At 35.1% G+C, this 72,089-nt stretch overlaps 1 protein-coding gene and 1 pseudogene across 1 annotated transcript; both read left to right on the top strand.

Moving 5' to 3' along the window:
- The first annotated feature begins 27,898 nt into the window (after positions 1 to 27,898).
- LOC131068709 (linamarin synthase 1-like) lies at positions 27,899 to 29,073 on the top strand. Its single transcript, XM_058003960.2, has 2 exons — positions 27,899 to 28,042; positions 28,096 to 29,073. Exons 1-2 carry the CDS (start codon positions 27,899 to 27,901, stop codon positions 29,071 to 29,073), a joined length of 1,122 nt encoding a protein of 373 aa, XP_057859943.2.
- A 34,266-nt stretch (positions 29,074 to 63,339) lies between these two features.
- On the top strand, positions 63,340 to 66,986 carry LOC131068710 (linamarin synthase 1-like; annotated as a pseudogene).
- Positions 66,987 to 72,089: the final 5,103 nt, after the last annotated feature.

The raw sequence follows: 72,089 nt of genomic DNA, 5'->3' as shown, positions 1-72,089 counted from the left end.
ATAGGGATCTAATAAACCATTTAACACACAAGGAAAGAGCTTTTTTCTGTGTTGAAAGTAGACCTAGTCATCTAGAGTCCCTGGGAGACAATGATAATCTCAAGCAACTCTATGAAAGTTGTGATGGCCAGCCCCAGAGGCCCACAATAACTCACGCAAAATATTTTCAAGCTTGTTGTAAGAAGATTTAGAGAGGGACCAACAAGAATAATAATATACATGAGTAGCAACAATAACCTTAGAGAAAATCTAGAATTTTCTTGACAAAGAAAGAGGCTTGGTGATCTAGTAAGCATGCATTTTCTCAATTTTAGCCAACACAACATTCTAGAGATCGACAATAGAACCTTGGAATGCAAAGGGAATTCCCATAAATATAAATATTTTCCCATGCTAAATCAACTTCCACCTGTACTAGAGAATCCAGGGCATAGGAGGAAGAAAACATTGGCGATTACACTAGGTCTTGTGCCATTGAATTGCCGACCCAGAAGCCAAACAAAATGTGCTAAGACACTACAAAGTAGGGCCTAAATTTTATCTTCTTCTTCGAGAAAAGTGAGAAAGGAACCATTTGAAAAGTGGCCATTAACAAGTTAAGAAGGTGACACAGGCAGGGAAATTCCCCTCATAGACCGACTGAGACAACAGAAGCCAACAAATAGCCAAAACCTTTGGTAGCAAGAACATAAAGAGAAGGAGTGCCCAGAGGACAACCCTGGCATATGGATCTAAATAAACCAAAAACATTAGATTGGCTCCCATTAATAGTGATCCAGGCATAAGCATCCCCAAAAAGCATATGCATAGATTGAATGAAACGAGGCCCAAACCCGAAAGCATGGAGCATCGCTAAGATAAAGGGCCACTCAATGTGATCATAAACCTTAGTAAAATCTGTAGACGTATAAAAATGACCACATTCCTAAATGAATATTTTATGTTCATTTCTCTATTTGATTAAATCTAATTTAATTAAATTATCCACCTTCTTCTATTTAATTAAGTAAATTACTCAATTTATTTAAATTAAATTCACTATACCCATTATTGAATAAATCATTTTATTCAATTAAATCCCCCCTATCCACTTTTAATTAAATTCAAATTTAATTAAATAGTTATCCTAAATTGAATAAATCTAATTTATTTAATTTCTCCAAATTATAACCAAATTGAATGAAAATCATTTATTCAATTAAATTCTATTAATCCCCCCCCCCATCCACTTGCAAAATCCCAAACCCCTTCCTAATCCCTTCTACAATCTTCTGATCGCTTCTAATTAACCTAACCCTCCTCTAAACTTTGTCACATCCCTAAGCAAAGGGAGGTCACTTCTCAAATGGCCCAAAGTCTTTGATAACCATTAAAGGTTTTCAACCTTCAACCACCAAAACCCTTAAAGTCTTTGATAACCTTTGAAAGCTTCCAACCTTCAACCACTTAATCCCCAAAGTCTCGAATAACCATTAATGGTTAATTCAAACCCTCCCACATGGTTAAAACATTTGTTTTGACTCAACCTCTACCCAACCCAAAGGTCTCATCAGGCCATTAATGCTTTGACCATGATTATCTCTTAATCATTTGAACAAAGGTTTATCCTTGGATTAAATCTGAATCCATTGGGTAAACCTAATTTAGACTTGACCCTTAGCCTTTAGATAACCATGAGGTCTTCTCAGGCCTTTAATGCCTCCAACCTCTTCTTTCAACCCAACCCTATGTTGACACTTGTCACCATTTCATTGGTGCAAATTGTGCACATGGATCCCCAACTTTCAAACTTGGCCCTTGATTAAACCTTTCAATCTTGACCATCCATTGCCCTGTTTGTGCTATAAATAGAGCTCTCATTCCTCCATTCTTAACAATCATCCTTCAAATTTGTAGCATCACACTTATGCTCAAATATATTCAAGCTTTCATTTCATATATGCTCATCATTTAGCCTCTCTTTTAAATCAGGAAATAGACTAAATATGCATGTTTAGAGTACTTTCTTTATCATTTTAGCTCAATCATAGACTAAATATAGTATGCTAGGATAGTATTCATACTAATCTTGTCATCTTATCATTTAGTTTATTGCATTTTTAGCATCATACATAGCTTACAGCACATCTCATACTAGAATCAATCAAAAGCATCTCTCGTTCTCATATTTGCCATCCCTAAACCATTTTGCTCAGTGATCTGAGAGCAAAAATATTGGTTTGAGGGACATTGTGAGATAGAGAACCATGGGACCCTCCTTGGGAAGCTGAGTAATACGTTATTACTCCATAGCTTGCACCAAGAAGTCCTATGTGTGTGTGTGGACAAGTTTTTAACAATATTAACTTTTATTTGCCCACTTTTCCTGCATACATTTCTGGTGCCCACCGTGGGGCATGACCCCAAATAAAAAATCGGTTTTAGAAATTAATAATTTTTGCAGGTCCGCGGGAAATAGGAATCAGCGCGTCGAAAACATACATTAGCGCATCTGCCTAACAGTTTAGCGCTTCTAGCCTACTGTTTAACGTGTGGGCTCTCTATTTTAGCACGTAAAGACCTTGTTTAAGCGCATAATTTGTATTAACATTTTTTCCTGTAGGTATTAACGCGGGCAAAACACAGAGTAGCACATCGACTTAACAGATTAGCGCATAAGATCTTCGGTTTAGCGCCTCTACTACATCATCTAGCGCTTAAGAGCCAAACAGTAGCACATCAGATTTAAAATTTTCACTGCAGAATTGACCGTGGAAAAGAAAAACATAGAGTAGCGCTTCCAACGCCCAGAGCAGCGCATCCCAGTAACAAAATAGCGCAGGGAAAATTAAGTATAGCGCATCTGGATCATATTGTAGCACGTACAGTTTGTTTTGTAGCGCATCACAGACAAAAAAAAAAAAAAAAACAATTGTTGTAACAGAACTAAAATTTTAGACTTGTAGAAGTCCCCCAAAACACCTAACAATTTTATCGTTTTGTTTGTTTGCAGGATTATAATGGTTTATTGTAGGGAAAGCGAGGAAATTTAATTTTACAGAAAAACGATTTCTTTTTGTTGACCTCCAAAAATGAAAAAATTTGCTTTGTTGACCATTTCCATTTTGATAGATTAGAAAATCTTTCGTTTAAAATTAAAAAGAACATCATGTTTTTGTGGAGAAACATCTCTACATAGGTTAGCACATCACTGAATTGGAGGCTTAAAAAGAATTTTTGTTTAGTTTGTCTTGAAAGTGGAAGGTATATGCTCTCCCCTTAATTGGGTGACCAAAAAGCCAAACCACTCTTAAGCTTTCTGTACTTCAAGCATTTAAATCCTTTAGCAGGCCCGCCTTCCCGAGGAGTTGCAATCAACTCTTAAAGCGGTTTATGGTCGATGTGAAGGGAACGACCTAAGTGGGGAACGACTTTGATGCCAAGAATTCCAACCCACTATAATCAAAAGTGGAAAGTGACGAAAGTCCTTTTCAATGGTTGCGCGCAGCGATTAGCCTTCCCCCAGTATCTTTACGGTATGTAAAGCCTTTGTTCTAAAGGTTGGGAAGCCTCCTGAGGGAGTTTATCACTGATGGCTGAACGGGAAGCTTGATTACGAACTTTAGCATTAGAAACTTTGAGCTGAATCAGTCGCCAAACATTGGCAACATCATAGTGCAAGGGTGGGGAAGAATCCGCCCCCAAGATTACTCACCATATATCTCCCAAGATAACTACTCAATTGTGAAGCAATTCACTTTGAGTTAATTTCTGGCAAAAGGCAAAAAAATGGGCGCCCCCTAGGGGGTGACAAGGCTATTTGAGCTGACGGAGCATCGAGACTAGTGGCCTATGATATTGTCAATGACCTTTGAATAAAGAGTCTATCTGATGTGTCTTTTGTTGTAAATCAAACCAGTGATAACATCGAGGATTTGAACACATCCTCAAAAGAATATACACTCAATGTATAACATTAGGATGATCATTGTCTTCATGTGTGCTATGTATTCTTGTCACAAATGTTAAAATATCTTGCAAAGTATCCAACAATCAAACTCAAAAGTCAGTTCAAACAAGGAAAAATCATAAAGTGGAGAAGATTTCCATATCCAACAAAACATCTTTTGAGATGGTTATCAACATTTCAACTATCTTTAGGAAAGACTTTCATCCAACAAGATTAGGGGAATACCAAACCAAGTAATCCTTTCTAGAAAAAGTTCTCAAACTTCTTGAGTATCCTTTCAGGTCCAATATCAAATGCGATCACAAGAAATCAAATCAAAACACTAGAGAAATCATTTCCAAATCAAACACGTCAGTCTTAGAACAAAAGTTGTCAAATCCAAAACTAGCTAAAGATAAGACTTTATCCTATCAAAATCAAGTATTATCATCACTTTGATCAAAAGGTCCATCATCTAAAGGATTCTATCAAACAACATACCAAGTTTAAACCTTAAGTTGTCAAATCAAGTTTCCATATCGGGAGACTTTATCCATATCATTTGACACACTTTGTCGTGAGGGGGCATCTAAACCTTCATTTGATAAAAGTAGACTTAAGTTTCCAAACGAAGTATCTCAATCCAAACATCAAAGGAAACCATTGATCATTTGTGTATGACCACTCCTCATATTTTGAGACGAACAAGTCTTCATCACAAAACTAAGTTAAAGAAGAGACAACCTAGTCCTAAGACCCTTACCAAAAGGAGTAAATTTCTCTACATCAACCTATCAAAAACATCAACTTTTATCATTTGTATGACCATTCATCATCAAACCAAGAAAAAGGAAACTCAGTCAAAGGAAATAAGTCCTAACATAAATCAAGATCACGATATCATGACTCTCCAATCTAATCCCATCTTTGATCAAGATCCCACCTGTCAAGAATCTTATGATGATCCCCTAAAATTTTGGTATTCCATCCACGATGATCCCCTTTCATCTCAAGAGCAGAGTCTCATTCAACATCCACCTCCTAAGCAAGAGCATGATATCCCTTCCATCTCCTCCACTATTCTAATTCAAAATCAAGAGAAAAGCACAAACTCAAATGATCCTACTCCAAGTCAAGATCAAGATCAAGTAATCTCTTCATCCTCCAAATCTATCTTAGGTCCTTTCATTCCAAAGTCAATCTCTTCTTCTAAATCTATCTTAGGTCCTTTCAATCCAAAGTCAAACTCTTCTTCTTCCAAATCTATCTTAGGCCCTTTCATTCCACAATCAAACTCTCCATCCCTTCCATCTATCTTGGGTCCTTACCTTCCTCCATCCACCAATCCATCACCTCAAATAATCCATAAGAAAGATCAACGAGGAGCACATCTTTGAAATTCTTTCAACCCTCTATCTAAAAAATTCTTTCAACCCTCTATCTAAACATCTTTCCAAAACTATTCTTCTATCATTTCCTCTATCTATTTTGGGTCCTTATGTCCCAAAATTCAATTTTCCTCCATCTCTTCATCACTTCTCAAGTACCAACACTCATCCTGAAAACATTTCTATCTATCCTTGCACAAATCTTCAAACATTCTATCTATTATCCAACACCTTCCATCCCTTTCATTCAATCCTTTGCATAAATCCTTCATCTGTGAGATAGGTGTTTGTGTCATTTTGTCACATACTTGCCCATGCTCGAATCTCATGTTCAGTCCTTTTCCTAGATATCTATTCATGAAATGCTTCAGAATCCGAGGTTGTTCCTCTTTAACATTTTCTTTTGGTTGGGATACACACTCAATCCAGAAAAGAACCACTCATCGTATCTTGGTACTGACATCTTTTGATTACTATATCTCATACACTTAATTGATTGCTCTAAATCATCGTGATCTCTTAAATTGAAGACATGGCTAGTGAAAAATCTAAAATCTTGCTTCAGCGCCACTGTAATTATCAGACCCATGTAAGTTTCATAACTTACAAGCCAATGCAAGAAAAATAAAGAGCAAAAAGAAAAATCAAAAGAATGAGCAAGAAAATGAATATCAAGAAAAGCAAAATACAATGAAATGCAATATCAAAATGATTGGCTATGGGAACATGCAAGTAACTCCATCGGGGCTATGGACGCCTGGCTGGCAATGGAGCAATATTTGTGAGATTACAGTGATAACCTCGTCGGGGCTATGGATGCTCGTTGGTAGCGAGGCTCTATCCAGGATGCTTTTGAAGTTAAGGTAACTCATGTAGCTAGCCATGTTGGATTCTGAAGATTACAATGATCATATGAACCAGAATGAACCCACTTGCACACACATGGGTAATCAAAGAACTAAGTACCTTGATCCAGTTTGGGATTCTTCTTCCCTTTTGAGTCTGCTTCCTAGTTGCTAGAAATGTTCAGTTAAATTTTCCAAAGGTTCTAAGTGTGGGTTGGGTCTCTATCTTTGAAAAGTTCGAGAACACTTATTCAGATGGTGCTAAATACTATGACAATCTTACATATCACCTTTTTGCAAATGGAAACCTCTATGCTTGGGGGCAAAGTTCATCTACTCTATTCTTCCTACCATATCTCCCAAATCCTCTAATCCATATCCCTTATCCTATATATTCATTTCTTCTATCCTCCAATTCTTTCTACAATCTTGCTTCACTCTAATCCATATCTATCTATCCTATCTATTCATTGCTTCCATCATCCAGTGCTATCTATATCCTATCTCTATCCATATCCCCTTTTTCATCCTTGATCTTGATCAAAACTATGGACAACAAATCTATTTCCACCTCAATGGTTCAGTCATTCATTCATCCATTCCTCGTCTTGATATACATTGGGGCAACCAAATACATCTTTCTTCTAATCCAAAAACTCAAAAAAAAAAAAATCAAAATATCCAAAAACTCAAAAAAATCAAAATATCCAAAAAATAAAAAAAATCAAAATATCCAAAAAACCCAAAAAACTCAAAAAATAAAAAAAATCAAAATATCCAAAAAAAAAAATCAAAAAAATCAAATCATGAACACATGGACCATCCATCAAATCAGATCAACAACAGGAAAACTCTCAAAGTCTGCAATGAAAATTATCACATGTCTTGTTAATCAATTCATTACTCGAAATCAACATCAACATCAAACATGTCTTATACAGGGATAGGTACACTCGAAACCAGATAGATCGGTCTTATATGGGGTACTCACTCTTTGAAACTAGACATTTCTATCAATCATCAAGTCTTGATAATCAATCCATCCATCAAACATCATTTTTCATCAAAGCAAAGTGACAAACAAACCATTAAGACTATTTCTCGAGCTAAATTTGTGCTAAAACAAAAGTTGTCAGAATCCTAAACAAATTACATGATAAAAGATGTCTCTCTTATCATAATCCGGAGACCTCATCATCAGTATCAACAGAATCCTTTACCATCTTACGGATTTTTATCTCAAAAACACTTGTTTAAAATTTTCAAATTGTCAAATCCAGTTTCCAGATCGGGAGGCTTTTATCCATATCATTTGATACACTTTGTCGTGAAGGGGCATCTAAACCTTCACTTTGATAGAGTAAGATTTGAAATTTTCAAAAACAAGAATCAACTGAATCCAAACCAATCAAACAAATCCATTGATCACTCATGCATGACTAATCCCCTTATTCTGAGAAGAAAGAACTTTTATCGTAACATCACGTTGAAGAAACAACAACCTATTTTTTCCAAATTCATCAAGAGAAATAAGTTTTTATACATCAATCATCAACCAAATCATAACAATGACATCAATCAGTATGACTGTTGGATTTTATTATAGTTAGCCTTATCTTTATCAATTGATGGTAGTACAAGGTTCACAAATCATATTGCACATATCATATCCACCCATCTGAGGCATCACCAGAAATTCACAAATGCTTATCAATCTTGGACATACTTAGTGTAGTCATTGTCCTTGGTTTATCTGAAACAATTATCCAAATAATATCCCACCATGGCTTGGTGATTAGTGTACATATCCATATCAAAGTAGTATCAACAACAAGGGGCAAAATCCTGACCTCGCTTGGGGCTTTTCGCCTTCAAGATTTTCAACATCAGACCAAAAACGTAGCAAGACAACAAGGATCAAAACAACCAACAAATGACAAATGACAATGCAAGAAGGCTAAACATCATGAACTTGAACTGATTTCAACTGAACAAAGATCTATTTTGCAAGATGTTTTAATTGACAAGAATACATTTCCAATAGCATGCATGATTACTTATGGTTGTTAATTTTTGCTTATCATGTCTCCTGAGCACCTCCAGGATGTCTTACGACTAGAGAAGCAAGGAAGGAATGTGATGTTTTATTTGTCTTCTATCTGTGAGTGAAGTCTTTTACCATGCAAATTTGTCCTATGAAGAAATCTGGTGGCATATCGCTGAGGACATTTCGGATTTGTATGGGACAAAGGTTAACTCTTGTATGTTTACGCAATACGCACTCAGGTCGTCCTGGTTCAATTATACCTTGACGCTTGTGCTATCTTGCAAAATCAAATATCATGTAAATTTTTCTCAGGTCATTATGGTTCAATTATACCATTATGCTTGTATAAATTTTCAACATATCCTAAACAAATCAATGCTCAATGATGATATCTACAAAGAAAGGAAACAAATGGCTATATCGGATGGCAAATTCAGAATGAGGATGCTACCAAAAAAAATAAAAATAAAAAAAATAAATAGTTGCATATCATTTTACAAATAGTTACATATCATTTTACAATTAGTTGCATATCATTTTACAATTAGTTGCATATCATATCATACATCTCATTTTCAAAATATCATTCATCATTCATCATTGCATCTCTCGCATGCATATCTATCACATCATCATGGAATCTTTCTTCACTTTCATATCTTCTATCATTCTTCTAAACTATCTTCTATCATTCTTCTAAACTATCTTCATCATTCTTCTAAACTATCTTCTATCATTCTTCTAAAATATCTTCATCATTCTTCCAAACTATCTTCTATCATTCTTCCAAACTATCTTCATCATTCTTCTAAACTATCTTCATCATTCTTCCAAACTATCTTCTATCATTCTTCTAAACTATCTTCATCATTCTTCCAAACTATCTTCTATCATGTCTTATATAGGTGGTATCCTTCTTGAAACCAGATGCTTGATCATCCACATCTTATACAGGTGGTATCATTCTTGAAACCAGACGCTCGATCATCCATGTCTTATACAGGAGGTATCATACCTGAAACAAGACTTTCTCTCATTCCAATCAATCTAATCAATCTTATCAAACCCATGCATGCCATCACTATCTACTCTTCCATCTTTCAAACAACATTCTTCTTCTTTCGAGAGATCATTCATGCTTTGTGTGCACGAACGATCTCCCAAGTGGGCATTATCATATCAAATTTCAAAACAAATCCAATATCAGTTTTCACATCAAAACAAAGATATCAAAATCAAACTTACATCAACAACATGAAACAAATTTTCTCATCTACATCAAGTTCAAAAACCTATCATTTCATATCAACTTGTAACACAACTCAAGTTCTCAAAAACCATATCAAAACTTGTAAAACAACTCAAGTACCAAAATCACATAAACTTGTAAAACAACTTAAGTTTCCCACCCATATCAGCTTGTAACACAACTCAAGTTTCCAACCCATATCGGCTTGTAATACACATCAGGCTTCCCACATCGAACTTGAAATAGAACACGCAAATAAATCATATTTTGATCAAAACAACACATGGATATCTACATAACTTGAAATATCTCACATCAAAACAAGTTATATCAACACTCATATTGGACAACTACATAAAATCATGACAACACGATACAAATATCGAATCTAGGGCATCACACATCAAATATCAAATCTGGGGCATCACACATCAAATATCGAATCTGGGGCACGACTGGCAAATCAAAAGAGCGACACAAAAATTGTATTTAATCATAAATCATGATAAGGCATCATTTTCTTTGAAATAACATGTGCAAACACGTCACTTCAAAGAGGGGCAAAATGTAGACGTATAAAAATGACCACATTCCTAAATGAATATTTTATGTTCATTTCTCTATTTGATTAAATCTAATTTAATTAAATTATCCACCTTCTTCTATTTAATTAAGTAAATTACTCAATTTATTTAAATTAAATTCACTATACCCATTATTGAATAAATCATTTTATTCAATTAAATCCCCCCCATCCACTTTTAATTAAATTCAAATTTAATTAAATAGTTATCCTAAATTGAATAAATCTAATTTATTTAATTTCTCCAAATTATAACCAAATTGAATGAAAATCATTTATTCAATTAAATTCTATTATTCCCCCCCCCATCCACTTGCAAAATCCCAAACCCCTTCCTAATCCCTTCTAGAATCTTCTGATCGCTTCTAATTAACCTAACCCTCCTCTAAACTTTGTCACATCCCTAAGCAAAGGGAGGTCACTTCTCAAATGGCCCAAAGTCTTTGATAACCATTAAAGGTTTTCAACCTTCAACCACCAAAACCCTTAAAGTCTTTGATAACCTTTGAAAGCTTCCAACCTTCAACCACTTAATCCCCAAAGTCTCGAATAACCATTAATGGTTAATTCAAACCCTCCCACATGGTTAAAACATTTGTTTTGACTCAACCTCTACCCAACCCAAAGGTCTCATCAGGCCATTAATGCTTTGACCATGATTATCTCTTAATCATTTGAACAAAGGTTTATCCTTGGATTAAATCTGAATCCATTGGGTAAACCTAATTTAGACTTGACCCTTAGCCTTTAGATAACCATGAGGTCTTCTCAGGCCTTTAATGCCTCCAACCTCTTCTTTCAACCCAACCCTATGTTGACACTTGTCACCATTTCATTGGTGCAAATTGTGCACATGGATCCCCAACTTTCAAACTTGGCCCTTGATTAAACCTTTCAATCTTGACCATCCATTGCCCTGTTTGTGCTATAAATAGAGCTCTCATTCCTCCATTCTTAACAATCATCCTTCAAATTTGTAGCATCACACTTATGCTCAAATATATTCAAGCTTTCATTTCATATATGCTCATCATTTAGCCTCTCTTTTAAATCAGGAAATAGACTAAATATGCATGTTTAGAGTACTTTCTTTATCATTTTAGCTCAATCATAGACTAAATATAGTATGCTAGGATAGTATTCATACTAATCTTGTCATCTTATCATTTAGTTTATTGCATTTTTAGCATCATACATAGCTTACAACACATCTCATACTAGAATCAATCAAAAGCATCTCTCATTCTCATATTTTCCATCCCTAAACCATTTTGCTCAGTGATCTAAGAGCAAAAACATTGGTTTGAGGGACATTGTGAGATAGAGAACCATGGGACCCTCCTTGGGAAGCTGAGTAATACGTTATTACTCCATAGCTTGCACCAAGAAGTCCTGTGTGTGTGTGTGGACAAGTTTTTAACAATATTAAGTTTTATTCGCCCACTTTTCCCGCATACAAAATTAATTTTAACAAAAACAACATTCTTCTTGGAATGTATGACCCATTCCATGCCTTCCTAGATGGCAATAATATTGCACTAATATTGTCCAAGATGAAGCTGGACTTGATAAACCCAGCCTATCCTAGATGCACAATATGTGGAAGAAGAAGTTGAATCTTGTAAGAAACATCGAGTAAAGTAATGGGCCACCAATTGCAGATATCTTTAGGATCCCTAGACTTAGGTAGGAATTTAATATTCCCTTTGTTAATAAGTTTACCCAATGATTGAGATTGAAAGGATTCGAGATAAACCTTATGTACGTGAGAGCCAACATAAGGCCAAAAAGCCTTATAAAACTCACAAGGGAAGCCATCACAGCCAAGTGCTTTGTAGTTTGCCATATAAAAGATAGCTTCCTTGAGATCCTCAAGGGTAAGTTGTTGGTCACAAAAGGCTTTCTGAGAATTAGAAAGCTGAGAAGGAACAACAACAAGGCATTCCTTCAGCCCTTGCTCACGTGTAGGGGAATTTTCCTGTGTTGTGAAAACCTTCTCATAATATCTGACAAAATCTTGAAGAATATATAGAAGCTTAGAGAGCATCGAATGTCCCTTTTTAATTGGTTGATACCAAGGGAGGAGTGTCACACTCTAAGAACCAAAAAGACATCTTTGGACGTACGATCTCCAACTTTGGGCCAATGGAGACAAGATTTAATTTGAGATCCTCTGACAACATTTGGTTATCTGCAACCTATTTTTTATGGCAGAGCTGGGTAACCTGGACCTACAAGGCAGGAATGAATGGGTTAGTAGGAAAAGCTTCAGTGGTAGAGCGCAAATCCCTAGTGGTTTCTTCATAGAACAATTGGTGGTACATAGCCAGCTACCTACCATAAATGTGGAGAAATTGTGTTGTGTATTGGATGGCATCATTCCACCATGTAATCTAGCTAGTGGACTGAGTAGGCTGGCTTTCAAGATTCCAAACCCTTTGGATGTGATCCAACATGGGTGGATGACTCAACAAAGAGGTGCTGAGAAAAAAATTGCATTTTAGAGGTTCATACATGACCCTACTACCAGCTAATGTTGAACTTGATGGGAAAATGATCTGACATAGTAACCTCAACAAGAAGAAAACTCGCAAATCTTGATTTTGTCCAAAATAAAAAAAAAAAGATTATGCCAAGATCATGGTATTATCAAGGTGTTTAAAGAATCTATCAAGACAAAATTTGTAATTACACCATGTGCCAGACACAATGAGGATGGTGATGGTTGGTATTGGGATAAAGAAGACCCAATTTATTATGCATGTAAAACTAGGCTTCCGATTCACTAGTTGTCCATCGAAAAGGAAAAATGTCTTCTTTCTCAGAGGCCACTTGTACCATATTAAAATATCCACACATAACCCAAGTAGCAGGTGGCAAGAAATCAGCTATCCACTACCACAAATGTGATCTTTCAACAACAAAATTTGGAGCATAAACATTAATGATCCCAAAAGAATGATTCTCAACTGACAAGAGAACCCACACCACTCTCTGAGTGGGATCTAACCCATGAGCCACAATAGAAGAATGCCCACATGGTGAAATGAGAGTGACAACACCTCCTTGACCATCTTTGTGTTTTGTAACAAAAACCAAGCCATCTGACCATATCACACAACAAAAAGTAGCAAGCATGAAGGTTGCAATTTTAATCTCTTGCAAACAAAAAACATCAATACTAGGATATTTTTGTTGAGTATATCCTACATGGAATGCTTCTTGGCAAGGTCAGTAAGACCTCAGACATTGCATGACATGAAAGTCATAATTCAAAATATTGCATGCCATCCTCCTCCTCAAGATAAGAGAATCTATTCTACAAGAAGTTGGAAGGTGGCCAAAAGCGAGGGTAAGAATCACGTAGAATTACCCAGCGTTTTTTGGAATTTCATCACCACCCACCTCCCGTCCAGAAGGGCTATGAGAGTAGTGTAAAGTGGATGATTGAGAAGCAATAGTTGAATCAGGTTGAGGAATGTGAACCAACACAAAGTGGGAAACACCCTTAGCCAAAATTCCCCCCTGATCTTCAGGGTTTGAAACCTTAGACGGTGATTTTGATTGCAGCTGAGCTGGTTCCAACATAGGTGATGGTGAAATAGAACCATCATCCTATTTTGGAGCAAAATCCATGGTGTGCTTTCCTTTACAAACCACAATGGTCGAGCCTTCCTATTTTCAAATCTCTCCAAAGAACGGGGAGGGGTTGCCTCCTTACAAGGTGGCTTTGGCTTAGAAACAACAAGTGGACAATCCTTAATCTTATGATTAATGGATTGACACTGATAACATGTGGTCGGTAAATTCAATTAAAGCACTTGCTAAGAGAATAATTAACCACCAACCTAAATGTCAATGGTCTTCTTGAGATCTTGTGACAATTCCACTTCAACACAAACCCTTTTTTGGGGACGATCATGAAAAACATGGACTGGTTCTATGCATACCACCTTGATAAGAGTTTGGGAAATAGTTTGTAGAAATGACCAACAAGGCAAGGGAAGACTAGGAAACTCAACCCCAGACAGGGACCTTAATTTTCTTTCCATCAAAGATTGTGAAGTCTCATGACCAAGGCTAAAAACCAAACAAGGATGACTAGACATGCCAAGGCCCATTCTTGAGGATACGCTCAACATGGGTAGGGTTGGTAAAGCGAAATAGAAAAACCCTTTGGTGTGACTTTGGACACCATCAAGCCAGACCCCATGAGGGGCCCAAACTTTGGAAACCCAAACACAAAGCATACTTTCAAGAGGAACCCTTCCCACAAAATATCCTATCAATCTATACTTTTTAATCCAATCACATGCACTATTAGAATATTGCAATGGAAAAATAAAATTAGGGGTACTAGAAGTCGTACCTCCTGAAATTTTTTAGGACAACTTGTGAGGCCACTTGTTCGGACGATCCATGATCTCCCGATGCCAAATCAACACCAGCATCAATTGTTGAGTTGAGTGTGAACAAAACCATAATAATTCCTAAATTCTCGCAATAAATGCAGTATGACAAGGAAAAATGCAAGAATTTAGAAAAATAGTACAGTGAACCAAGTAAATAAGCAAACCCTAGCAAAGCTCATCTACCTGTGCCAACATCTTGGCCAAAAAAATGAATTGCCTTTTCCCTAGAATGTTCTATATTTAGTTTTTAGAAGATTTAGGTATAGAGAAAAAGGTTAATTAGATAAATATTGAATTTATATAATTAAGGTTAGACTATTGATTGATAAACTATGACCATGGGGGTTTCTCCCATAAATATTAAACAAAAAATATATCAAAATAAGCAAACCCATAAAATAGAGGTAGAAAACATTAAAAAAAAAGATCATAGAAAATAGGGGATCACATTAAGACTTATTTATGACCAAGTTTTTTTTCCCATGGATCTCTTGTACCCATCATATCATATCTTGAGACTAAAAGGATATCTAGCAATTACCAACCTCTTTGTTGGTGGCATTCTTTTCTCAATTGACCCAAATATCAGTATTTGCATTTGTTTCAAAGGATTCTTAATATCAAATATATTTCTACATGAAGAGACTACCCTTATTATATATTGATGTATGTTAAGGCTCCTTTTATGATTTTTACCAAATATTGGTTTCCCTGTTGAAAAAGTCTTTATAGCTAACTGGCATATTATCATACTCTTCTTTTACAAACAAAATTTGATTGTTGTGCCCACTACTTTTCTTCTTTCTTTCCCACACTTCTCACTTTTAATCCACACTTCCCACTAATTTTACTCCAATTCAACTAACTTCATAACTCCATGTAGATTAAATTATTCATTTTAAGTAGGTAGATAAAATAGTATATTTTATGTATGCATTAAATTATTTTTTGATTTTTGATGTAGGTTTGTTCATAAATTTGATTTTGTTATTTAATACAAGAGTAGATAATCTCTTTGACTAAGATTTCAGGATTAAGGGGTATCTATTCCACCAAATCCACCAAAATCACTCAAGGCATGATCCTTGAGCTCATCAAGACTTTATCTTTGGTGGGCTCATTAAGAACTTTTCAACTTCATCATCAAACCAAAGGCCCATTAAATTTCTTTTGGCTTTTGAAATACAATAAATTTGTTTTCTTCTCCATAGAACATCTATTGTTTAATAGCTTATTTGGAAGTAAAGAAAAAATAGGAATGACTTAACTCCAACACAATTAAGGTTTTTATTGCAAGTTACCAAATATTTTTACATGATTTTAAAATCTAGACTCTTTTTCATTCATATTTTACAATATTAATATTTAATTATCATTTACACATCTTAATCCATATGTAATAGGATGTGTCAAATTTCCTTATTAAATATATTTTCACACTTTTCAAAAAAAACTGATATATAGTGGTCCTTTTGACCTATTGTAGGATCATTACATTCATTTGATAGTCTCATTAAAGCATTCTTAAATACTTATGAACCTTAGAGTAATATATGATAATAGATTTTAGTTTGATCAAATATCAAACAAACACATTAATGACTATATACTCAAATATCAAACTCTATTTTCTAAGTTGATCGCTTCCTTACATGATATCAAATTATTAAACTTATTTCCTAAGTTCTTCCATAGATAGTAGCAAATTATTAAACATATTCCTTAACTTGTTCCATAGATAGCTTGACATATATGTGCATCTTGGGAAGAGTTATGCAATACCCTCGATAGCCTCCTCCCAAGGAAATTAATACATTTATTTTTTTCTATTAGCACATTCACATACTTTTCACTTGGCATACTCTAGAGAAAGGGTCATAGTGGCTCAGTTGATTCATCTATACTATGTAGTTGTTCCTAAAATTGAGAATATCTGAGGGTATCATGTATTTAAATACAAAAGATATTTAAAATTATCTAATACTTTGATACTACAAAATGGAATCTTAAAATGCATAGAATCAACTAAATAATGTCTAAAAATTAACAATGCTGATGTGTTTATTGTATTGTAATTGAAACATAAATTATTTATAGGTCTACCTTGAGTGTCTTGAGATCAATATTGACTAGGAAAAAAATTGTCCTCTAATGCATAGATCTTACATGTGCTAGATAAAAAACATCTACATCCTAGTTCAATTTGTGATCTCTAGTTTTATAAAATGTGTATGTCTTTCTTTAAAACACGTTTGAAAAATCTATGGGCCTACCATGAGTAGATCATTTTATGCAAAGTTACACATAGGAGTATCTTTATACCCCTAGGTGAATTTTGGAGTATCTTTTCAAATTTTACCAAGTTTAGGAAGTGATTTACAATGAGGATCCAATTATATTTATAGTCAAATATCTATTGCAAAATAAAATAATTTTTTCATAAAAAATATATGCAAGATGAAAACAACTATCATGTGCATTATGAAACTTATTAAATGTAAAAAATATCCTTGCATAAAAGGCAAGGATAAGGAAGTGGGAAGGTATGAATGAAAGTCTAACTACCCCTCCAAAAGTGAAACATATGTAGGAATCTATGGACAAGTGTTGGGACACTTTGTCAATTCACATGAGGTGAAATATGGCCCTTAAGTAACTATTAATTATGATATATTACTAGTGAATTAATGTAGATTTATACAATAACTTGTAAAATTTAGGTGAGTTTGATCTAATCATGTATCAAAAACTACATGGTGAAATTTTGAGTTAAATAGTTTAATTAAATAAATTCTTTAGAAATATAAATAAGGCTGACTTTTTATTTCTTTTAATGTGGCAATTCAAGTTGCCTTACAACTTGAACTATTAACCAAATTTGGATCCCTAAATTTTAACTATTGTCAACTACTGAATATTACCTATATATGGTGAAAATGGATAAACAATAATATTCAAAGACTAAATGAATTCGACCACAAAACCCTAGCCTAACAACAACAAAGATCCACCATAACATATGAAGATTACCTAAGACAATGCAAATCAAATGAAATCACAAAGATTATACCATCACATGTCTAATAGGGTTTGGATCTCCATTCTTCCTATCTCCATTGATCTTGCTTGATATATTTGCTCTCAGATTTTATACGTGCACAAGAGCTCAACAAAGAATGGAAATGTGGTTGCAAGTAGGCTTGATTGCATATGAAAGTTCAAAAGCGTAGTGTAGTCGAGTCGTAAGCAGGGGTTGATAATGAAGGAATTATCCTCTTATATAGAAGACACTATAATAAATGGAGGGATAAGATTGAGAGGTGTAAAAGATAAATGGTCAGCTATTATTAGAGGGTAGGTAGAGAAAATAAGAAAATAATAAGAGGGTAGGTAGTGTAGGAATTAAGAGATGAATGACATGTGTCATGGGTAGAAAAGGTTAATGAATTAATTAAATAAATAAAGATTCATTTAATTAATAGACGAAGTGGGATTAATTAAATAAATAAGATATTTATTTAATTTAGGAAAAGGATAATTCAAATAAATAAAGGTATTTATTTAAATGAGAAATAAGGCTAGAAGAGGATAAATGAATTAATTAAATAAATAAGGATTTATTTAATTAATAGAGGAATTAGGCTAAAGTAATTAAATAAATAAAATATTTATTTAATTAGACATGACAATTTTAGGTGTCTACATTACCTACTAAAAAAAATATTGATCCTCATTACATAATACAAAGGATGACAAGGGGACAACATCATTGTTAGTTGGAGTGGTATTATGTTCACTTAGTTAGAAATAATAGACGTGTCAATAGAATTTAGGACTAATGAATTATAGAAAGTGTAGAATAACAAATAGCATGAGATAGAAATATGAACTTTATTATAATTGCATATTAAAAACTCTTTAGAGTCAATAGGTACATTAGCAATACATGTCAATAATTATATCATAATAATAAGCAAGAATAATCAAGTAGATACATCACTAGTGGTAGGAGTAGAAAAATAATAAAGCATGGATCAACAAAATAATAAAATCACAGATAAGTGTTCGCATATCAATAAGAAAAATATTGGGATCTTGAAAGAAACATGCATCAATGGAGATAAAATAGAAGAAAATCCATATATATAAGAAAATAAAAATCATTAAGGGTAGAAGTAATATGCTCTCTAGCTATAATAACATCACTTGAAGAAAAATCATTAGACTTATCATAAAATTTATTTTAAGATTTAGATGAATCTAAAGATATAAAAATAAAGATACCATGTTGCGTAGGAAGAAGAGACATTACCTCATCAATGTGCACTAAAGAACTACATTCAAAGTTAAACCATCAAAGTGTATGTGAGATGTATGTATCATTAGTAAAAAAAAAGGTATAATCAAACTGAATCTCACAGGCATGAGTCAATCTATAAAAAAGGGATATCACTTACATTATAAAATAACACTATTATAAAAAATGCATAGCCATTTATTAGATAGAAAGACATAGAGAGCATAAAGGATGAAAGTCTTGGATGCAACAAACATAAAAAGACACCAAACTTAGTAATACACAAGTGTAGACCTTACCTAAAGGTTAAGGTCGATGAGAATTTATAAAAAATGATCTAATAATGAAGCACAATTATGGTGGAGGGTACATATATATTAAATATCAAGTAGACAATGAAAGTTGAAACTCTCATGAAAAATATGAGCATTGGAACACTAGATGAGCTTAAGAGTATTTTGAATAAGATTATCTTAGATAGGCTAAAAGATAACTATTTTGGTAATAGCTCTTCTTAAAATAACATGCACCTCTATTATAGCCATATCTAACATATTTAAATCATTACTACATGGATCCCCACCATGAGATATAATAAAAATTCAAACATGAATTTATATCATTAACCTTCATTTGTTGAGAAGAGAGTGTCATTCACAAAATCATGCAATAAACAATCATGTCAATGATCATCATTAAAAATTGAATATCATGGAGATCCTCAACTGATAACTTTAAGAAAGTTCCCCCTTAAAAATAAATTTCCATTGAAAATCCTTCCCAATTTTTATTTTATTTTATGGAAAAGTAGGTTCTTGAGGGTGAAAATGATTGATGGTTTTAAGGGGCAGACTTTATAATATTTAGTTTCCACCATTGATTGGAAATATAACATAATGGTCGTCATTGTATTCCATGAGGTAAAATATACTCATAGTTTGTAATGCTCATGGGGCCCAAAATTGACTTTAGGCCATTGATCTCATTGTTTGTAATTCTCATGGGGCCCAAAATTGACATGAGATCAATGATCCAAAAATAATTTTAGGCCCATAAACAATACAAATTGTGTGTACATTTACCTTGTAGAATACATTAAAGGTCATTAGATTATATTTTAAATCAATGGAGAAAACTAAAGATTGGTGATATGACCCTAAAGTAACTAATAATTATGATATATTAATAATGAATTGATTTAGATGTATAAAATAGCTTATAAAATCTAGGTGATTTTGATCTAATCATGTATCAAAAGCTATGTGGTGAATTTTTGAGTTGAATAATTTAATAAAATGAATGAATATATAGATAACATGAATTTTTTTATTTATTATTATTTTAATATTGCAATTCAAGTTTCCCTTACAACTTGCACTATTATCCAAATTTGGATTACTAAATTTCAACTATTAGCCAAATAGTGAAAATTATCCACTAAAAGAAAAATTGATCGTCATTACATAATGCAAAATAGGACAAGGAGACAACATCATTATTAGTTGGAGTAGTATTATGTTCAATGAATTGGAAACAATAGACATGTCAATATAATCTAGGACTAAAGAATTATAGAAAGTGTAGAATAACAAATAGCATGAGATGGAAATATTAACTTTATTATCATCACATATTGAAAAATCTCTAGTTTCAGCAGGTACATTAAGAATACATGAGTCATTCGTCATATTATAAGAATAAGAAAGAACGATCAAGTAGATACATCATTAGTGGTAGGAGTAGAAAAATCATAAAGAATAGATCAGCAGAATAATCAAATCATAGATAGGTGTTCCCATATCAACTTGAGAAAAACACTAGGATCTTGAAAGAAACATGTAGCGATGGAGATAAAATAGAAGAAAAACTATATATATAAGAAAATAAAAATAATTAAGGGTAGAAATAATATGCTCTCTACTTATAATAACATCACTCAAAGAAAAATCATTAAACTTATCATAAAATTTATTTAACCTCGGTAGATGAATCTAAAGGTATAAAATAGAGATATCATGCTATGTAGGAAGAAGAGACATGACCTCATCAATGTGCACTAAAGAATTGCATTGAAAGTTAAACCATCAAAGTTTATGTGAGAGTTACTATCACTAGTCAAAACTGTTGGTGTAAATAATTATTCATCATGGATATTATTACACTTTACTTAAGTTTACTTAGGAAATGCATTTCATAGTAGTTTGGGTATGAGACACTTGGGTGTTTGTGCCACATTGGGATAGTGTGTGTAGGAGAAATTCCACCTTTTATGGTGTTGATCTTGTTGTTACACTCCACATTCAGTGGGTGATCCACCTCATGTGGACTATTATATTATTTCTCCTACCTACCCACACCTATTTCCTACCTACCCTTGTTTCTTATTGAGCCACATGTCATGTTTGTGTGCTCACATATCCCTAGCCTTGCCTATATAAGAAAGCTCATCTACATTGTATGTAATTTTGATTATTGATCATTTTCTATTGATGAGAATACAGTTTATTCTTGTCCTATATTGTGTCTCTATTTTGTACATTTCATTGAGCTCTTGATCTTGGCAAAATCTCACATGGTATCAGAGCCATTGGGGTTTCATTGATTTGTCTTGAAGAGGCATTATTGCGACGTCAAGAGGAAGATCTGAGGAGAAGCATCTTTTAGAGGCATCCTAGACCAGATCCGACCCCGCCATTGTGTCCAGAAGGCCGTTTCCATGAATTTTGGTTATAAAGTCGGCCTATTTTGGTGAGAAATTTATTTTTGCCAATTTTACTATTATTGTGTGAATTTCGAAAAAAAATTTATATTTTCTGAAATTGAAAAATCAAAAAAAATTTCCGTCGAAAAAAAAATTGAAAAATTTTGAAAAAATTCAAAAAAAAAAAAAACCAAAAAAAAAATATCAAAAAGCAATTTTTGGGGGTCCGCAGACCCCCCCGTACCTACGTGTCGCAGGTCAAGACCGACCACTGTCAGCGCTGGCCATCCCATCTTGTCCTCGCGCTGTGTACGCCGTCGACGCCACCGCCATCCCCAGCTCCCCGGCAGCAGCTCCGCCCAGCGGCCACTCGCCTTCACCCACTCTCCGACGCTCGCAGCAGCACTGGTCCCGCCACTGCCGCCTCGCTCCACACACCGTCCCGAGCTGCCTACCACGTAGCTTAGCTCCTCCCGCCATCAATCCTCTTGGCATAGACTCCACCAGCCTTTCGGCTTTGGCAGACTCCTCCCGCCGGCGGTCAACTTGACAGGAGGACCCGCGCCCGCCACGTGGCAGGCGGCCACTGGCCCGCGGGTACAACACATGACACGTCACCTCCGTACACAATGCCACATCACCTACACCACATCATCCATACATCCGCCACATCATCTGCCATGCAGAGCCACCAGTCAGCAAATCCGTACGGTACGGCCTGCATAGTCATCTGCCACATCATCAGTCCGTACAGTACGGACGCCTAGTCAGCAGGGAGGCGAAGTTTTTGCGACGGTCATATGACCATTAAATTTAACATAGTGACTTTCTGACATCAACGCCACATCATCATTTTTCAAAAATTTTGCAGGCCCCTCTCATTGAGCTTTTTGATTTTGCAGTTCAACTTCAAATGGCCATAACTTGCTCATTTTTGCTCCTTTTTGGGTGTAATTTTTTTTGAAATGGGCTATAATTTCATGCTCTCTGCAGTGGTGAAGAAATTTTTTCATTTTGATACATTGATTTTTCAAAAAATGCAGTTTTTGGTGACTGTACCTGAGTAATCCCAGTTTTTGCAACTTCAGAGGCTTCGTTTGGGGTCATACGACCTCCTTTTCAAGTGCTGTTTTTTTTTAAAGTGCATATTTTTTCATCTACTTTCACATGATTCTATCAGATTGATGCCATTGTAAGTATAAATTATACTTTTAGATTTTGGCCTTTTTTGGCTCTCTTGGTACTTGTATATTTCCTTGAATCTCAGTTAGATTCATTGCACTATTGATTGAAGTCTCTTGTATCTCATTTGAGAAGTTGTAAAATTTGCATCATAAGTCCACTTTGCCTTGATTTGCAAGTGGCTCATTGTAATCGCACTAAGTATAAAGTGCCAAAATCATCACTTTTGGGGCGGTACTTTGATTGAGTAAATTTGGGGGGGTGTCTCTTGTGCTTTTGTGCTCTTGTGCTCCTTCCTTTTTGCTGCTATGGGTTCTTCTAAGTTTCCTCTCTTAACTCCTCATAATTATGCTACTTGGAAAATTGATGCATGGAGTAAACTTATGGAAAAAGGACTCACTCATTACATTGATGGGACTATTGCTGCTCCCGCTGATCCTAAGGTTGATCTAGTTGGTCACTTGGATTGGCTCACTAAAAATATCATGGCAATTGGTACCTTAAGAAAGTATGTATCAAAGGATCTCATTTTTCATATTGAGAAGTGTACTCTAATCAAGGATGCTTGGCAAAAGTTTCAAGACATGTATGGTCAAGTTGATGAGATTCAGGGATATCAAATTGATAGTGATCTCACCATGTTAGATCCCAAGAACTTTGATACTATACAAGATTATGTCACTAAGGCAAATGAGTTGAGGGCACAACTCAAAGATTGTGGCATTGATAAGAAGGATACTCAATTGATATTCAACTTGATAGGCAAGCTTCCACAAGAATATGCAGCATTTGTTTCTAGTTTTCAAACCCATAGGATGACAATGGGTTCAAGCTACAAAATGCCTACATTTGATGCTTTCAATGAAATGTTGATGATGGAACAAACAAAGTTGATAAGCATGGGCATTCTTAAGGCTTCTAAGTCTCAAGCATTAGTGGTAAATCAAGGGAACAAAGGAAATCAAGGAAAGGACAACTCAAACAAGAAGAAATGGCAATCAAAGCCTAAAGAAAAATCACCATCTTCTCCACAACAAGGAGATTCATCCTCTTCCAAGAGAGATAATTCACCAAAGAGGGAGAGACCTACTTGTGCTTATTGTCAAAAGATTGGTCATGAGGAGCATCATTGCCATTCTAAGAAGATTGATGAGCTCACACATATCATCAAAAATCATAACATTGATTTGCCTAAAGTCTACAAGAAGGATGATTCATCAACTTCCACTTCCTCACATTCAAAAGGAAAAGGGCAAGCATTCATGGCTTCTACAAGTGGAAAGACTCACTCTTTTGGAACAAGAAAAGGAAAAGCTCTATGTGCTACTATTAGTCATAATTCAGAGAGATGGCTTCTCGATTCAAGGGCTTCTCATCATATGGTATCTTCGCAGTCTATGTTCTCTACATTTGAGCCTTGCACCATGCCACAAATTTTGATGGGAAATTATACATACATGGATGTGATTGGGAAAGGATCTATTGACATTGGGGATAACTCCTTCAATGATGTGTTGTGTGTACCCCACTTGACAAACAATCTCCTTTCTATCTATCAAATCACACATGGTGCAACTAAGAGAGTTGTGGAGTTCACACCTGACTCAGTTTTCATTCGAGACTTGGAGACTAGAGCTATCATTGCGACTAGAGTGGTTGATCATGCATCTCGGTTATACTCCTTTTCAGATTTTGTTGATGATGATGATTTCACATTTGATGATTCTACACATTATGATCACACTTCTTGTGATAGTTCAGATTTTGAGGAGAACTTTGGACACTTGAACATGGGGATTCTCACATGTGACCCCGTTCTTGAGCCTTGTATTTCATCTCCTCATATTGATATCACATCACCTATTGCACCTGATGATGCGGATAGTGTGACAGTTTTGCCTTCATGTGATTCAATGCAGCAGGATATTCATTGTCTTCCAGCTTCAAATTCATGGGATGATTACTTGACAGATATTGCAGGTTTGTTTGTGGAATCCTACATTGTAGATTTGGGAGACATCATTGATGACATTCATCTTCTCTTTGATGAAGGTGATCCTTCTTCGATTGTTGTGAGGGAACACTCTGACCCTCTTGTTCATTCTCTACATGATCATTCTTTCGAGGTTGACATGATTGTGGATACTTATGTACAGCAGTTGGAGGAGGTCTCTTTATGTTTTGAGGAGAAATGTGAGTCTTTGGGACATGTTCTACATCCATCTCCACTAGATCTTGGAGTGCCTTTTTCAGCAGTGTGGCACAGTTTACCACCTTTGGAGGGGGTATCTTTCAGCATTGACATGGGGACACTTGAGAAATTTTTAGAGATTCCCTTCATCATGAGTTTTCTTCATACATCTTCCCTTCATGATTGGGGAGACTTCATGGATACACCTTTGGTTTTGTTTCTTCCTAAAGGGAGGAATGTTGTTCGACGTTCATGGAGCAGTTTCTTCATACATCGAGCTTCTATCATTGGTGCAGATTCCACATTGAGGGGAGGCTTCCTAGCTTCTCTTCTTCTCTCATATGGGGGGGACTTTTTCCTCACATGGGGTTTTGTCCTTCACATTCTTCTATGAGAGTTCTCTTGTATGTTTTTCATCTCTCTTTTGGGGGAGGGTTTTTTCCCATTGGGTTTTTCTCTCTTTCCCCACTTTGTGAGAGATTTCATTGCATTGGTTTTCATGCATTTGCATTTGTACATGGGTACCTAACATGGCCTCGTAATCGGGACCCATCTTGCATTGCTTAGTTGCATTGTAGACTTAAGTGCATTCCCCTAAGCTGCACTTAAGGGGGGGTGTTGGTGTAAATAATTATTCATCATGGATATTATTACACTTTACTTAAATTTACTTATAAAATGCATTTCATAGTAGTTTGGGTATGAGACACTTGGGTGTTTGTGACACATTGGGATAGTGTGTGTAGGAGAAATTCCACCTTTTATGGTGTTGATCTTGTTGTTACACTCCACATTCAGTGGGCGATCCACCTCATGTGGACTATTATATTATTTCTCCTACCTACGCACACCTATTTTCTACCTACCCTTGTTTCTTATTGAGCCACATGTCATGTTTGTGTGCTCACATATCCCTAGCCTTGCCTATATAAGCAAGCTCATCTACATTGTATGTAATTTTGATTATTGATCATTTTCTATTGATGAGAATACAGTTTATTCTTGCCCTATATTGTGTCTCTATTTTGTACATTTCATTGAGCTCTTGATCTTGGCAAAATCTCACAAAACAAAGGTATAATTAAAGTGAATCTCATAGCCATGAGAGAATCTATAAAAAAAACGGAAATCACATACATGATAAAATAACACTATTATAAAAAATGTATACCCATTTATTAGATAGAAAGGCATGAGATCATAAATGATGGAAGTATTGGATCAACAAACATAAGAAGACACCAAAATTAGTAATATGACCTTACCTAAAGGTAAAGGTCCACAAGAATTATGAAAAACAATCTAATGATGAAGCATAATTATGATGGAGGGTACATATATATTAAATAACAAGTAAAAAATGGAAGTACAAACTCTCATGAAAAATATGAGCATTAGAACACAAGAAAGATCGATCAAAATCAACATTGTCTCAAATAAGAGTTATAGAATGTGTAATAAATAATGATAAATCCTAAGAACAAAACCTATGAGCATGTGGAAGATATGTCCCAAAGAGAAAGTTCATCATCATGTAAAGAAATTAACACAAATTTAGTTATTAAAATTAGGTTTAATGTATATAAATAGTAATATAATCTACTTAATTTAGGATATTCATATATACTACAATACTAAATGTGAGTAGAAGAATCTTATTCGTGCTCTTTTTTTAATAAAATTGATTGATACTTTTAATTTCTTGTATAATTTGAAATGATAAAAGAGAAATAGAAACAATTTTCATAGATTAGGTTTGAATTTGTGTTCATATTTTGCTGAAATTAAATTTGGATTAAAACTGACAAGGAGAATTTAAAAAAAGAAAATGAATAACTTTGCCTTACAAGGAGCATCATATCTGACATAGAATGACCTCTCCTCCATATTATCTCCCCGTCTCATAGAAAAAGAGGGAAAATTAGAGAAAGAAAGAGGGAGGGCATTCATTCGATTTCAATTTGTTTGCTTCCCTACATGAATGCAAAACAATCATACAACATCCTCCAAGAATGGGAAAAAATCAAATCACGATAATCAATCAAATTGCTTGATGCCTGCGCTCACGAATGCAACTAAGCGCTCACGAACGCAACTAAGCTGGCTTCAAAAAGTGGTTATAAAACTCAAGTTATTGATTTTTCCGAAAATTTTCGAAAAATCAAAACCGCAGCTTTCATATTATTGACTTTTTGTGACTTTTTGAAACCAGTTTACCTACGACCTGCACTCGCAATCAATCAGAAAATGATAACAATGTACCGTCTTTAGAGGGCAATTTTTTTTATAGATTTAGGTAAATATAAAGAGCTTCCTACATGATTAATGAGTTTGAAGTGACTGACATTGATGGCAAATGTTCCATTAACCTGTTATCGAGATCACCAGTATGGATGCCCATACGCTGCTCCAAAGTTAATCATTTGGTAGACTGGGATGATGCTGGAAGACTGGCTCCACACCTGCCAATTGCACTTGCTTTCTAAAGCCTTTTCAACAAATCCATTATGTGCATATCCTAAAATGGAAATATGGAGAACATAAAGGATGAAGCAGGCCCACACACCTAAGCGGTCAAAGCTTAGTGTGTGCTGGTTAAGCCCAGCCCCAACGGTCAAAGAAAGTAAGTGTAAAAAGAAAGAAGAAAAGTGGAGGGCGCAGTGATAAAAAGTTGTTTACAAAAGAAGAGCAGCAGGCAGGCAAAAACGGAAATGAATGTCTGCTCTTTTAAGCCAGGCCAATTTGTTTGAGCGTGCAATCCACATAGATCGTTGTTCAGAAGCCGAGAAGTTCACTTGTGGCATTTCTTTTCCATTGAATTCATTGCCCACTTTAGAATGACGATGAATGGTGGAAATGATGTCACTGTACACGCAGTTTTGGTGCCGTTTCCTGCTCAGGGCCACATCAACGCTCTCATACATCTCGCCAATCTCTTTCGTCAATACAGAATGGACTGAGAAACGCATGTTTGCAAGTACAGAGCTCAAGTCGCAACTGCACCACTCTAAACCCAATTTCCGATTTTTATCATTCGCGGACGGCTTACCGCCGGAGGACTGCCGCACCTCCCACATGGGTGAGTTATTTACAACGCTGGCTAAACGTGGAGCATGTCGTGCACCGCATCAGTGGCCGCCAATATGCAACTGCCCAGAGTCGTCTTTTGGCCTGGTTGTGCCGCTGCCTCTATTGTTCAGAAATATGTTCCTGTCAAAGGTATTCTTCTACTCTACTTTTAATATTAACTTAAATTTCTTCTTTTGCTATAGTTTGAGTATCAACTTGAAGGTGTGGTGGTTTCAGTGAGCGAAGGAAAACGTCCGGAGAAAATGATTACTAGTCTACCGGGGAATATACCAGCTCTATGGCCCGGCGATCTGATATCGTTCTACCGTGAGCAGTTTACATCGGATCTCATCTACGAAGCGTTGCTATATGAATCACGAATGTGTGACACGGGGGACTATGTGCTTGTCAACACCTTTGAAGAATTGGAAGGAAGAGAGGCGGCAGCGGCGCTTTCCATCAAAGGATGTCCATCTGTGTCAATAGGCCCTGTATTTCTCCCTAATTTGTTAGGAGGGGAGAACTCGACGCTGAGCAACATGTCTATGTGGGAGGAAGACGATAGCTGCTTGCACTGGCTCGACAAACAACGCCCGCGCTCTGTGTTGTATGTATCCTTTGGCAGCTTGGCCCTCAAATCGCAAGAGCAGTTGGTTCTTCGCTCCGATATTGCTCAGAGGCAAGCTGCTGTTTTGCCCAAGGGATTGGAAGCGAGAACCAAAGATCGCGCCTTGTTTGTGAAATGGACACCGCAATTGAAGGTGCTTGCACATCCTTCGGTGGGAGGATTTCTGACGCACAGCGGGTGGAATTCAACATTGGAAAGCATAAGCATGGGAGTGCCCATGATTGGTTGGCCTTACTTCGCTGATCAGTTCCTCAATTGCAGATTCGCCAAAGATGTATGGAAGGTCGGCTTAGATTTTAAGGACGTGGACATTGACGATGGGAGGTTGGTGAGAAGAGAAGAGATAAAGAGTGCAGTTGTGAGTGTGATGGAGAGCGAGGAGTTGCAGAAGAAAGCCGCGGACCTCAAAGAGGCGGCAACGAAAGCAGTGATGGCAGGAGGTTCTTCTTTTAACAACATAATCAGCTTCATCAACGATATGTTCAAACATGCTAAATCGCAGTCTTCCGTGCACTGTGAGGAAACACGTGAAAAAGATGGCAATATGCACTAGAATTGTTTAGTCTGATTCGTTGTTATGTGGCGCATGGGATTTGTTTATCCAGGTGTATAGTTTCTGGTGATTCTATGCATTTCGAACCTGGTGGCATTTATGATATTGTTTTGTAGCCTGGGATGAAGTTTTTATTGTTTGATAAGCAGACCACCGACTATTCAAACAGGCTCTTCCCCACCGCTTGTTGCAGACCGATTTCTCCACTGCCTGCAATCTAATCTCATTACTGTATATTCACCGCCAAAGCCCACCGACTGCAGCAACAACTCGTATTCTATCATGTTGTGTTACGCTTTAGTCTTCTATTTGCTAAGTTAATGCGGTTTTCAATTTTAAAAACCACATGTATTTGCTATTTTAAGCACAAGTATGTTCAATCTTGAAATTAAAGAAGATGAGTTAGAATTGTCTTTGTTTTATTTTTCCAGTTACAATTAGATTCTCTAATATTATGTTCCATTCTTCCAAATATTATTATTTAATTTTTATTTTTGAAAAGTTAATTCAAAGTTATTATACAAAAGAGAATCTTATAAAACAGAAATGTTTTAAGGAATGTTTTTAGTGATTCTTTTAATTTATTTATATTATAAAAAATATATATATTATTTTTGTTTGTTATGTTTCTAAAATGAATTAATATAACAATTAAAAGAATTTTTTATTAATTTATATTTATGTTTTTTTTTAATTTACAAGAAAAGTTGAAAATTTGAAAAAATAAAACATACGTAATTGTTTTTTGGAAAATTTAAAATGTTAATGACTTTTAGATATGTGACAGAATTGATGTTTGGTACAAACCAAACCAAGAATTATGTAATCGTCTTTATGATTATTAAAATACAACTTTTTGGAAATGCCAATCACCTCTCTTAGAATAGATGGTCTCACACAACAACAAAACATATTCTATTTTTAATTAAATACCTACTTTATTTCACAAAATTATTCTATAATCCATGCTTTAATTTTTTGTATATCCATAATACTTTTAACTCGTTTTTCTAGTTCATTTTATGATCACACCTCTCCAATACGAAATCATTTAATTTCAAAAAATTGTTTATGAAAGAAAAAAGAAAATAGAATGAAAAGGAGAATAAACCATTAGGAATCAAACTCCAAATGGAAGCACATCTCTAACCTTGCAATATCCTATCCAGGATTACCCAAAAAATACAAGAGTTTTGCTTTGCAATTACACAACTTCCTAGACCTATGTGAAATGGTCAATTGTATATGAGTCACCTAGAATAATGCAACTTGCTAGTCCTTGCACAACCCTTTTTGTAACATGACCCCTAGTAAGTATCCAAATATTCTCACTAGTCCTACAGGTCATTCCTTACATTTTGGTATGGATCGGTAGTAAGCTTTGAAGGATCTTTCTAGCCCTAGATGTCATACCTTATTTTGTTTTCACATGCTCCATGTATCTTACCTATGCTGATCATATTTCTCACTTTTATCTTGATATTATAGATCAATAAGATCCTAAACATTGGGGGATTTTGGCTTGCCAAACTTGGTGTGTCTTATCTCTTTGTTGTCTTGATGAAAGTAATATTTTATTCTCTATACTTTATCGAGAATGTGAGTTCATACTCCCACTAAAGTGGGGAATAAATATAGTGTAGTAAATTGTATGCCATTATAATTTTACACTCACTTTGGTGGTTCTGCCTATTGTACCTAATTCATGTCCAATTGTGATCTGTTTTAGGATAATTATAGTGTAGTAAATTGTATGCCATTATAATTTCACACTCACTTTGGTGGTTCTGCCTATTGTACCTAATTCATGTCCAATTGTGATCTGTTTTAAAGACCAGGTAGTGAACTAAGAAAAGGTTAAGAAGTAGGAAAAATATTGGAATCTTTCTTGTTGTTTGGAGAGTTATATGTGTGAGCTACTGCATGATAATTAGGTTGCTTGACACCATTTAGAACAAGCACATGTTTTTTTTGAGGTTGAGGGGCATCTTGATGAAGGTGGACAATGATGTTAGGCTTCACATGACAACAAACATGAATAACATTGACTTAACCTTTGATCATTCTCTATACTCACTAAGGCTTCATATTTAGGAAAGAGAGCATAGGAAACATTACTAGTGATATCCTCCTCTCACACCAAAATATCCTCATAACTGGGATGAATTTTGGGAGAGGGAAAAGAATGATTCATAATATCCTCATGGGTAGGACCATGGTTCATCAATGCTTCATCTTAGAAGGGAGATCATTGGAGTGAATAAAAGGTAAAGTGTCATGAAGGGGATTGTTAGCCATATCAACCTCTTGTATCATAATATTATCCTCTTGCACCAAGGTACTCTCTTGGGGGAGGTACATGTAAGGTGAAGAATCAAGATCTTTCCTCAATGCTTAATCGCAAAGAGAGAAATCATTGAGAGAAGTGTTAAAAGAATCTTCTTGTACCAAAATGTCTTCATTGTGGAGAGAAACTTTGGGAAATGTGTAAGGTGAGATGAGAAAGAAACATTACATGCATCAAACTTATTCATTTTAGAACTATTAGAAAAAACCTGATCAAAAGACAAGTCAATCGAAGGTTGACGTTTTATCTCAAAATAGATGGCATGGAATGGGGTTCAAGGCAGTGCCTTGAAAAAAATTATGCAACATGAAAAGATTTTAAAATGTCATATTTTTCTATGATGTCTAATGCAATGAAACAAACATGCTTTCTAAACCATCAAAAATCCAATTAATGAATAATATTATCATGAACTAGTGGAGGAGGAATAGGCAAAATTTTGAATTGTCCAAAGGCAAGAACATGCAGAAAGAGAAGAGGTGGTGCATGTGATGGGCTAGAGGATTCTGAGATGGACAGTCAGGTGATGGAGGATGGAAGTGACCAGCCCAGGGACCTTAACAGTGTGGATGATGGTGGGGGAAAATATTATTTGTTCCCCCAGGCCCCCCAAAGCCTATGCTTGAGGGCCTCGGTAGTGGCTCAATTTCTCTTCTTGCAACAGAGGACTTTGCAGACCGAAATAAAAAATAGACAGAGCTTTTTAGATCTCGCCTTAAAGGTAAGAGTTCAATTCCTATTTCGATCTCTATGAACCCAGTTTCTGCCTCTTCTTCCATTTCTATCCTAGATTGCATTGTTGATAAGGGAATTTTTGTTATGGAGTGCTCCCTTGTGGGGAATTTCGTTAGCCCTCGCCTAAACGTTGAATTTTTTAGGGCCTAGGTCACCAATAAATGGAAAGTTAAAGATCAGGTCAATGTTATTGCTATGGCGAAAGGGATTTTCTCCTTTGCCTTCACTTGTGAAGAAGGCCTCCAGTCTATGTTCTTTGGAGGGCCCTATATGTTGGGGCATACTTCTCTTACCATGAGGAGATTGGAGTTGGATTTTAATTTCAAGGACTGGTCCTGGGATGTTGCTGTTGTGTGGGTCAGATTGCTTGGTCTTCTAATTGAATTTTGGATTGACAAAGTTTTCAAAGGCCTTGCTGCCTATTTTAGGGACCTAATCTCAGTTGACCCTATGACCTCTTCTAAAAACAAGATGGTGTATGCTATGATTTGTGTGAACATAAAACAGTCTATGGATCTTCCTTTGGAGGTTAACTTTAATTCCAAATTGGGTGTGTGGGTTCAGCTAGTGGAGCTTGAATCCATTCCTTTCACTTGTTTCCATTGCAAAAAAGGTGGGCATTGGTGTAGGGATTGTCCAACTAAGGCCCCTACTAATATCAAGAAATTTTGGAAGAAGGAGTCCCAAATGCCTCCAGAGAAAAAGAAGGTTGATAACATGACAAAGGAGGTCCCTATTTTGAGTGTTAAAGGTCTCCTTATTGATAAAGATGTTGATTTAGCTTCAAATTTTGATGGTATCTCTGTGAATATGAAGAAAAATGTGGAAGGCACTAATACATTTGGGATCAATTCCAATGACCGCTCATCGGAATTTTGACTCTTTTTTCGTCGGACTCCCGACAAATGCAACCGTCAAAAACTTGTTGTTAGATACTTTTATGGTACTTGTCTGATGAATAATGTACAAAAAATACCCTAACTAGTACTGAGAAGGGGGGGTGAATCAGTACATATAAAAAATTCTCCCACAACTTATCATATTAAAATAATCCTTAACCGGTTGTCTTCGTTACTGAACTTAACCATGGCAATATTGGTTAAACATAGTAAGACTTCAAACAACTTAAACCTGTAAACCTGAATGCTTCAAATATCATTCATTACTTAATAACTACTTCACCCATAAACATATGCATGTGGTGTATCAGTAATATCATAACCATTATCTCTACATGCATAATTACCTAAACAAAGAATACTTAATCATCACATGAAAAATGCACAACTCTTGACACACATATTTTTCACGTGGAAACTGAAATGGGAAAAACCATGGTGGGGATGAATACCAACAAGCTTGTTTTGAACTCTTTTGAAACTCACTCTATTAAGAGCCTATTCCTATTAAAGACTTTACAATAAGGTTCTGCTAGGAACCGATCCTGTTAAAGATCGCCCGGTTAAGGGATGGCTATATACCATGTTAAAGGTTGAAACCCCATTAAAAGTTACCTTGCTAGAGGATTTAAAGAACTCAATGAACTTGAGTCACCTGGTTAGAGGTTTTACAGTAAGCCTATTAAAGCTACCCGGCAAAGGGATTTTCCTTCTATTGAAATGGTTAGAAGACAACAGGTAAAACTCTGACCTAATAACAACACTATATGCTAAGGCAGATCCTTTTCAGTTCCTCTACTTTGAAATCACACTCTACAATTTTCACTAACTGGTCTGGAAAGTATCTCATCACTTGGATACACACACAACTTTTGCCAACACTTACAATAACAAACATTATCAACCTTATAAACAACAATTAGGTCAGTAGCATAAACCCTAACCTTAAGTATTTAGGTTTACTATTACGAGTGGTCCAATCTTGATCGTCCAAACACGTTACATCAAATAAAACAATCTCAAACAAATCACAAGTCATTTTGCATCGTCCATTCTTCACTACACATAGAAATCAGTAACCCATCACGCTTTCTTCTCATACCGCTAAGAAGAATGTTCATTCCTGAGGTAGACATTAAATGCAGTCGATCTTCACATGCAATATCCTCAAGGAAATCCTTCACGTGCACAAAACTGACATGGCATCTCAATCTCATCCTTATTTCTTAGCTAACTCATCATAGAATATGATCGGTTGCATCGCACAAGCTAGATTGCGAAACTAGAAACCCTAGAGCTGAGACTACCAATCGGTAGTCACACTTAGTGAAATCTTGACACCGATTCACTACATCTCTTCATACCGGTTCTCCAACTTGATCAACAATAACAACTTCTTCCAATATTCATACTAGTTAACCTATACTTATTGACATTAATGACATATATTATTATCATATTATCATATTAGTTCATCATATGCCAACAATCTCCCCCTTTGGCATTGATGGCAATACTTAGTGTAGCATTGCAACTAAAACCATCATAGACCAATGCATCTAAAATATCTTCATCAGATATCTTCTCCCCTATCATATATCTTCTCCCCCTTTGACAACAATGCCAAAGTGGAGGCACAAGCTCCCATACTCCACTATGTTGCTCCCACTATGGGGTAGCATCCTTCAACACATCAATCCTAAAAGATTTGTCACTGTTATACCTAACTGATATGGAGCACAAATCTTTAGTTTACTTTATGAAGGGGAAAAACCCCTAATTCACCTTTTAAATAGGTAAATGTAGTCTTCAGTAAGGGCTTAGTGAATATGTCTGCTAGCTGCTCCTTACAAGAAAAATGTTGTAATACAACTTCTCTATTTTGAACCTTCTCTCTCAAGAAATGATACTTAAGCTCAATGTGCTTAGTTCTAGCATGCAATTCTGGATTCTTGGAAATATTGATTGTACCAGTATTGTCACAAAATATACTGATCGGTTCAGATATAGGTACTTTGAAACCATCCAATACATGTTTCATCCAGATTGCTTGAGTGCAATTCATAAATGCTGCCACATACTCCACTTCAACTGTAGATTGAGAAGTACAACTCTTCTTCTTACTCATCCATGAGACTAGTTTTCCACCAAGAAAGAAAGCTCTACCAGTTGTTCTTTTCCGATTGTCCATGTTACCTCCCCAATCTGCATTGGTAAATACCTTGAGATTAAAATCACCATTATATAGATACCACAATCCATAATCAGCTGTCCCTTTCAAGTATCTAAGAATACTCTTGACTGCTACCAAGTGGGATTCTCTTGGACTTTTCTGAAAATGAGCTACTATGCCCACTGCATGAGCAATATTTGGTCTACTGTGCACCACATAGTGCATCTTACCAATCATTGACTAGTACTCCTTCTCATTAACCAATGTTGAATCATCTTCCTTAGTAAATTTATAGCTAGTCACCATCGGTGTACCAACCGGTTTTCTCTCCTCCACGCCAAAGGTCTTCAATACCTCTTTGATAGACTTGGACTGGGTAATAAAGATACCCTCTTTCATTTGTTGAATCTATAGACCAATGAAGAACTTTATCTCTCCAATGAGAGACATCTCAAACTCTTTCTTCATTTCATCCACAAATGCCTAGCTCATTTCATCATCTCCTCTAAAGATTATGTCATCTACAAATACTTCACAGATCAAAATCTGATCACCTTCAGATTTCAGGTAGATGTTGCTATCCTCACTTGTTCTCAGAAATCCTATCTTCACAAGATGAGAGTGTAAATGTTCATACCATGCCCTAGGTGCTTGTTTCAATCCATACAGGGCTTTGTGTAATCTACACACCATGTTACTATCTTCTGATAAGGCAAACCCATCTGGTTGCTCAATATACACTTCTTATTCTAGGATTCCATTCAATAACGCAAACTTCACATCCATCTGGTAAACCTTAAATCCCTTCAATGCTGCAAATGTAAGTAGCATTCAGACACCTTCTAGTCTAGCCACAAGAGCAAAGGTTTCTCCATAATCTTCTCCCTCTTCCTGAGCATATCCCTTGCTACAAGTCTTGCCTTGTTTCTTACAATTGTGCCTTCTTCATTTAGCTTATTCCTAAAGACCCATTTGGTACCTATGACATTCTTATGTTCTAGTTTGGGTACCAAAGAACATATTGCATTCTTTTCTATCTGGTGTAGCTCCTCTTCCATTGCCTTAATCCACTCTTCATCTGTAAGTGCTTCTCTATAAGTCTTGGGCTCCAATTCAAAAATCATGCAAGAGTTTTCTTTCACCTTTCTTCTTGTGATTATCCCTGCATCTTTATCTCCTATGATCTGCTTCGGATCATGATGTAGTTTCACATATCTAGGATTGACTCTAGCTGGTTGTGCATGCTTTTCCTCTTCTTCTTCACTTACTTCTTCTTCTTCACCTACTACAGCTTCTACTTGTATAGGAACACTGAGGTCTTTACTTGTTTCTTTCTTAACCAATTCCCTGAACGCTACACCTAGTTCATCTTCCACTTTCTCGCTGCAAGTTTCCTTAGGTTCCTCAGAGGATTCATCAACCCTGACATTGATACTCTCAATAATTTTCTATGTTCTATTGTTGTAGCACTTGAGAGCTTTACTTTTAGTGGAATATCCCAAAAATATTCCTTCATCACATTTAGCATCAAACTTGCTCAGATGCTCACCTCCCTTGATGTAACACTTACTGCCAAATACTTTAAAATAACTCACAGTGGGAGTCTTCCCGATCCACTACTCATAAGGGGTTTTAACTTTACCTTTCTTGATGAGTACCCAGTTCATAGTATAGACTATAGTGCTCACCGCTTCTCTCCAAAAAGTGTGAGCAACATTTCCTTGGATCAACATTGTTCTAGTCGCTTCAAATATAATCTTGTTATTCCTTTTTTCTATACCATTCTATTGTGGTGTCCTTGGGGTAGACAACTTCTTCTTGATACCGTTATCTTCACAGTACTTGTTGAATTCATCAAAATTAAATTCACCTCCTTGATCAGTTCTTAGGCATTTTATCTTTTGACCACTTTCCTTCTCTACTAATACTCTAAAGGCTTTGAACTTTCCAAACGCCTCAGACTTGTCTCTCAAGAATGTGACCCACATCATTCTTGAGAAGTCATCAGTAAGAATCATGAAATACCTATCTCCTTGAATAATTCTAGTTTTCATAGGACCACACTAGCCGGTATGCACAAGATCAAGTAAGTTCTCTATTGAAAAAGACTTACCTTTGAATTTGAGGAAGACATCTTCCCAAGTTGACATTCTCTGCACAAAGAATTCTCTAGTTTGTTCAGCAAAGGCAATCCTCTTACTGCCTTGATCTTACTCACCTTTACAATATTATCAAAATTCATATGACAAAGTCTCCTATACCATAACCAACTATCATCAAACTTCACCATCATACACCAACTTATCTTGGCATTCAACTGAAACAAGCTACCTCTGGCCTACTTACCGGTGGCAATAAGTTTATCACTTTTTCCAATTATACTACAGACTCCACCTTTGAACTCCACAATGAGTCTTTTATCATTTAGCTGAGCAACACTCAACAGGTTATTGCTATGACCTTCTACCCAATAGACATCATCCATACTGCTCTTTCCATTTAGTGAGATGGATCCTTTACCTTTTACCCAACAAGGTGCATCATTGCCAAATCTAACAACACCTCCATCATATTCTTCTAGAGACAGAAACTTTCTCCAATCAGCAGTCATGTGGTGAGAACAACCACTATCAATAATCCACTCATTATAGTTGTCAATGCGAGAGACAAGTTCTTTCTTGTCAGACACTTCTTCCTTTACAACTACAAAAACTATGTCCTCATTCTCTTCATCCGCAAATTCTTCATCAGTAACACCTTCATCCACTACAACAAGACAATTTCTTCTATTTCTTCCTTTGTACTTTCTAAAGCTCTCTAGTTTATCCTTATTGTCATTGTTAGGATAGTTAACAACTATATGTCGTATCTTATTGCAGGAAAAACATTTTAAAGGAAGCTTACCTCTGTTTTTTCCAGTGCCTTTTGGAAGTCTCTTGGTAAGAAGAGCTTCAAACACCATCAGAATGTCTTCATCATCCATACCTCTACTTTGCATGGATTCATAACTGGTATTTACTTATTTTCCTTTTCTGGTTGGTGCAACAGATTCTCTAAAAGCTAACCCAGTCTTCTGAACACTACCATCATAGCTATTCAACTCATATGCAGTCAACTTTGCAATGATAGAGTCTATAGATACCTCGGTTTTGTCAATAGACCTTAGTTCTTGAATAGCAGCAACTCTGATTGCATAGACTAGTAACAATGATCTCAAAACTTTACTAACAATGGTGGTATCATCAATTGTTCCACCAGTGCTCTTGATATCTCCAACAACAGTCTTAATCCTTATGCCATATTGTTGAATCGTCTCACCTTCAACCATCCTCATGTCTTCAAATTTTCCTCCAAGGCTCTCTTCCTTAGCTTGCTTGGCATGCTCATCAGTGCCATAAATAGTTTCCAGTGTGTCCCATACATCCTTAGGTGTGTCCTTATCTTGTACATCAATGAACTCAATATCGGACAAACTGCTAATAAGGGCTTCCATGACTTGCCCATTTTCTTGAATCTCTCTTTTCTGATCATTAGTTAGAGTGCCAGTGGGGATTATATAGGCATTATCACCATACCTCGAGTGTTAAGGACCCAAACTCTTCATATAGATCTTCATTCCATCCTTCCATATTTTGAAGTTATCTCTATTCAACTTAGGACCTTCCCTCTTCATCATTAAAGCAAGATCTTATACCTCAAGCGGCTAAGCTTATATCACAGAGGACCTAGAGTTGCTCTGATACCAATGGATGAATAATGATGAACAACAAATACCCTAATTAGTACTGAGAGGGGGGGTGAATTAGTACATACAATAACTTCTCTGACAACTTATCATATTAAAGTAATGCTTAACTAGTTGTCTTCATTACTGAATTTAACCATGGCAATACCGGTTAAACACAGTAAGACTCTAGACAACTTAAACCTGTAAAACTGAATTCTTCAAATATCATTAATACTTGATAACTACTTCACCCATAAACATATGTATGTGGTGTATTAGTAATATCATAACCATTAGCTTTGCATGCATAATTACCTAAACAAAGAATACTTAATCATCACATGAAAAATGCACAACTCATGACACACAGATTTTTTATGTGGAAACCCAAATGGGAAAAACCATGGTGGGGATGAATACCCACAAGCTTGTTTTGAACTCTTTTGAAGCTCAATCTATTAGGAGCCTAGTCCAATTAAAGACTTTACAATAAGGTTCTACTAGGAACCGATCCTGTTAAAGATCACCCAGTTAAGGGATGGCTATATACCCTGTCAAAGGTTGAACCCCTATTAAAGGTTACCTTGCTAGAGGATTTAAAGAACTCAATGAACTTGAGTCACCTAGTTAGAGGTTTTACAACAAGCCTGTTAAAGCTACCCAACAAAGAGATTTTCCTTCTATTAAAATAGTTAGAAGACAAGAGGTAAAACTCTGATCTAATAACAACACTATATGCTAAGGGAGTTTCTTTTCATTTCCTCTACTTTGCAATCATACTCTACAGTTTTTACTCACTGGTCTGGCAAGTATCTCATCACTCGGATACACACACAACTTTTGCCAACACTTACAATAAAAAACATTATCGATCTTATAGACAACAATTAGGTTGGTATCATAAACCCTAAACCCTAAGTATTTAGGTTTAATATTACAAGCGGTCCAATCCTGACCGTCCAAACATATTACATAGAATGAAACAATCTCAAACAGATTACAAGTCATTCTACATCATCCATTCTTCACTACATATAGAAATCAGTAACCCATCACACTTTCTTCTCATACCACTAAGAAGAATGTTCATACCTGAGGTAGACATTAAATGCAGTCGATCTTCACATGAAAGATCCTCAACAAAATCCTTCACGTGCACAAAACTGATGTGGCATCTTGATCTCATCCTTATTTATTAGATAACTCATCACATAATATCATTGGTTGCATCGCACAAGCTAGATTTCCAAACCGGAAACCCTAGAGCTGAGACTACCAACCGGTAGTCACACTTAGTGAAACCGTGACACCGGTTTACTACATGTCTTCATACCGGATCTCCAACTTGATCATTAATAACAACTTCTTCCAATCTTCATACCGATTGACCTATACTTATTGACATCGATGACAATATATATATTATTATCATAGTATCATACTAGTTCATCATATGCCAACATTGTCAATGTCGAAAGGCCAACGAAAACCATTAGGTCTCCATCGGTATGTCTTACTGATAGACGATGAGGCTATCAATAAGATATACACCGATGGAGACCTGAAACCTCCATTGGTGTATGTCTTACCAATAGCATCATCATTTATGAACAAGACCAAATGTTCCCTTCATCGCTAGTGTAAGTCCTACGTATGGGTTTCATCGGCATGTGCTACCCCAACCACTCATCTACAGAGAGAATATTGTCAGGCATATAGCATCCTCGTCGGATTTTTTCGTTGATTTCCATTGAATTGTCAATGTTGTCCGACAATAACGAAGAACTATGTACCGACAAGGATTTTGTATGCCCCATGGTACAGTCATCGGTGCAAATATAGGGGGCGTTGAAATTTTGACGATTATTTATTTTTATTTTTTTAAAACTAATACAAAAAATCATATAATGACTACTGAAAGTCAACAGTTTTACGTCAACTCATTAATTATTTTACTGCGTGAGATAGGTTTCAGGTCAAAACCCCACAAAAAATGTAGCCTATTGGCTAATAATGCAGCAATATTTTGATCAATTCAAGCAAATCATTAGAACTTGTTAGGGAACTATCCTTCTTAACTATGCCCGATACAGGGATTTATCTCTAGGTTTCTATCATGGCTTGTTCTCTATCAAATCTCCTCTATTTGAGCTACCTTGAATGCATGCCTACCACTGTTTGAAACTTTGATAGTGTATATCCTTTATGTTGCTAACGTTGAAAGGATCCTTTATCACTATGAATATTGGCTCAGGTGTATGGCTTCTCCAATAAGCATAGGATAGTATTTATATTGATTTGATACAAAAATTCTTACTCACAATTGGCTTTGCAATAGTGAATGTCCTTATTGTCACATACAATGAGTATGATGGCATCCTTGTCATTGTTTAAAAATGTTCTCCTATCTAAGTGTTTTCTCATATTGTTTTGATTATCCCACCACTAAAAAACCTTCATCACTATGATTTGCTAATTATCGACACTCATGGAGAGTTATTTGACCACTCTTTGTATCATCTATGGATCTAGGGATTTTGGTTTTACTGGCAACTCTTGGACTCTAACTTTGTATGACTTCTATTGTCACTACTCATTCTCTTCAAAATGACATATACTTTTCTACTGCTATATATTTCATGTGATTGAAATCTTTGATATCTCAAGTATATTGAGGTTTGACTATGAATGAGGATAGTTCATGACCCCTTTTCTGATAATTTTCTTTTAGATCAAAAGTTGACTAGATGATCATCAAATGGGATCTATTGGCTATCATAATCACTATGCATAATGATTTTTTGTTAGAGAGATCAAGTATTATATTAGCAAAGTAATGAATTTACAAGGCTACTTTGATGCATTTTATTCCTACCTCTAGGAGGTAGAAACTTTTTGATGCGCACTCTTCTAATTATATGTTAATTTGAGACTCTAATATATTGAGGTTGCCTAACATGCACATAGATGACTCAAGCATCTTAATTATGTCTCTTGGAGGTTGAGACCTACAAATGGGTCATTGTGCATTTCATTATATCCTCTTTAGCATTAGAAAGATTTGTTCCTCCTCCTATTAACAAATTTTGAAAGGTGCCTATGCACTCAATGGGTCTCTTAACTTGTAAAAATTTCCAACATTCATGAAGAAAAATGAAAAAATGTCATTAGTGAAATGATTACCTATTGAGATCATCTTAAGATGACTTAAAACACAACCATCATATCCCACAAAAATAAATACTGGCCAAATACACCTCAGAATCCTCTAATTACTTAAAAGTTAATACTATACTCTAAATGTCAAAGAAAATTTGGTCATGTGCATTGACCGCTACAATTTGGAGTGCAAAAGAGGGAATGTACCTGACAGTCCTCTACATTTTTAAGAATGAAGAGACTCTATGGCACTGAGAGGTTGCAATCATAGCCTATGTTGGCCATAATCCCTGTTGCAGCAATAACAAGATGTGAGGTAACAGTTATAAAATTTGGATGAACTCAAAGAGACATTTACAAATACAACCTACCCTTAATAATACCTAATTGAAAAAATGGATGCAATGCAAGTCCTTGTATCAATAATGTCTAGAAGATAGTTAAAAACTAGAACAATAAATTCCATATAAAAGTGGTTAGACTAAAAATGATAAGGAAAATTTAAAGATGCTAAGGAAAATGTCAACTAATAAAAAACTTACAAGGATGATGCATATTCACAACTTTTGCAATCACACCATGCATATCAACACTAGAAGCAACTCATTGTGTTAGTGTACATACAAGACAATATGCCCAAGTTCATTATACCCAACAACTTGTGGTGTTGTTGTTCGTGTTGGCTCTGTTGGACCCTACAATTAAGATTCAATATACATTATTCAATAAGATTAACTGTGCAACATAATGAAATATTGAAAAGTGTGTTATCTTATTGAGCTTCGCTTTTTTTCAAGAATAGTTTTTAATATTCTCTACTTAACAGGGGCAACCACATGAAGGTGGAAGCTCATTTGGCCCCTCTCCCCCTAACATCACCCTAAATTCCCTGTTAACATATAAACTTCATTCATTATTCATCCATTATTAAAATACATCATTCATTCATTATCACATAACGTTCACTAACACGCACTATTCATTAATATTTATTAACACTTATCATTCATGAGCACATAAAAAATCAGTCATTATCAAATAAGCTAGATTACAATCATTTTTTTTATTTTTTTGAAGCTATGTAAAAACTAAGTGGAGCATCGTTTTCTTCATCATTTCCCCCATCTTCAGTTGTTCTATCCTCTACTCGTGATCTCGATGTATGCCTAGTCCTATATAGAAGATGAGGACACTGAACGAAATGGGGGTCATCTGCAATAACAAAGAAATGGGTTAAATTCAAAATATTTTTTATTATTGTTACAAGTATTTCATTAATTTAAAGAGAATAAATGTGGCGCTCTTTACCCGATGGGGTAACATCATCTTCCACATCATTTCGTCTAGCCTCAACCTCAACATGCTGAACACCGTGTAGATCCTCTGGAGTAAAAATACGAAAGGTTACATTAATCAATACACCAATTGCAATTAAATTTATTTAAAGGAATAGCACTGGTCCTGTTTACTTGATTGGTGAACATCATGTTCCTGATGTTGTCTACCCAGATCATTCTCCACTTGGTCACCACCGACTACATGTTCTAAAATATTAACAAAAAATGTTACATTAATTACTACACTAATTACAATTTAATTAAGATATTTAATTGTATTAATAATTACATAAAAAAATTGAATAGCAAATGAATACCTCCACTACTGGAATGCACATATGTACCTTCATGTCCAGATTGTATTCCACGATCAACAGGCTACATTCCAATATCATGTGCATCGTTATCATTGCTTGCTTATTTTAAAAGAATATAGTTACTTTATGTTGGAACTTAACATCAAATGGATTATTGGTAAAGTATTTAATTTGAAATCATTTTCATTTAGCTTATTTACCTTTGTGATAGATGCATCAGAATCTCGTGTTTTCCCACTCAATTCTCATAGTCATTTAGCCATGGCTATATAGCCTTGCTGGTAGGCAATTCTCTTGTCATCTTCTATGGGCACTCTATTGAATTCAGAGCCCTATATTTTTTCTTAGTATTGTTAATTATTCTTGTATTGTTTGATAAAAAAAAAATTGTTTGCAAATTATAAATATTTTGATACGATATTTCATTTACTGATTCTTACAATTCATGCAACAAGTTTCATATAGTCACCAGAGACAAGTTTGTGTTGCCCGTACTTTTCTTGTCTTGTCTTGGTTGCCTTTGACGTGTCACTCAGTCTATGAAAAGTTTGAAATGTGTTTGATTATATAATTATAAAGAGTAATTAGTACATAATTACATTCTTAATAGTATCACATACCTTCTTATGGCATATGGTGGTGTATTTCCTTTTTTTCCTTTCAATTCTGTCCTTCGCATCCAAAATTAGGTCCTTCCACTCCCTCTCTGGAATCATGGGGGGACGCTTGTACTTTATGCTCTTCTCTAAATGTGTTTTTTATTGGTCCCTCACACACTTTAGATATGTGTCATCTTTTTCAAGGACATTGGTTTTGTCGAATGTCTCATTTCCGAACAACCCAACCATACGGTTTATTAGTTCATCTTTTAACTTTTTTTCTTGGTCATTCAACCTTTAAAGAAAAAACAAACCTGTTAGATTAAGAAATAAACTAAAGCTACCTTTGATATAGTCCAAGAAAATGATCAAAGGAAAAGTATTCTAGAAATGATATGAAATCAAACTATTGGATTAGGGTTAGATCACATATGATGTTCCACCTTTTACATATGGTGGGCCCAAATATCTACAATGCAATGTCATTAAGATTTTTATAAAAAATATCATTTCCTCCAAAAAAATCATGGGATCATTAGTCCAAAACGAGTGATCGATAAGTAAATTACAATTAGACTATATATAATAATAATTTTAAAGTACCTGGAGCCTTCTGTATCTTTAAGAGAATCAATCCTTCGTCTCTCACCACCAACATGGTCTGTAACATTCCTGTACTAGCAATACGGGAAGATCCAGGAAATGATGGTATGTTATCAGCAGTACTCACCTTTGGCACATTGTCATGTGCATCTCCTACTACCAAAAATGAATCCACTATGAAATGCCCCCAAGAAAGAATGCTTCAAGGGAAATAAACACATAATAAAAGAGAGAGAAAAAGAGGGATCCACCAATAGTGGGCGGGTGAACATGATGTGCAGTAGACAATGTCTGAATGCTGTGTGTTGTCGACATTGTAGTCAGGAATACAGGTGGGGCTAACCACGGATGAGGCGGCATTTGCACAGGAACATTGACAGCACTTGAAGAATAATACATTAAATATATGAAAACTAAAAGAATTGTAAACAAGGATAAACCTTTATTAATAATTGTAAAGAAAGATGAACCTTTATTAAGTGTTCGATGCTAATCTTAATGATAGAATGGTATCAAGGAGGACAAAGGTAGGTAAATTTGTGACAAGAGGCCAATGCAAAGGAAGAAGGAAGGAGAGACCTTGAAGAACACTGTAATGTATTATGGTTTGATTAAATCAATAAAATTTTGTGTTTTGGAACTTGTTAATTGCAAATTTCCATGACAGTCACGTTTCATGCACTATTTCAAGTTTATTCTCATCAAGAAAATAGATTAAAAATGTCTAATCAAGGATTAGAGGGTGAAGTGTAATGAATTAAAAAAAAATTGTGACAAGTTAGAGCAATGGCCATGAACAATGAGGAGAGTTTGAATTGTTTTTTCTCGAAATTGTCCAAAACCCTCAGTTCTGGGTCACTCACAAGGGTTTGTTAATATCCATTGATGTAGTCATTGAAAAATTCTCAAATTATGGATTCCTATTGTCAACTCAAGTATATTTCATTATATTGAATTGTTATTATGTTGAATGGTTGTACAAATGTCAAGAAAACTAGTGCCCTAGCAGACTGAGATAGAGTTTTCCCTGTTTTGGGACAACAAACCATATTGTTTTGTTGAGTGATGTCCAATAAGTTGAATTAGGGATGTGTTGATTAAATAAGTTTGGAAAAACTCTAAAAAACCTTCCCCATTATGATGGACATTGATAAGAAGAAAGTTCCAATCTACTTGTTTGGTCATGATAGTCACAGTGGTAGTTTGGGTTCCTTATTTTGCAGTTTTGGAATTTGTAAGGATTCTATGAGTAAGTGCAAATTATAAGTTCTTGGTAAGTTGGAGAAGACATTAGTGAGATGAGGATAGTGAAATAACACTCTTGGAGGACAGGGGTATGTATATGTTAAGGTATGATGGTTAAAATACTTGGTATTTTCTCAATGTTAAGGCTAACATGGAGTTGCTTGAGCATGTAACTTGTCTTGTTGGAAGTTGAGCTCAATTAGAATGTGAGCTCATGTAGAATGTGATGAGATTTAAAAGGAGAGAGTATCATATAGTGAGAGTTGAGTTGGCAGTGAAGAACAAATCAGAGTATGAAGCTCTCAAAAATTATAAGTGATGAAGTGAGAGGTTGATCCAAGTCAAGGATCTATAAAAAGGATGTGTTGGGGGTTTTTTGAGAACAAGTGAAGGGAATTGTAAGGGGGTTTGTTTCCCTAAGGTATGAATGATCAGTCATGAAGATCATCAAATAGATCCCTCTGCATCAACTACATAATAAATATATGATCAATAACACTATCATTAAAAAAGAAAGTTCACAAGTCCAAAGGAGGAGTAGTTTTAATGTATAAAACATGGTCATCACCTGAACTACCTACAATACCCTGATCATGGCCACCAGGTTGATGAGGAAACATAAAATCCTATAAAAATAACACATACATATTTTAGTTAATGACATAAAAGAGAATAAAATATAAACCATTATTGAACTTTTGTTATAATTAAAGCTTTCATTAATGCTTACTTGCAAGTTATGTGTTGTCTGCATCGATTGTTGTACCCTCTCTTTTATTTCATTGGTCTGAGGGCTCATGGATGCCAAAGCAAGAATCTCTCTATTAATTTTTCTAACAGACTTTTTCATCATTTCTATAGGGTTTGTGGTAAATGTAATGTCATCATATTGTTGATTACACAACCCTATAGAGGTGATGAGGTACTGCAGGTCCCTTTCCCTGAACATCTATCTGTGACAAGAATATTATTAACACTATCAAAATTACTCCAAAACACCCAAGAAAAGAACATAATAATGTAACAGTTTTCTTCTATCTAATTTGTACAATTACAATGAGGTTTACCCGCTCAGTAGAAGTGTTAGGACCTACATCACTGTCTGTGCTATGTGATGGATCCATGTTGCCATGTGACAAAGAAAAAATATAAAACGTTAGTGAAATGAAACCAATAGACTTAGAAAAAAAACTTAATAATAAAATGGTATATTGGAGTCATTAATTGGATGTTGGTTTAAATGATATATAGTACATACCACCCCCATGATAGTAACTTTGTTTGTATCTATATGATTCAAATTGTAATTGATTAGCAACTCTTCCCCTACACTTATTGATTTTATCACACATATGAATACATGATTTCTCTCACATGTCTCAAATATGTAATTGGGTTGCTTATTAGTTGACCCAAGTCGCATACTATTTATTAAACTTGCAATATTCCCTATTTCTTTTGGCCTTCCATCAATGTATGCAACCACTCATCTACTTTGATCATTATCTTTTTGTTGTATATAATTTGCTTACAGTGCATACCAGCGCATACATTTTTTATATCGAACAATCTGCATCCATTTTTTGTAATTGTAACAAGATCAAACAAACTAGATCAATTTAGCAACTTTGTTGTAATAGACCTTTATACCGTCCATCGAAAATAGGCCCAAACCATGTAATGACAAAGGTTCTATATGATATATCCTCTCGTTAACACAAAAAATAGTATTTATTGGAGGAAGTTCCTTGGGTACCCATTGTTTCTATAGATGTTTGTACCTCAAGGGCACCTCAATGTCAACTTTGGTCTCATCATCATAAGAAAATGACCCCCCTTGAGCAAGGAAAAATTCCATGCATTTATTGAATTTTCTTCTAATCTTTTGACCTCTAGTTGATCTCCCTAATTTAGATCTACTACATGTCTCACTTTCATCTTCTATTCTTGCATTTCTCTTACTTGAGGAAGACACATGTGACAAATACCTATTTGGTGATACCTACACTCCATCAAATGAGAGAGTTAGTTGTTAATGAGAGAGATGTGTTGTAAATCAGGGTAATGTTGATGAATAAGTCATCCCTAAAGTTGATGTTGAGATTAAAATTTGAATAAGTCCAACTAGGGCCTCCAAGTGTTGATAATTGTATTAGATTTGTTGCTAATGTCAAGGTTTGAAAAACTGAGGAAGTTTATTTTTCTAGTATTTTTTTTAAAATAAACTGTTTCTATAGGGTGTATTGACTTATACATGTTGATCCATGAGACTGTGCAGGATCCTCATCAAAGGGGTTTAGGTTCCTACATATGTAATTCAGTTATCTTATGTTAGCTAAAAATTACATGATACGTAAACTAAAAATTACATAGAACACAACATGAACAATATGCAATCATCATAATCATTGTATGTTTTTTTACTCCTTACCTTTACTTTATGTAGACTGTGCAGGATCCTCAAGTAAAGGGTTGATGATTTCTATAGTCAATTACCTATTTCCACCAAGGGTGGCAGCATCACACAAAATATATACATGAAATCAACACCAACAATTGAGCATCATAAGCATTACATTTGTAATTTGATAAACAATAAATATATATGGATCATAAGCATCATAGACATCACATATGTATCATCATATATGTAATTGAACATCATAACCATCACATATTTATCATCATAAACATGTAATCCATCAAATATATATCATAAATCACCATCCATCACATAACTAATAAACAATCCACATAATGAATTAATTATGTAACCATATAAGTCAAATTGATTTCTACCAAGAAATCAATATTAAATAGATAATATACTAATCGCATACCTCATACATTTCATTCATGTCATTGATCTTCTTCTTTATCCAACTCATCATCATGACCATCATCATCATCATCATCATCATCATCATCATCATCATCATCATCATCATCATCATCATCATCATCATCATCATCATCATCATCATCGTCATCGTCACCATCATCGTCATCATCATCGTCATCGTCATCGTCATCATCATCATCGTCATCGTCATCGTCATCGTCACCGTCATCGTCATCTTCATCACCATCACCATCACCATCACCATCACCATCACCATCAATAGCATCATCATCATCATCAGTAGCTTCTTCTTCTTCATGAACATTTCCATCAGGAACATCATCGACTAACTATCGATCGTGATCATCATCTACATCATCTTCTACTTCTTTGGTATCTTCTTCTTCCATCACATTATACTTTATCAGCCTTCCCCTTGGATCATGTCTAACAGCAAATGACCAACCCGATTTATGTGGAACCTCTGAGTAAAACATCTGCTCACATTGGCTTAAAAGAACATAGGGCTCATCGCCAATTGGCTCAAATGACCCTGTATTAACTATTGTAAACCTGTTATCATGTTCAATAACAGTTCTATCAGGATCATTTTTATTCAGTCATAGCCTGTACCATTTGACAAATAAAAGAACTAATTTGAAGGAATTAAAGTCACACTGAAGTATATCATCCAAAATGCCATAGTATCGATTTTGACTCTTGAGGATGTATGTCATTTCTAGATGAAATATTGGTCACCTCAAAGACTATAGTTATCCCAGAATCACAAGTTTTTTTCGTGTCATCCAACTTTTTGATGCAAAATTTATGACCATTGAAGCACATAGCACTGTGGTGTTTGACCTACAATATGTCAAACATGTAAAAAATATTGCATCGTGATTTAATAAACATATGGGTGATTAATAAATTAATACGTACTGTTTATGTCTTAAACCATTTGCTAAATCAATTTCCCTTTGGGTAACATTGGAATCTCCATTTTGATGAGCTTCTTTAACCAATGAAGACACACCTTCCCATGTTAATGTGTGACTAGAATGTTGACATCATTCAATTCATACCATCATCTAATGAAGATTGTTTGCAATATACAAATGTAGTGCATCCTGCTCTCGACCAACTGTACAAAAAATAAATAGATAACTTACAACTGATTTATTTTGAAGATTAAGAATTAGTTAACTAAAATAACATCTTATAATTACCTCTCACTTTCCTCAATCTACCTTTCCCCATAATGTACTCTCCTTCTAATTTGTTAATGGGGTTGGGATCCCAGATGTGATCTACGTGGATCTTTGTTGCAAACTTAGGAAGATATTCAGTAATGTACACCATAGTTTGGTATACCTATATCCCTCCACCATAGAACCCTCAGGATGTGCTCTTTGTCAAACCAAAGCCTTCAAAAATTTCAAGTGCCTCTCAACCATCCACATTGACCTAGTGTGTACAGGTCCACACAACTCAATCTCCTCAACTTGGTGTATGAGGTAGTGTTCTTGTGCATTGAAAAAATTTGAAGGTAGACACTTTTGTATTTCATACATTAGATGAGGAATTTTTCTCTTCTAATACTGTATATCTTCTTTATGGATTTCTTTAGATGAAAACCACCTACAAGAGATTCAAGACGCAAAAATATATAAATGAGACTTTACAAAATAATATACAATATATTACATAATAAGTAAAAAAAATCACAAATATAATATCTATACAACAAATTCAACAAACATTACTACTTACCTCATGTATTTTCCAAGATCATATATGAATTTCTTGACATTATTGTCGAAGTGGTTTGGCAGAGATAGAGGTAGAATGTACTGCAACAATTATAAAATGATATTTTCATTTTTTTATAACATAATAAAATGAAAAATGCATGCGCAGTATACTAATATATAATAAATACACAAGAACATGAATTACCTTAATGAAGGTATGTCAATCATGTGGTTTCATCCCTGGCCCAAATTCACTTTTCTTTGATATGAGATTGTTTATGTTCACAGCAAATCTTGTGGGAAATTGAATTTTTCGTATGACTTATTTGATAGCATTTCATTGTTTCTCTACTAATAACCAAGGAAGGGTACTTATATTAATCTGGTCTCCATTGCTATTTGATTGAATGACATTTTTCATTGCATTATTGGATTCCTAAATGTCACTACAAATTTTGATAGTTTTTCCTTTGTCATGCCTTCCATCCAATATTTTCCATAATGTCTCTCTTATGTTCTTTTCAATATGCATAGTATCAAACAAATGCACAATTTTTAGTTGCTCATAGTAAGGCAACCTACTAAATTGTCTGGGATAACTTTTTAGTCCCTTTGGAAGGTGGTTATCTATGCCTTGACGACCTTCACAATCATCAATTACATCATCAGTAAACAAAAAATGATAAAAAAATACAAATTCCAAACATAAACCATTAGATGTAATGACATTACCTTGACGATTAACTCTATTATATTCCAGCTTTCATAGGTGAGCTATCATTCTTCTTGGCTTTGATGCAGTCTCTTCTTTCACATTGAAAAGATGTTTTTCAGTATTCTGATACTTATGGTTTTTGTGTAGGAAGTGCTTATACTCATCAAACACCTGCTTTCCTAAACTTTTGAATGACGAGATTTCATCTTTGGACCACAAACTGGACATGAAAATTTTCCCTTCTTTTGAAGACTTGGAAGATAATGTATAATTTGATTAAATATGTAAATTTTTATAATTATAATTATCATGTGCAACTTGAACACTATCACATACCACAAAAATGTTTTAATCCTGGGGCATCATGTATTGTCCATAAAAGCATTGCATGGAATTGAAATTGTCTTTGTCCTATTGGTCTAGAGACATCATACATGGTGACACCATTCCATAACTCCAGCAACTGATTGATAAGAGACTCAATACATACATTCATATCTTTAACTTGGTACTTACCTAGTTGAATGAACAAAAAAATTACATAATTATTATGACCGTTATACTGCAATATTTATAATTAAATGTAGATGACTATTAAAGGATAAAATACCTAGAACAATCATTTCCAACATTATGTGCTCCCCCTTTATTGACATCCATGGAGGAATGTTATTGTTGATAACAAAAATAGGCCACACCGAGTAAACAAATCTCAACTCTCCAAATGGATTAACACCGTCCATTTCCAATGAAAGCCTGAGATTTTGAGGTTCTTCTTTAAAGTGTAGCCACTTTTCCTCTATGTCCATAAATGTTGAACCATCCACAAGCATTCAAATAATGTCATCTCAACTTCTATTGTGTGCATGGTAATCCATAAATTGTGCCAAGCTAGTGCACCTGAATAATCGTTGCATACGTGGAATAATTGGAAAATAACAAAGAACCTTGCGAGGCACCTTTTTTGTTATTTGATCTATTCAATATCTACTGATATGACATTCAGGGCATTCTATTTCAAATTCATGTTGTTTATGATATATAATATGATCATTGGGACAAGTATCTATTTCTTGATACTCTATTCCAATATCTTTCATAATGGCAGCTAATTCTCGGTATGAGCGAGGTAGAATATTTGATGGTGGTAACAAAAACTCACCTATCAATCTAAAGCAAAAAATATAATTTGTTAATATAAAGATTATTAATGGTACATGATTTACCATTTATTAACTATTATGACATATATGACATACCTTAACATACATGAGATTGTTATGTTGGATAAACCATTTGTAACCTTCAAGTTCACCAACAACAATACAACAAAGAGAAGAGTTGTTTGGGGGCCTTCATAAAGGGCATCATATGCCTTCTCAAGTAGAGGTAAATCATGAACAACATCAAGGTCATCTTGATCATCATGATCACCTGTGCTAGTACTAAATGTGTCATGGATCAATGTATTTGTACCATCATCTTCAATTGTATTTTTTGGTGCATGATCTTCATCTTCCATGGGATCATTATCTTCAACTTTGATATTCACACCTCCATGTTCCTCCACTTTGAAAACCATATTCTCTGAGTTGTGTTGGTCCATATCATGTGCCCTGAGGTGCTCGACCTATATAAAAATGATAAACATAAATAAACCATGATCATGATCTCATCATCAAGTGATTTCTTATGTATATAAATTGTTAAAATGATATAATGAACATCTTACCAATGGATGATAATCATGTCCCCCTTCAATGTGACCATGTTGCCTACAATGTTTCTTAGTTGTTTTGATTAGAAGTCTTCTAGTCTTTAAGCCCTTACAAATTTTGTAGGGACAATAACACTTTCCATCACCTTTTATTTTCAAGTTAGACCACAATCTAGCAATTGTCTCCTTATTTTGTTCTTCGTTGATATTATCTGACATGGTCTTTCTTCACAGGCAAAAAATCAGGCTATGGAAAAATTGTAATTTGAACTAAAACCATTTAACTCTTCTTTTTCATCTTAAAACATTGAACTTAATAGAGAATGTATTTAATGTAACTAGTGGTCAAAAATTATTTTGAGATAGATGTTCAACATAAATTCCTTTTCCTCTCCCACCAACTCTTCCTCCCTCCCTCTTTCTCTCCCTCCAGGAAAAATATGTTGAGTGCAGATGCTAAATGGCATCAACAAAACTGCCCTCATCATCGCATCTAAAAAAAATCTTAAGGAGGCAAACAGTTGAAGTGAGATGATTATAAGCGCCATCAACTATGCATTGAATTATTCTGAGTGCAATCAACTTGAGTGAATCAGGTAGATTCATTAAGAATAGCTCATTCAACAGTCAGATTTGCATTCGTTGGATTAGGCACTGAACACAGGGTTTCACATTAGACTTCAGTTAGTGACTGTAATTAGTCACCAATCAGATAAGTATATCTAATATCTGCTCATGTAATCCTAACATTATATTGAAAGCTTTGATCTGAACTTAATGTTGGGTTTTTACTCCAATTTGGAGGTTTTCCTAGGGTAATTTGCATGTGTTGTCTTGTGTTTTTGCTTGTATTGTTTATTTCTGAGTTTTATTATTACTTTTGATAACTAAAATTATCACCTTCTATATAAGTGAGAGGGTTCCTTAAGGTGTTCATAGTGATCCTTGAAAATGGAATGAACTCGTAATTTTAGTAATTTACTATGTTACAAGTAAGACAAAATTACTTGAAGAAGTGAGGACACATTTGAATTTTATAAGGTGTCTAGAGTTTCCTCCTAGAGGGGATCTTACTATTATATTGATGATAATAGATTATTTATTAGATGTTTTTCCTAATTCAGTTTTCCACAGGGTAAATCACTTGCATTATGTCCTTGTCATGTGGTGTTTCTTTTATATCTAGTATGTATTTACTAACTAAATTTTCAATTTGAATAAAGGGCCTTTTCACCTTCCCAATTTATTTGATTCAAGTCCTCTTGAGGTAAATGTCGTGATATTAGACAAAATGAAAAAATAATCAGAACCTAGGTTCCTAGCAAAATGAGTAAACAATTTCATCCCATGGCAGACACAGTCCACATTTGTAAACGACAAATTTACCAAAAATCAAGGGGGCAAATGCTTAAAATGGTATGATCTCCTTGTAGTTACACAACGGATGTGATGTTAAATCTATTTCTATTTATAATTATTTGATGTATATTGGGAGTATTGTTAATCATGTTAATACCGTTTGGTATTCTAATTCATCCCCTACTCAATGGGGCAAGCTATTTAAGAATATTTCGAACTCTCTTGTTGCTCCTAAAAAGAAACTTTTAAATGGTTGATTCTACTTGATAAGTTACCTATCAGATCTAAATATTTTAATGATTATTTGTATAACATTTGCAAGGCTAAAGAGACAGTTAGACATATTTTCTTTGAATTCTCTATAGCTAAGGAGGTTTGGAAGTTTCTAGGGTTTATTATTCCTTGGCATATTAGCATACTTGATGTTGTATCTAGTTTTATTAAAGGACTTAAAAAAGATACTAATCAGTTCTGGAATTTGCTTTCATGTGAAATTCTTTGGTACATTTGGAGGATTAGAAATTTAGAGGAGTATCAAGGGATGGAAAGGGCCCTTACTGAGTCTTTTCATAGTCTCGCATTCCATACTTAGATTACAAAACTTAGGTCTATGAAAAATTCAATCTATAACCTTCACAAACTAAGAAAAACGATGTCGCAAGTACGAAAGTCTTCTTAGAACTAGTTATAAAGAACTTTAAATGTTAGTTATGAAATAATGTTTCGGTATAATATACCAAATTGAAATACTTAAACATAGAAAAAATACAAAATGAACCAAAACTATTGAACATTCAACATAGTAACATCATGAACAATAGTCATTGACATATCACAAGAGCAGTAGCTATATTACAACAATGTCAAAGCACTTTGATAAGATCTGATAGCACATAATTTTTCAAATTAATTATGCTCTTAAAAATTCTATTCTCTTATATTTTTTCTTTTGATTGTATACATTGAACACTTTCTATCATAACAATAGTTACTATTGGGTTTTATGTGATGGTTAACATGGATGAGATTTCACTTTGAAAAGTCTTGGAAAAAAGTATATTTCAAAAGCATCTTAGGGAACATAATGAGAAAAAATAGAGCTCCTATGTATGTTAGAGGTTTTGTTCAGTTTATATTGAATCTATTAAGCAGATTATTAATATTCGTATTCCCAAGAAGAAGTAAAAGTTGCAAATAATTAAAAATTGCATTATTAGATTAAGTTGTCCTAATAAGAGCACTTGAACAAAAAAGACCAACATTCAATGAGGGTATCATATACCGATAAAGGCAATGAAGAAAATCCATCGACGAAGGTTATAATGAAAAGAAGGTCATCGACATAACCAAAGGGATCGGGATGTGTTATTTTGAGTTACCTCAATGCCTTAAAAAGACATCAGGAAAGCATATACCGATGGAACATACTTCATCGAGAAAGCTTTGCCTATCATTTTAATTCATTCCAAGCTATCCCTATACCCGATGGAAGAGTTGGTCCATTAAGTGGAATGAGGATGTCATCGGGAAGACCTATGAGGATGGAACTGACTACAATGGGAAGAGTTGCGCCAAAGGAGAAAGTCATCAAGGAAACAATGCTCATCTATATGACATCTAATGCTCTAACATGACGCCCAATGGGAGTATCAGGCTGACTTACATCGATACAACAGAAGATAAATTATCGGCTAAGGATATCCCGATAAAGGAGAGTAAAGTACCAAAATAAAAGAAGGGTTATGTAGGTAACGCCAAAAGGAATTATACATCGAAGAGACACATGTTGTCAAGCCATTTCCATATCTGAATTCAAAACTAAAATAGTGATTTCTTATTTAATGCTTGCAACAGGTACATCTATGATTCAATCAAGGCAATTTTATGAGAAACTCATCAATGCAAATTTATATGTAGATGCATTGGGAATATAAACTAAAATTGCCTACTATGAGTGTCACACAAGAGAAAGATAATTCACCAAGAATATATTAATTTTATGCAAACCAGAGCGAAGAATTGTGATTATAGAGATGGACGCTTCAAGTTCAACTGTAAAGAAAAGGGCAGCAAAGAGCTCAGAATCTAAGTGAAAGAAGACTACGACAGGGGATGTCCCTCCTGTTATTGAATCAAGACATGATTCAACAAATGCAAGCACCTGGCTCGAAGTCCAGATGGTTGAAGCAACACCTACCAGGAAGGGACCAGTTGAAAGATAGATACAAAGAGGTCGAGGATGTCTGGACTAAGGTGAGGGGACACAAATTGTTCCTATTCCATTATCTGAGAAGAAACAAGGAAATGTCGCTTTGCAATCCTTGGATGACAAATTTGGGTAGGTTAATTGTCCTAAATGTCTTTGTGAACATAAGGTTGCTAGAGGTTCTGGTTAGAAATTACAATTTTGTGAAGAGATACATTCAATTCCCAAATGGTGATGCATTCATTAGGTTTTCCTCGGGTACTATTAATGAAGTTTTTAATTTAGATTCCAACCTTGACAAACCCCTGTCCTTTGGGGAGTTAGAGAAAGAATGTCTTAGGATGGACACTACATACACTAGTTGGAAAATTTCTATTCATAAAAGGTGGCCAAAGAAATTGACTGAGGAAGATGGGCCATCATTTAGCATTGATTTATTTAGACACTACTTGCAGTATACATACATGTCATGCGGGCAAGTAGGAGGAGTCGAGGTACCTTATTTGGCGAGTACCGAGCCATTGGTTTTAGCTTCTAACATACAAATGTATGAGCCCAAGCCTTTTGACTATGCTACATATTTGATAGAGAAGTTACATGAAGATTTTCTAAACCTTAAAGATAATAGGAACCCTACCTTCAAATTTTATTCACTATTAATGCATTTGGTTTTTTTCTATGGACATGTGAAGGGTTTGTGGCCAAAAGATTTAAAATTGAATACAATGAATAGGGAAGGTGAAGAACAACTCATTCAATTATGAACATCTCTTTGGGATTCTCGATATATGAGATTCAATTATATTAATTTTGAAGAACTTAAAGTGAAACCATTGTACAGGATATATGGGGTTCCATGTGAAGGATCTATCTCTAATGGAATTCAGATATTTTTAAGGCCTAAGGATTGTGATGAAAGGCGAATTGTTGACCATAACTGGGGAGACTGGTTTGTAAACAAATATTTCACATGTTTTAGAATATATGGATTTGAGGGAAGCCCTTATATGTTACCTAAATTAGTTCCACACAAAATAGCCTACTTAGAGATTGTAAGGCAGTTGAGTGTGTCAAATTCTAAACATTTTGCGAACCAGTGCAAACAAGCCTTCTTGCCTGGAACACTAAGTTTTGGATATTTTATAATAGTGTCTACTATAGCTTATGATATAATTGATAGAAAATTGACGGAAGAATACAACTTATTTGAGCACTATGCTAGGAAGAATTATGATCCTAAAGGTTATATCCATTCTTTCAAGAAAAAGGAAAACTTGGGAGATTATTTGCCCTCAAGTCTGGAGGTTGAAGATATGTTTAGGAATATGGAGGATGCAGAAGCCCAAGAGGTAACTGATAGACAGAATAGAGAATTGGCAGAAAAGAGACAAAGATTGCAGGAAATGGAAACTGAGGGGGAGGAAGTGGAAAGTGAATCAGATCAAAATGCAGCCATCTATAGGTATCAAGTACCAGAAAGGGAAGAAGAGCCCAATGTGCAAGAGAAAACTGTGACAAAATTAGAGGTTCATGTTGGTTCCAGGTTGGAGGAATATTCTGACTTTGTTGTAGATAATGTCTTTGTACAATCAAAATAATTTAAATCATTTTTGTACAATTCCAAAGGAAAGAAGTTGAGGGATTCTATTCCCAATATTACACCAGAAAATGAAGTTGAATTGTTTAGGAAGTTAAAAGAGCAAATAGATATTGAATTGGCCACAATGACTCCTGAAAAGGGGAAACAACTTCTTACAGAGGTTGGAGTGATCTTATTTTCTGGATGGGATCTTAGTGATTTTTTTATTTTTGATAGTTTATTACATTTAAAGAATAAGGAGTTTAAATTATATATGCATGGTGTAAATGATGTGTTCATTGGGTCAAGGATCTATCAAGATGAGGAAGCCTTATTGTTATGGGCTTTATATCCTCCTAATAAAAGACCTTAGGTTATTGATTTTGATAAGGCCTTTAGCCATATGATGAAACTTAAAGTTGGGGAGATTGATCCCATGATTTCTGCAGATATTGGAGTATATATAACAAAGTTTAAGAAGGCACAAAAGGTTAGGATAGTAAGAGAAAGAAACCAATATAAAGGATTTTATGAAGAAATCTTGAGAACAAGTGGGCAACCAGTGCCAATGGTTCTTTCTCCTGATAACACATTGGAAGAAAATGTGTGAGGAATTACAACAAGAAAACAAGAAGATGCTTAAGTAGATGCAAGTGTGAGGACATATATTGCCTTTGTATTGTTAACCAAAAGATTTGAGTCTTTGCAAGGTTTTTTGGAAGAGTTCTGGATAATTTTTCAGAAGAACATGGATAATATAGTCTCACACAACATGATTCAATACAGATTGGGGACTAGACTACATGATAGAATAGTAGTCAAAGTAGAAACCGAGGAGATTGAAAAGATAAAGAAGTTCTTGGCAAGACACAATAAACTTGATGAATAGTTATAAATTAAGTATGATGAGTGCAAGAACATAAATCACGATGGTTTCCCAGAATTGGTTGATCAAAAAGGTGAGATTAAAGATAAGGATAAATGAATCTCAAAATGCCAGAGTCTTCTCAATGTCGCCCTTGATATTGCCTGGACTGATGGAATTGAATTAAAAAAGACTATAGAACGGATGGAGAATTTTGTCACATTGGAGATCATTGTCAGGGACATAATTCATGATGTAGATACATACGAGTTGGAAAAATGCCTGGAACACATTCAGAAATGCGGCACAATGCTAGGAGATTAGACTTGATTTTTAAAAATGTCTCAAGGAAACATCAGTTTTTAGGTAGTTAGTCTTTAATTAGTCTTAGTTAAGTTTAATTCCAAATGAAAGGGTATGCCTTTTCATTGTGGAACCGAATCTTATCTATATTTTTCACTCTGTCAAGACAATCTTTTATGCGGTGCTTTTGCAGTTTAGTTTTTAAGAAAGACATTATCAAGTTGGTGGATGACAATATTTATTGAGATTAACTGGTTTTATTATCTATTTTCAATATAAAGATCAAGTGTTCTTCATCTTTGACGGTATCTACTTTTTCAATTGATTGATTAGTTCCCTGTGATAAATCTATTCAATTAGATTGCTTCAATGTGCTATCTTATGTTATTGTGATTGAGGTTAATTTTCAGTTTCAATATCAGTTTGAAGGATTGGTTGGCAAGCTTTAAATTGTCTTATTGGTCTTTTGGAGTAAAGTTGAATTCAATAAGACTAACTGCATATTATATTTTGATTACAACTCATATAGATGCCTTTGACATGATGATCTTGGTTTATTTTTTGGAAATGCCAAACTGGTGAAAAGACTATGCACTATATGTAATCAGTTGATTATCTTATGTTTATTTCAATACAAAGATCAAGTTTTTTTCATCTCTGATGGTATTTATCTTTTTGATTATTTGATTAAGTCCCTATGATAAATCTATCCATTTAGATTGTTTCAATGTGCTATCCCATGTTATTATAGTTTGGGTTAATTTTCAGTTTGAATATCAGTTTGAACGATTGGATGTCAAGCTTCATTCTATCCTATTGGTCTTTCAGAGCAAACTTAAATTTAGTAAGACTAACTGCAATATTATGTCAGGGTTGAAGGCACTGGTCTACTATTGTTTGAAGATAATTTAATCAGGCATTTTCAAAGTAATCTCAATTACGAAATCATACTTATAATAAAGTGACCTTTTATTTAAAGTATTCATTTACAAGCAAGCAATTATAAGTTTTTCAGTAATTATTTAACTGAAGTGACAATCTTAGGAATCATTTTCCCTCTAATGCACATAAACCTTGGCAACATTCAATTCCAATCAGGGATACTTGACAACAATGGGATTAATACCCATCAAAAGTCTCTTCTCAATCTTCCAAACACCCTTACAAGACAACAAATTAATAGACACCAACCATACTTTGAGTAAGACAAACATGACAAAGGCTATTGTTTCCTTGCAATAAAGCCAATCACTCCAGTCAGTCTCTTGACATCATTGTTATAGAATTATCCTCCAATTTATAGAAAGATCCAATAGTTCAACTTAAAGTTATGATAATTCTTCCAAAACTTTTGTCATATGAGCTAGCCAAGAAAATGGTTGAGCATGTACACTGTGAAGATGCAGGACATGATATAGATGATATGAATGAGGAAACACAAGAAATGGCAATTGAACGTGTCAAAAAATATCCCCATGTGTTAAAGGCCCTTGATATTGATGAATATGCTAGAAGTGTGGAACAACAGACATCTAATAAAAAGTGGGAAACTCTTGCTAACATAAAGATTGAATCGACAATATGAATGTAAACAACAAAACATAATTTTCTATAATTCATGGGTTAAAATATATTTTAGTTTCCTTTATATCTCTATTCTATGGAAAGACCCTTAAGCTTTTTAAAAAAATAGTTATTGTCTCTATGCCTACAATTTACTATGTTCTTTTTTTAAATCTGATTTTTTTTCTGGGCAAGCAACTTTTGGGAACCATGTTATGGATCCATTGGATGATACTAGAATTCATCTAGAGTCATATGAACTAGCCAAGAAAATGGCTGAGGATGTTTACTGTGAAGATTCTAGATAGGATATACATGATATGGATGAGGAAACACAAGAAATGGTAGTTGAACATGTCAACAAATATTCCCATGTGTTAAAGGCCCTTGATATTGATGAATATGCTATAAGTGTGGAACAAAAGACATCCAATAAAAAGTGGGAAACTCTTGCTGACATAAAGATTGAATCGATTATATGAATATAAACAACAAACATTAATTTTCTACAATTCATGGGTTTAACTCTATTTTAGTTGCTCTTTATATCTCCATGCTATGGAAATGCCCTTAAGTTTTTTTTAAAAAAATAGGTTTTGTCTCTATGCCTACAATTTGTTATGGTTTTTTCGAAACTGATTTTTCACCAATTTTTTTCCGAGCAAGTAGCTTCTCGGAACCATTTTATGGATCCATGGGATGATACTAAAATTCATCCAGAGTTATATGAACTAGCCAAGAAAATGGCTGAGGATGTATACTATGAAGATGCAAGACATGATATAGACGATATGGATGAGGAAACACAAGAAATGGCAGTTGAACATGTCAAAAAATATCCCCATGTGTTAAAGGCCCTTGATATTGATGAATATGATAGAAGTGCAGAACAACGGACATCCAATAAAAAGAGGGAAACTCTTGCTGGCATAAAGATTGAATCGGCAATACAAATGTAAACAACAAAAAATAATTTTCTACAATTCATGGATTAAACTCTATTCTATGGAAATGTCCTTAAGTTTTTTTTAAAAATAGTTTTTGTCTCTATGCCTACAATTTGTAATTTTTTTTTTTTAAATCTGATTTTTTTTCGATTTTTTCAAAAAAAATCTAATACTTTTGGTTTGCCAATTTTTTCCCTAAATGATATTTTCTACTATGATATAAAGAGCCATCCCAGGATGAGGAATTTTATCTACTAACTGGAGAAAATGAAGAGACCCATTCAGTGGGGAAAATTGTACAACCAACTACCCATAGAGTCCTAAATAATTATATAAAAGTTGCTTCCATACAAAGGACTATTTTGAGGGCTGGAAGGGTTTATAGTTGCAGATAATTGCCGAACACGTAATGGTTACAGTAACCAACCAAGTTGGTGTTGACATAAACCTAGCAACATCACATTGAATGGATGTTTTCTCCTCTGTAATTTGTAGCTAGCCTTGGACCTAGAAAAGTTGCTTCCATACAAAGAGCTATTTTGAGGGCTAGAAGGGTTTACACTCGCAGATAATTGTTCACCCCTCTATAAGCTATGAAGCAACTTGTCTTTATAACTGGAAGTCATAGAATGGAGAGGTTAACGAGGTTGAGGATCCATATTTTGCCAAAGCAGATACCATTAAACAAAGTGAATAAGAGAATACAAGGAAAGCAAAGGAACTTGCAAAAAAATATTGATGACAAGAATGAAAGGACCAACCTCTTGTATAGTTGCTACCAAGCATCTATCTACAACAATTGTGCCTTAATAATTGCCCTAATTTTAAGTTTTACTCATTATTGATGCATTTAATCTTATGTTGTGGACGTTTTAGGGGTACGTGGTCCGAGGAATTGAGGCTTAACATCAGAAAAAGCCAAGGGGAGGAGCAACATGTTCAATTATGGACTTCTATTTGGGATTCTCGTTACAAAAGATCAAATTATAACTGAATCAAGAGCTAAAGATTTTGATGACAGAAAGATAGTGAATCATAACTGGGCCGATTGGTATATCTAGTGACTTGTCTTTATAACTGGTAGCCACAAAATGGACAAGTTAAGTAAGTTGAGGATCCATATTTTTCCAAAGTCGATACCATTAAACAAAGCAAACAAGAGAATGCAAGGAAAGCAAAGGAAATTGAGAAAAAATATTGATGACAAAAACGAAAGGACCAACCTCTTGTACAATACACAACATGAAGCGCAAGAGGTAAGAGGTAGTAACAATAATGGTGGCGGTCGTTGTGTCAATGGCACCGCTGTCTGCTGCTGCAATTTTCTTCAATTTGAATCTGGTGAGTAAAAGTAGAGTGAATTCCTTGGGGTTTACGATTTCTAGCTCCAATGGGTTGCTTCCCATGCATGGCGAATTTACAAGGAAGAGGTTTCACATTCGATTCTCAATAGGGACTCATGAGAAATAGAAAGAGCAGATTGTGAATGAGAAAAGGTCGCTTGTCATTGCCACAGACAAATTCTTCATCAGCATCTATTTGCAGCAATTGTACCCATTTCCTCCCAATTTTCGCACCCTGATGAGCCCGCATATAATGATGGCGCGTAATTTCTTTTTTTTTTGAAATACCACATGTTCGTCGGAATTCTGATGTGAAATACGAAATCTGCACTATCGACAAAATTCAACCCTATGGCAACACAACTAGAAGCATGTCATCAAGATATAATACACTAGAGAAGTCCATCGGCATAACACACACTAGAGACAAAGCAGAGATCTTGTATTGCTGATAGCCAATGATGCAATCGGTAAGACTTTTCTCAATGGACACTAGCAAAAGTAAAAAGCATCGGCAAAGGTTAAGATGATATAGGGTCAAAGCTTATGTTGAGGAGACATAACATATCGCGAGGAGCTATGTCGGGGGAAAAGACATCAAGGAAATCATGCCCGTCGCCTAAAACACATTTTAAGCTATCCCAATGGTTTATGAGACTAGCAGGATAACTCGCACCAATCAAGAGGAAGAGAGGTCATTGGCTTATGTTATCCCGATGAGTAAGAAGACATCCAAAGGCTGTGAATGATATATGGATATACATTGTGTCGAATTTTTTTTTAAAATTATATATTTTAATTTGATGGATATGAATGACATCACAAATGTCATTCAAGGGAAGAACATAATTTTAAAGTCAACAATGTACTTTTAGTATGATGTATATAATATTGTTTATGTCATTCAATTGATTAATTGAGCTAGCAAAAATTATAAAACAATTATTGATTTTTGCAATGATTGCTCACAACATGAATTAATAGAGAGAAAGATAACTGGCAATTTTTAGATTATTAATAAAAAAGTAATTATAGACTATAAAATTGTTGCTCAATTTCTTTAATTCTATTCAATGAATGTATTAATATCCTACCATAAGTAGGAACTAAAAATGAAAATTAAAAATTAATTCTTAAGTAAATAAAATTTAATATTTTAATAAATATAAATAAAATAATATTTAAATAACTCTAAAATAAAATTAAATTAAAAACAGTGTAAATAAAAGTAACTCTTAAAATGAGATAAAATAAGAAACATAATTTAATAAAATACATTTATCTTTTCATAAATAGAAAATAGTTCATATAATCATGTGTGTTATCATTTTATTTCGAAGATTCTATCAAATTAAAAAATAATTTATAATAATTTTTTAATTATACAAAACTAAATCAAATACATAACTCAAAACTAAAATGAAACAAATCTTATCGAAATCTCAAAATAATTAGATTTATATATTAAAAATCTATAAATATAATATTTTCTGCGCTTCCTGTTGTGTTGCGATACTGTGGTCCTACAAACCAAACTTTCAAAATTTGTTGGTGGATGGCAATTAATTTTGTTACGATTATTCTAATCCAAACGTGAATAATGAGAGAAAATATTTTTAATTCAAAAGTTAAATTTATTTCCAACCATAGAGACGTGACTGCAAAATCGTGACTTGACAACGAAAGCAAATAATTTTGTGTGGAGTTTATGTCCTTGCCAACGCTTCCAAGATAACAATACAGGTCGATAGATTTGAACAATTTAAATATATCTTGGGCTCTGGCCACTACCTAATCAATTTCTGCCTCCTCAGAAATATAAATAGGACTGGTAGCATTGAATATATTCATTTTGATTGAGCAACTGGCTTGACCTTCGGATTCCCATCCTTTCCATATGCTTTTCTTATAAATCAGTGGTGAGAAGCCAAGAGGGTCACCTGCGGCATTCTTTCCCGTTGAATCCGTTGCCCACTTGAGAATGACGATGAACGGTGTGAAAGATCTCGCTGTGCACGCAGTTTTGGTGCCCTTTCCTGCGTAGGGTCACGTCAACGCTTTCATTCATCTCGCCGATCTCTTGGCCGCACGGGGATTTTTCATCACTTTCGTCAACACAGAATGGACTGAGAAACGCATGTTTGGAAGTGCAAAGCACAAGTCGCAACTGCACCACTCCAAACCCAATTTCCGATTTTTGTCATTCCCCGACGGCTTACCGCCTAAGCACGGCCGCACCTCCCTCCTGGACGAGTTATTAACAGCACTGGCTAAACGTGGAGACGCCTTGGAGATCCTCCTCCGCACTGAGAGTAGGAATGGCGTTCCTCCCGTCACGTGCATCGTATCAGACTGTTGTATGTCCTGCACCGCATCGGTGGCCGCTAATATGCAGGTGCCAAGAGTTCTCTTCTGGCCTATTTGTGCCGCTGCCTCTATTACTCAGAAATACGCTAATTCTCTCCTTTCCCAGGGCCACATTCCTGTCAAAGGTATTCTTCTGCTCTACTTTTATATTAACTTAAAATTATTGTTTTTCTGTAGTTTGAGGATTAACTTGGAGGTGTTGTGGTTTCACTGAGTGAAGGAAATCGTCCAGAGAAAATGATCACTACTCTGCACGGGAATATACCAGCTCTATGGCCTAGCGATCTCATGTCGTTCTACCGCGAGCAGTTTACATCGGATCCCATCTACGAAGCGGTGCTGTTTGAATCACAAATGTGTCACAAGGGGGACTATGTGCTTGTCAACACCTTTGAGGAATTGGAAGGAAGAGACGCAGCGGCGGCACTTTCCATCAAAGGGTGTCCATCTGTGTCAATAGGCCCTGTGTTTCTCCCTAACTTTTTAGGAGGGGTGAACTCAACGCTGAGCAACATGTCTATGTGGGAGGAAGACGATAGCTGCTTACAGTGGCTCGACAAACAACGCCCGCGCTCTGTGTTATATGTTTCCTTTGGCAGCTTGGCCCTCAAATCGCAAGAGCAGTTGGATGAGCTGGCGGTGGGTTTGGAAGAGAGCGGGCATGCCTTTCTATGGGTTCTTCGATCTGATATTGCTCAGGGGCAGCCTTTTGTTTTGCCCGAGGGATTGGAAGAGCGGACCAAAGATCGGGCGTTGTTTGTGAAATGGACGCCGCAATTGAAGGTGCTTGCACATCCTTCGGTGGGAGGATTTCTGACGCACAGTGGGTGGAATTCAACACTGGAGAGCATAAGCATGGGAGTGCCCATGATTGGTTGGCCTTACTTCGCTGATCAGTTCCTCAATTGCAGATTCGCCAAAGATGTATGGAAGGTTGGCTTGGATTTTAAGGACGTGGACGTTGACGATGCGAGGTTGGTGAGAAGAGAAGAGATAAAGAGTGCAGTGGTGAGGATGATGGAGAGTGAGAAGTTGCAGAAGAAAGCTCAGGAGCTGAAGGAGGCGGTAACGAAAGCAGTGATGGTGGGAGGTTCTTCTTTTAACAACATAACCACGTTCATCCACGATATGCTCGAACATGCCAAATCACAGTCAAAGTCTTCTTCCGTGTACTGCGAGGAAACTCGTGAAAAAGATGACAACATGCACTAGAATTTTTTTGTCGGATTGGTTGTTAGGTTGCGTATGAGATTTGTTTGTCCAGATTAAGAGCTTCTAGAGAGTATATCCATTTCGAGCCTGGTGGCCTTTCTGATATTCTTTTCCTTTTTAGGTTTCATAGGCTAGCATGAAGTTTTTATAGATTGATATGCTTAGTTGACCGCCGACTATTGAAACCGGCCCTTCTCCACTGCTTGTTGCAGACCGATTTCTCCACTACCTATAATCTAATCTCACTAATGTCTTATCCTTGTCTTCACTGCCAAAGTCAACCGACTGCAGCAACAACTTATAGTCTTCTATTTGCTAGGTTTATGCAGTTTTCAGTTTTAAGCGTCTTTTATAATATTACTCTCTTTGAAAACCAACATGTATCTGCTATTGTAGACACAAGTATGTTGAAATTTGGAGTGAAGCTTACCTAACATAACACAACTTGGTAGAGCTATGTTAGACCTTCACTTGTGTTGTGAGTTACCTAGAATATCACAATTCACAAGTTCTTGTGACTCCTTTTGTAACATGATCCCTAGTAAGTTTTTAAGGATTCTTACTAGTAGTAGAGGTAATGCCTTGTGTTTTGATATGGCTTCCTATAACCTCCGAAGGATGTTACTAGCTCTAGATGCCATAACCTTTTTTCTTTTTGCATGATCCATGTGTGCTACCTATCTTGATCAAATTGCTCAAATTTATCTTCATATTATAGATCAATAAGATCCTATGTCTTGGGAGCTTTCATCTTGCCAAGCTTGTTGTTGTCTTGACTCTTTGATGTCTTGAGGAAAGTACCTATTAAATCTCTATACTTTATCAATACTATGAGTGTAAGTTCATACTCCCACTAAAGTGGGGGATAAATTTAGTGTAGTAAATTGTATACCTTTACAATTTCACACACTTCAGACTCACTTTGATGGTTGGGCTTAATGTACCTAATTTATGTGCAATTATTCTATATTTTAGGACCATTTTTGGAAGCCTGGTGCAATCCCTAGTCAACGGTTTTTGTTCTAGCTCAAACTACTGCAAGTAGGGTTCCCAATGCACTCATCTTGGTGAAATAAGGTTCCCAACACCGGGCTATCCAAAAAAATTGGCCTCAAATTTGAAAATTTTACAACAGTTGGCTTGTAAGTACTAGGAAAGTGTTCCCCAATGTTGACCTTCTTGGAAAATTAAATTCTGAAACATGTAAGCTTCATATAAATACAACCCCCTCGCTTATTTCAAACTCCTATCCTCTAAGTGACACAATTGAGCATTCAATTAAGCATAATTGTGTGTATATGTCCATAATCAAGGATTCAAGCATTTAAGCTTCAACAATCATGGTCAAGTTTTATGTTTTCCTCCGTGATGAAGGAAAGAATTAATATCAATCAAGAAACATCAAGCCTTATATGAGATTTTAAGCCAAGGGTTTCATATCAAAGGTAGGATTTATCATTTTAAACATTTTCATTAAGGTTTTAGCCTCTATCTTGTTTGAGGGGAAGTTTTTTTTTAATCAATTATTATTGTGGTGGAGGTGGAAACACCAACATTGGGTTTGACTTTGGCAAGACCCTATACAAAACAACCAATTTTCCCTTTTTCATGTGCACAAGTTTGGATCAAACCATAGAGAGTGCTAAATTTGTGCAAAGTAGATAGCAATAGAGGATCTCAGGCTTTGAATATGTAGAAACACCTAGATTAGGGCACTCTCCAACCATTAATAACACATTTTGGCTAAGTTTTCGAAAGAGAGATCTATAACTTATTGGGAATCTAGAACTTATTGTTAGATGAAGCACCCTTATACTAGGGTGGCATCCAATCTTATTTGTGATTTTCTTCTCTAATTTGTAGCTATAGGTTCTTCTCTATCTCCTATTCTCAAATCTAAGCTATGGTGTTCATTTCCACTTCTCTATCTTACTATTTATGTTGAAGTTACCATTTTGTTATTATTTAACCTAGTTTACACACATGCACACACACACACACACACACACTTCACAATCTCAAATTCATTACAACACACAACATAAAGGAATCATAAACCCCACTAGTATTCAACTCTCTTGTTAGGAATATCATTGGATCTAGTTTATGGTTCCTAATGCTATGTAATGGCCATTTGAGATCGTAGTTTACATTCCTACGCTAAGATCTCATTTCCATACATATCAATAAGACACACTGATAATCATTTACACTTGAAGACATGAAATTGATCTTTTCAAAAGTCCAATAGATACCATTCATGAATAAATCCAACCAAAAAATTTCTAGACATTTTTAATACACAAACAAATACAAGTAAAAGTTAATCATTTCTAAATACATGAAACATTCTAAGGTATCATAATTAAATTAATTTTGGAATACCAATTAAAACATTAGCCATCAAACATAACATTTATATATTATTAATAAATACACCTAGGATCACTCTAGGTTCATATATGTGGCTATGCTATATGCACGTAGATACATATTAAGCATCCCAAAATTACATTAATATTATGAAAAAGGATAAAACACATCAAAATCATCTAATTAACTCTTGTTAACTTATTATTATTTTATGTATAGCACATGGATAATAGTAACCAAAGAAATAGGTCTGTTTTAAAAGAACTTAATACTACAATGATTGCAATTATTCCTAAAAAGGAGGATACTAAAAATTTTGCTGACTTCTGCCCCATTGCTTTATGTAAAACTTTGTACAAGATATTTACGAAGGCAATTTCCCTTAGGTTGGCAAAAATTCTACCTAGGATCATTTCATTGGAGCAAGGTGGTTTTGTTCCTGGAAGGGAGACGACAAAGGGTGCAATTGTAGCACATGAGGTGCTTCATTCTATTTCCACCCAAAGAACACCAGCCATGATACTTAAACTAGACATGATGAAGGCTTATGATAGAGTAGAGTGGGGGGCTTTATGTGTTGTTCTTGAGAAGTTAGGTTTTCCCAAAGCCTGGGTCAAATGGATTTGTGCATGTATTTCTTCTGCAAGATTCTCAGTTTTAATTAATGGTTCTCCTTGTGGTTTTTTCTCTTCCACTAGGGGTTTGAGATAGGGAGATCCCCTTTCTCCCTTTTTGTTTATTCTCCTAGCTTAAACCTTTAGTTGGGCTATTAGGGCTGCTAAAGTGGGGGGGCTTTGGAAAGGTATAAGTATTCATAATATTCCCCAAAGTATTTCTCATTGTCTTTTTGCAAATGATACTCTGTTATTTGGACGTGCTTCGTTAGTTGAGGCAAAAGTGATTAAAGGAATAATACAAAATTATGCATCGTTTTCTAGTCAGAAAGTGAATGGTGATAAATCAAAGATTATCTTCCTTAATACATCACAACTGGTTCAGCATAGGTTGCAATCCTTTTGGGGATTTGAGACTAGAAATCTTCTATATGTACTTACCTTGGGATTCCTTTCTTTGTTAAACAGGATAAGATTGGTTTTTGGGATAAGATTATTTCGGTCATTTCTAAAAGAATTCTCTCATGGAACCATAGATGGTTAACTTTGGCAGGTAAAATTGTTCTCATCAAGTCTGTTTTGAATGTTGTTCCCATATATCTCCTATCTATTTTGAAGTCTCCAAAAGCAGTTATTGTTAGTTTACAGGATACCCTTAGAGATTTTCTTTGGAACAATAATAAAGATGGCAAGAAAAAATTCCCTTTAGTTGCGTGGGATAAGGTATGTTTGCCTAAGGAACTTGGGGGAACAGGAATTCAAAGTCTAGAGAATCAGAATTTAGCCTTAGGTGCTAAGTTGGTTTGGAATTTATATGACAAGCCTAGCTCCTTATGGGCACAAATTATGTTTTCCAAATATTTAAATAATGGACCGAGAGAGTACATTTTTAAAGTCTCAAATTTGCCTTTAGGTTCTGCCATTTGGAATTTCCTTTGTAAATGTAGATCAATTATTTTGCCTCATCTCTCATAGATTGTTCACAATGGTAGAAAGGTCAGATTTTGGGATGAAGTATGGAATGGATACACACCTTTGGTGAATATTAGGGATTGGTCTCCTCTTATCACTATTCTTTCCTCCCTTTTGGGTATTTTTGTAGCAGATTATTTTGAAATTGTGACTAGTGGACCCCTTAAGCTACCTAGATGGAAGTCGATTGATTTCTTAGATGTTGATCAAAGTATGAAATTAGATTTTGAGAAGATTTTGGGGGATAGAATTGTATTTCTTTTTGATTTTGAGGATGAACTTATTTGGACAAAGAATATTTCTGGTAAGTACACTGTTAAAGATGGTTAAAACTCTCTTATGGTTGCTAAAGATTTGTCATCCTGGCCTTATAAGTTATTTTGGCATTCGGCTTGTCTTCCTAAAGCTGGAGCCTTTGCTTGGTTGGCAGTTCAGGATAGAGTCCTTAAAGGTATGAGACTTGATAGGCTTGGTATTATTGTTGTTTTCCCTTGTGTCCTTTGTAACAAAAATTTGAAATCTTCTTCACACTTGTTCCTACATTGTGATTATGCTTATGAATGTTGGCAATGGTTGTTTGAGGAGTTAAATATATCTTTTGTTATTGTTAAAGATCTCATTTCCCATTTTAGATCTTGGCCCTTTACGTTTGCCTCATCCTTTTATGCATGCCTTTGGATCATATCTCCATCTATTGTGATTTGGAATATTTGGCTAGAGCGAAACAACAGGATATTTAAAAAAACAAGTTCCCCTGTGTCTGAGGTTCTATTAAAAATTGAGTCTTCAATCTTTGAGGTTGCTTTGTCGTTTATTTATAAGAATTTGGACAATCTTACTTATTTTTCACACTGGGATAGTAGAGTTACTAGAGCTTGGAAGATGTTGTCAGTTTTACCCTCTCATGGTTCAATTTTGAAAAAGAATGATGCAATAGGTAAGAGATGCTCTGCTAGATGGAAACCTCCTCCGAAGGGGCACTTTAAACTGAATTTTGATGGGGCCTCTCATGGTAAACCTGGGTCGGCTGGGGTAGGCATGGTAATTTATGATCACAATGCAAATTTTATTCAAGCTAAGTGTCATGCTATTGGTTTTAAAACTAACAATTATGTGGAATTTCATTTTTTGTCTTTTGGATTGG

The sequence above is a fragment of the Cryptomeria japonica genome, chromosome 6 (assembly GCF_030272615.1).
Source record: "Cryptomeria japonica chromosome 6, Sugi_1.0, whole genome shotgun sequence".
NCBI classification, from domain to species: Eukaryota; Viridiplantae; Streptophyta; class Pinopsida; order Cupressales; family Cupressaceae; genus Cryptomeria; species Cryptomeria japonica.
This window is presented reverse-complemented; position numbering and strand designations above follow the sequence as displayed.

Bases quoted from the DNA above. Each gene is read 5' to 3' on its own strand.
- LOC131068709 (XM_058003960.2), top strand. From the start codon at position 27,899: ATGGGTGAGTTATTTACAACGCTGGCTAAACGTGGAGCATGTCGTGCA. The intron at 28,043-28,095 runs GTATTCTTCTAC...CTTTTGCTATAG, and splicing joins GAAATATGTTCCTGTCAAAG to TTTGAGTATCAACTTGAAGG.